Source organism: Miscanthus floridulus, chromosome 5 (genome assembly GCF_019320115.1).
Source record: "Miscanthus floridulus cultivar M001 chromosome 5, ASM1932011v1, whole genome shotgun sequence".
Classification (NCBI taxonomy): domain Eukaryota; kingdom Viridiplantae; phylum Streptophyta; class Magnoliopsida; order Poales; family Poaceae; genus Miscanthus; species Miscanthus floridulus.
Genome location: NC_089584.1, coordinates 43,121,331 through 43,193,419, shown reverse-complemented (window position 1 = coordinate 43,193,419; position 72,089 = coordinate 43,121,331). Strand labels below are relative to the sequence as shown.

Genomic DNA, 72,089 nt, shown 5'->3' with positions numbered 1-72,089 from the left:
GAAATCTAGTCACTTATGAAAATGTTGATGTTCATCATATTTTTGCCCCACATGGTAGAGTGAGCGCAGGTTAAGGTGTTTTTTCTGTTTCCCTGCGTCAGAAGTCCCGATAGCTGAAAGTCCTGGCTTGCGCCGGAACTCTCGACCATCGGAAGTCCCGGCGTACGCCGGGAGTTTCGACGTAGATCTGACCACGCCGCGTCGGTTGCTCGGCTCCTTTATAACTAGCCCGGTCATTTTTTTTACTGCGGTTCTTTTCCTCTCGTCTCCCAGTGCCGCTCCTACCCTTCCTCATGCTGCCCCTGCCCTTCCTCGCACCGCCATTGCTCCTCGTGCCGCCCCTCCGGCCAGCCGGCCATTCTGGTCCCCTTTCCTTCACCGCCGGTGGACTTGCCGATAGTCCCGACCGCCCTGCCCCCATTCCACCACCCTGTGTCCTAGTTCTTCCCCGGATCATGGTGACCTTTTCAATTGGTGTGGTGGAGTTTCCTTTGGTGGAGGAGATTGCGCTCGTGGATTGGTTCATCGACTACATTTTTGTTCTTCGTTGTCTCCTCCGTTCTCGTTTCAAGGTACTAACATGGCGTCGAACCCTAACTCCAATGTACCTTGTGTTTTGCCTCTATTCCTTCTTCCTCTCTACCTCTCTATCTTCCTTGTTTGATTGAGTGTCGTGATTTGAAGCCCCATGAATGGGATGGTAACCTTGTGCGCCAGAAGTCCCGATGACCGTCGGCAGTTCCGACCGTCGGAACTCCCGACGTAAGCCAGAACTCTCGGCTGTCAGAACTCCCGACTATGGCTGGGACTACCGACCCATTGGTGACCACTCCATTCATGTTTCTTTAATTCTCGATGTTCGTTTGCCTCTCATTGCTTCATTTCTTAGTTCCACTTTGTGTTCTTCGCAGTCATGGATGGTGGTAGCAGTCCCTCACGTCATAGGGAAAAGCGTTCCAAGAAGACTCAAGATCGTGTCGTTGTCCCCAAGCCGCCTGGCTGCACCAAGGCATCGTATCTGCGTGGTGGTGCTGCTGGTTCCCGTGCTGCCCGTCGCCGTGATGATCAAGGGTCATCGGTAGCCACTCCTCCTCCTACCCCTGCCCCTATTAGGGATGCGCCGATGGTTGATGAAGAAGAGGAAGCGCTTGCCGAACGCACCATTGCTACTCCATCGATTCGCACCCCGACTCACGGTCCAACGGGTGTGTCTCAGCTTGTTCCGTTCACCGGTGTGTCGCCGATCATGTGGGAGCCCACCATGGCTCCCAATCCTGCTGGTTGCTGGACTCCTCCTCTTCTAGTGGATTATCGTCACCGGGTTAAGGACATCAGGTACAATCGAAACAGGAACCTTTATGCTGAGGATGAGAAGGACCTACGACTTGAGTATCATTTCTGGCATCCCTTTCATTATGAATTTTATGATTCCATTCTTTATCGGAAGTTCTTGAAATAGAGGGAGCCACCGGTCCTACAGATGAAGTGCATTGATGCGTACTCTCTTGGCAAGTACAAGGAACCCGAGTTGGAGCAGATGGTTCAGGATATCAACTCAATGGGGCTGTCTTACCTGTTAGAGTTTAGGAAGCATTGGAACAACGAGCTAATCTATCAGTTTTATGCTTCTTATCATCATGAGAGAGACCCCACCGATGCTATTGACATTATTCATTGGACAACTGAAGGCAAGCATTATAAAGTGGACTTCATCAATTTCTCTCGCCTTCTTGGTTTGAGTCACAGTGACCGCATTGCTACTGAGTTGACTGAGTATGAGGATCTCGATATGGAGGAGTACCAACACATGTATCTTGATGGATACAGGGCTGATGGATAGACAGTGTTTCTGAAGCCCTACTATTATGTTCTGAACAACATCTTGCGACAGATCTTGTATCCGAAGGTCGGTGACTCCACCTACCTTCATGATGATTCACAGAAGGTGCTTCAGCACTTTGGCGATGAGTTTCAGAAGTTTTCCATTAGCCGCTATATTTGGAACAAGATACATGATGCTACTGAGGATCCGGTAAAGCATCTTCCCTATGCACCGTACATTATGCATGTCATTGAGCAAGTATTCGGAATCCATTTTCCCTATGACACTCAGCAAAAGCTCCTCAAGATATCCAACAAAACCTCCATCATTGCTGCTAGAGAACTAAAGGAAAAAGATGAGGCAGCCAAAGCTAGAGGGAAAGGTGCCTTGGGTTCTCGCTCTCACCATGGTGCTTCAACTGCGGCTGCTGCTGCTCGCTCTTCTAGTGCCGAGACCCTCTCCTCATCCTCCTCTAGAAAGAAGCCCAACAAGTTCAAGTTCCTAATGACATACATGTTTGGACAGTGTTGTGCTAGTGCTCAACATGAGCATGATATGCAAGAGAGGCTATATCGATTGGAGCAGCACGCAGGCATTGTATCCTCTCCTCTGCCGCCGTTTGTGCCTCCCCGTGATCCATTGGCTTTGTATGATGAGGCTTGTGCGGCATACGAAGATGATGCAACTTCTCGCCCACATGGCAAAGGGAAGGCGACTGAAGAAGATGAGGAGTACATAGAGGAGGATGATGATGATGAAGACAACGACAGTGCTGACGATGGTGAACAAGATGAGGATGATGACTACGACGATGCGTAGTTGGGTATTCACGTAGCCTACCCCTTTTGGCACTTGTTGACAAAGGGGGAGTGTTAGGCTTTGATTTCTCTTTGTAATAAGTTAGTTGGCCTTTATATTTTGGAACTGTAAAACCCCTTTAGTGTGTACAAACTATGTCGTGTGGTGCAACCTTGTGATGGACAATTATCTATATGTGTTTGATGGATGTTTGTAGGACAAGTTATGGTCATCTATTTATCTTATTAGCTTATACTTGTCTCTACTTATGATGGTGAATGCATTTTGGATGGCCATGTGTTGCTTCAAATTCCTTTTTGAAATCTTGGCCGTCATATTCTCTTTTACTTGTTGCGTGAAATAACATGTCATATTGCATTTCTTTTCACGTCTATATACTTGTTCACACACACTTGTTGTACCCCACGGATTACAAAATCTAGGGGGGGGCTTTTGTCTTGAGGTATGCAAATCATGTATAAGTGATTCTAGTTGATATTCAAATTCATGCATACATCAAGGGGGAGCTCTTCATAAATTTTGGGGTTCAAAAGCTTTAAGTTGTTTCATTCTAATAAAAGCCTAAGTTGGTTGTCATCAATTACCAAAAAGGGGGAGATTGAAAGTGTATTTGCCCCCTATGTGGGTTTTGGTGTATTGATGACATCCAAATTAGGGACTAATGTGATCTAAATGAGATATGTCGTAGCTATTAGTCTCGTGAAAGAATCAAAGAGTTGATAAAGATGAAATGGTATCCCTCAATTCTTGAAGTTGTAAAGGCGGAAGAGCTCAAAACAATCTCCAAAGGTTTTAATTTTGATTTTGAGTTTAGGACCCGCCGCACTATAAAGAGGGATGCAAATTTAGTTCGCCTGAGGAAGATAGAGTGCTCAAGCATTAAAATAAAATCAAAAGGGAGACACTCTAGCACTTCACGAACACATAGAATAATTTTCAGTGACTGTAGATGTCAGAAGTCCCGACGTAAGTCGGAACTCCCGACGGTCGGTAGTCCCGACCTTAGCCGGGAGTCCTAGCACCTATGCTTCTGACTAGCTGGCTGTCTGTGCTCGTCGGAAGTCCCAACCGTTGGAAGTCCCGATGTTTGTCGGGAGTTCTGACACTGACTTGACCCAAGCCGGGAGTCCTGGCATTAGTGGTGCTGACTGTTTGTTCAACTGTGCACGTCGGAAGTCCCGACGACCGTCGGAAGTTCCGACCGTCGGAAGTCTCGACGTTTGCCGGGAGTTCCGACACTGACTCGCATCCGCAGACTTCTAACCCATTGTGAACACTGACTCCCGACGTAGATCTGAACGGTTGGATTTTCACTTGGAGTATAATTACTCCTCTCTTCACTTCTAACCGTTATGAACTCATTCATTGTTGACCCACTTCATGCTCAATAGCTCCCAAGCAACTAAAGCTCCCCTCTCCTTCCCCCTTTGCTCCAGTCTTCGATTCTCTTAGGGTTTTGAGTGAAAGGAGAGTGGATTAAGTGAGAGCATCACTTTGGAAAGCTTGAGCACTTGATTTCTTTGTCAAGCCAGTTGTTTTTGCGTCTATTACTCTTGGGGCTTTGCCCCTAGCCAGCTAGGTGTTGCCCAAGAGCTTCCATCTTGTGGAAGAGCCTTGGGAAGTTTGTATCACCCTTCGATTTTTTATTGGAAAGCTCAAATGACCTTTGTGGTCACTTTGAGAGAGGCAAGGAGGTGGAAAAGACTCCGACCTTGGTGGTCACCTCAACAATGAGGACGTAGGAGCTCCTTTGTGGGGTTGCCGAACCTCAGGATAAATCCTTGTGTCCCGCGTACTTGTTGTTGTTGTGATTGCTTGAGATTACTTGTATGTGTTTGTCTCTTTGTCTCCAAAATCTCCATTTTAGGGTTTGGACTCGATCTACGGTTTGGAGGCATTACGGCGTCAAGGGAGTGACCCAACATCTTCACCAAACCACTAGGAAGTGAGGTTGTAAGATTATTTATCCGCAAAGTTAAATTTGGCACTGCTTTTGTAGTTCACGTAGGCGTCGGAACTGTTGACGTTTGCGTCGGAACTTCTGACAACGTCGGGAGTTCCGACCCAAACGTCGGGACTTCCGACAGTGGCTGACAGATTTGAACTTAGCATTTGCAGTAAATTTTTAGATACGCCTATTCACCCCCCCCCCCTCTAGGCATTGTTAGATCCTTTCAAGTGCACATATCAGCTGTTGTAGAAGCATGTAGTCTCCATGGGCAATTATCTTCCTCCCACCTTGAACAATAGGCCCTGAACCTATATGGTGCACTCTTCTCTATGTTATACTCAAATTCACGTTTGAATGCATGCTGAGATAATGCAATCTTAAACTCTGCCATGCTAAGATATGTTGAGCCAACTACCATTGGAGGGTCTTCTTTATTATATTCCTTGTTTGGAATATGTTCTGCCTCATGTCCTACCAACTCTTGGTCATCCTCTAATTCAGTCCCTGACTCAATCTCCAATTCATCCTCATCCTCACTCTCAACTTTTTCTTTGTCCTAATCCTTATGCACAATCATAGCCATATTTGTATCTTCACAAGGTGTCTTCACTAAGTACATGACCTCATCATCAACACCTACATGCTCATTCTCTGGTACTAGGTTGCAAAGGTACCTATCCTCATCTTCTGCAACATTCTTGGCTGCAGCCTGCTTTTGCACATCACTATGCCACTCTTTGATGGGCTCAAATGGTTCAGAGGGATCACAGTAAGAAATGAACATGTCGACAACCTTTGTCTTTGATTTTTTCTCAAAACATAGACAATAAATCTTGGTTAGAATGAACTTTAGGGAATTCTTTCATATCATGGTCATAGTACTGAAGATGAGCTACTTCCAAATAACCTGGCGGGTACTTCTCTACAATCTCTTCAAGTAAATCCTAATAGTTTGTCAAATATGAATCAATAGTCATATCAAAATAGAAACACCTAAAATCATTTCTAACTTTCTTTTTGTTGCCAAACAGTCTAATTTTTAGCAAATATGTTGAATTTGGATCCATCCTGCAAATGAAAAGAACAATCTAAGGAATCAACACTGCTACTTGCACATCACTTTTGCATTGCTTAGATGAATCGAAGGCTAGCACTCACCCTTCAAGGAGCCAGCCTGGCTTTGTGCCAGCATTATCAGACCCTCCATGGCCCCCTGAATCCTGCCCGAGCGTGCTGCCTGGATTTTGAATACAAGTCAATGAAGCTTCAAGTTCATTTGTATCTGTGGCTGGTAACTCTAGGGTAGAAGTAAAGATTCTATCTAGTAATAGAATACATTTCACTCTTCGGATCAGAAAGCTAACTGACAACATGTATATGTTCTAGCTGTGAAAAAGGAAAGGGAGATTATGTGGCAATTTCTTAGAGATCCTTAGTTTCAAAAAAATGGGACACCTTTTTTTTTATTTTAAGAAAGACCACCTTGCCTGGCTACTACCATTCTCAGACTTTTAGAATTCTAAAAGCACTCATTACTAGTGTGCAAAACACAAGAATGAAAAGTAGCATGCAAATAGGTACGTACTTCAGACATAAATTCTGTGTTCAGCAAGCCAGAGTGGCAACAATATATATGTTTTCTATTTGCAAAAGGAAAATGCAGATCATACTACCGAAAAAGACTTTGCAGCCTCTCCAAAAGAAAACGTCCGTCATCAAGCAGACAAGCAGCATTCGTGATACTTCACCAATCACCAAATAATTGTATTGGAGAATGATACAGCATGAGAAGAAGAAGAATTCGTGCAAAAGACAGTACCACCAGGGGGGCTCGCCGCCGCATCTGCAACTAGGCCAGGGGAGCTCGTGGCCGCCGCTGCCTGCGCAACCCGCTGTGTAGGGGTGGGGGTGGGGGGGGGGGGGCTCGCCGCCGCTGCCTGCGCGTGCCGCTGGGGGGGGGGGGGGGGGGCTTGCCGCAGCCGCCTGCGCAACCCACCGGGGGGAGCTCGCGGCCGGCGCTGCCTGTGCAACCCGCCAGGGGGGGGGGGCTCGCGGCTGCCGCCTGCGCGCGCCGCCGCCAAGCCCCGCCCGAGGGAGCCGCCGGCCGGATCCACATCCTCCCCCGCCGGATCTCCTTCCATCTCGCCGCCGACGGCCGGCCGCCGCCAGGAATCTCGCCGCCCGCCACCGGATCGAGCCTGGGACAGACGCACGGGAGAGAGGACTAGGAACCGCACGCACGGGAGAGTCGACGGAGACCAATTTTGACCTAATCAAAATATCTGACAGCGTGTCCCAGGGTCTCTGACGGAAGAAGCTAACGGAACGAACGGTTGTGTCATATTAGGATGAAAATTGAAGTGAGCGTAGGAATTCTCTCTTTTCATGACACTGCTAGCGTATGAGATATAAGTGGCCGTAACTCGTAAGCTGCTTAAGGTTGAACCCTAGAACAGTAAGAACTTACAGTGTGCGGTTTGTTCCGGGACTTGATTTTTGGACTGGGCGTTTCCTATTTGATTGTGTGGGTTAGGTTCATCTCTGCTTCTTGTTTGGTTTGGTGGTGGGATGATGTGCTTTATAATTGGGACTCACCCATTATCCTCTGTTTTTCTTTCTTCCTCCTTGTGCTTTCTTCTCTACAAGCAACAAATCGCCAGCGATGCTACTGTTAGCCAACTCCGTCTTGGCATACCCGCCGTCGTCCACGCGCTCGGCCTGCATGCTGCCTCAAGCTCAGCTTGCGCACCGCCGCACGCGCTCGAGCTCGAACTCGGGCTGCGGGCCGCCACCCAAGCCATAGGTTTAGCTCGACCTGCGCCACCGCCGCTCACACTTGGACCCGCGCCACTGCAATTCGTCCTGCGCGCCGCAGCTTGTGCTCAGGCTTGAACTCGGCCTACCTGCTGCCGCCCGCGCCATGGGTCGAGGTCGATATGTTGTAACCTGTACTTCGCTTGTATCCATTATTTCTATATTATAAATAGAGATATACTCTGCTGGGTCTTGTACGCCAAATTACTATCTTCAACTCTCATTTCTGAATAGGCTAAAAAGTTTCGGGCGTGCGTTATCAAGCGTCAGTCAGTCGTCGCATGCGCAGACAGGTATACGCTGAATCAGGGAATTGCCCGGGCGGTAGTTGAAGTGCTCCAGAGTCCAGATTAAAGAAACCTTGCCCACTCCAGTGATGAAACTTTGTTGTGGTAGTAAGATTCTCCAATCCAATCTGTATGGGGGGTGGCCGTCCTCTGCAGCTTTTCTGCACCAAACATTCCCCTGTGCTATGCATGGTCGCTCTTCAGCTTTGGACTACTCGAGGGAGCAGCAAGCAGATGGAGAGCCTGTAAAGCCTAGGATCGAGGGCTGTAGCTAAAGCTACAAAAGCTTCACCGCCTTTCTGCACACTATGGGTTCGTCGTTCGTGCTCCATGTCACTCTGCTCGCTTCGTTTGTCCACTTCTGCAGAAAGAACCACTTCATCCCGGCGTCTTGCTAGGGATTAAGTACAGGAGCTCAGAGCTGTCGTCCTCGTGCGTATATAATTTGCACAATTGCACTGCCTAGCTCGTTTTTGTTGCTTGCAATGTTAGTTGGGGCATTAGGTATGTAGACTAGTACGGTATAGTGAAGCACTACCGCGGTGCATTCTGCTCTCATTTTTTTTTCTTTGAAGCCTTGAAGCCACCGATTGCAAGCTTTCTGTTGGATGGTGATGATGCAGATGCGTCCATGTCCTACAGAAAGTCCATGCAGATAACAAAACTGTCTTTTCTTAGCGAATATACTAATTAGGCACTGATTAGTTCAGAGATGATGAAGATGATATGATACAACCATATGCAGAAAGGAAGATACAACAAACTGGGGCCTTTGGAACATGTCTTTCCTATGCTAACCCCTTTGTGTCCTCAGTGGGCATTTTTGTTTACAAGGTGTGCGGCGCATACTGCAGGTCAGGCATTAGGTTTCCCAAAACATACCTGAAGGTTGAAAGCCAATTAACCATCAAAGCTTTTGCACACTATTAGGCTTTGTCACCCATCTGCACTGGAACACAGAGATATCTTGCGTCACCATGCATGAACATCGGAGTCTGGACATATCAATCAGAAATTCAGAATTGACCCCTCTGGATCCTTTGTAGAGCACGGGCATTCTCTGAATGCACACTTGGCAAGAACAAGAATGTGCTGGAGCCTGAAAACACGCATCGGCCAGAATTGGACCATATGCCTGCCGCGCGAATGTCAAGTCACTCGCGTGCGGTCCAGTTGGAGACGCTAGCTAGCTGCGTTCACTTCAGCGTGCCTTGCTTACAGTGGCAAAAGTGCAGGAGCGCACACTGAGTATGAGACGAGGACGGACACATATGGTCCTGCACGCTCACGGCCTATATGCTGCGCATGATCTCAAGATTCTGAACCAAGTCCTACTAGGCTACTAATAATGCAGGTCCAGGCTCATGGACGCTTCGTTGGCTCAGACCTTTTTGAGGCGATCGACATCGACTGATCATGCATGTTTGCAGATAAGATATGCTTTAATTCCCAAAGATCTTGCCTCTGCGCAGAGTCCAGACATGCTGGATGCTGGATGCCCTCCTGCGTAGGTTGATGTTGATCTACCCCTGCGGCTGCGGCATACTGTAATGCAAATGGAATGTTACCTGTGTCGTTGTCAGAGACGCCTTAGAGGTCCCAGTGGAGTGTGTCCTGCTTGTGTTGCCAGACTATTGCGCTGACAAGGCCCCGTTTGGTAGAGCCTCCACCGGCTTCAGACGTATGCACCTAGCTTCACTCAAATGATGGAGTAAATTGAAGGTTGTTTTCCTATAATCTCGTGGCTTGGATACAAATTGGAGAAACGGTCACGTGCATGATTCATACATAACCCAGCAAATTACAGAAGAAAAAAGAAAAACGTGATTTACGAGCACGTGTACTGTGTACTGATGGCGGCTCGGCTCTATGTCATCATCAAACCCATCTGAGTACGAGTCTTCGCAGTCCTGTTGGGAAATCAATTGCCATAAACACACCGCCTTGCATTGGACGTGTACCTGGCTAGAATTCAACCCAGCAACGTGCATGTACCGGCCTGAAGCCAAACTAGCTTAATTGGCTCTGAAAATTGGAAAAACGCAGGTGGTGGTCGTCGCTACAATTTGGGCCTTCAATGCCAAATTTTGGTACAAATTTAGCCAAACTGATGATGATGATTACTGGAATAGTAGTACTGCACAAAAAGTTCTTTCACTTCACCGAAAGGCGATCAGAGCAAATAATGCATGAGTGAAAAACCTCTGTGGATTGTATTGCTACGTACGTATGATCAATCAAGTAAGGCATAAATAAACTTTACCAGATGACGTACGAAAACCTGCTTGAGAGGCTATAAAGTGACAGCATGCACTGATGGAACACTTTTTTATTTAAGATATATAGTACGATACAGTACAAGCCAGTTTAAAAACTGACATCTTGCTGCCACATAGGTGTCAGGAGATGTTAGATTGATCTTCGCCACGGTTAACTGGGCCCAACCGCTTTATGGTTGGTGGCCCCCCGTTGCACAGCGCTATAAAAAGGGAGGTAGGGGCCGGGGCACAAGGCATAAGGTTCACCTGAGCCGCCAGACGCCCCACCTACAATCTCTAAACCCTAGCCGATCTAGAGAGGGGGCGTTGCCAGCGACGGAAAGCTCCGCCACCGCCCACCGCCGCCTCTGCACCGCTGCCACCGTGACAGCGTCTTCACCGCCGGGCTTCATCGTGCCACCGACAAGCGACTCTATGGCTAGCTCGTCTTCTACGAAGGCGGCCGGTGGTTTGCACCTTCGCAACCCCTCTCTCTTTCTCACACTATCTCTAAATCCCGTACTAGTTCATGTTCTATGACTTGTTGTTTATCCCAAATATTAGTATATATGCTAGATCTATGGCTAGATGATCCTGTAAAAATTCTATCATTGGTATCAGTTGCATAATTAAGCGTAGATCTAGCTTATCGAGATAGAAAACCGAGTAGAAGAAATTAGAAGGAGGTGATTCGATTCGGATCGAAAGAAAAGAGAAATAGAGGGTTCATCGAACCCTAAACCCTAATCAGGTGAAGAAAAGGAGTAAGAAGGGGGTCTCGGTTTTGAAAAGTACTCGAACCCTAACCCTAACCCATCGGGGAAGATGAATAGTAACCTGAATCCTAACCCTAACCCTAGATCGGACCAGCTCCGAGAAGAATAGAGGAAGATCCAATACAGAGAGAAGAAGGAAAAGTGGAAGGGCTTGGGAGGCGGCTTGAGGCTTCCCTCACCGGCCTCCACTCACCGGAGTACTCCAGGAAGGGCTCCACGCCGCGCTAGGGCACCGCCTCTAGGCCGCTCGGCGGCGGCGCGCTCACCCACTGGGGAGCACGCGTGCCGGCGAGGGGGCCGGCGATGGCGCCATTATCCTCCGCTCCGGGCTCTCACCGATGTCCGCTGCACGCGTTCGCTTGCGGGGACGAGAGAGAGAGGAGAGCAAATGGCTAGGGTTCGGGGGCGAGCGGCGCCATCGCGCCGTTTTGTTCCGCCGAAACGCGTGCTCAGCAGTTGATCTCCATCAATTGGCGCAGAAGCAACGGGCCAGAGGCCGGCCTAGGCGAGCGTGAGCGGGCGGGTGGCTTTGCCGGCCCAGGCCCAGGTTGCGGCCTGGGAAGGCGCATCGCGCATGCAAGCAAGGTGGGCTGGGCTCAAAGCAATCCAGGCCAAAGAAACAATAAAGAATTGAGTCCATTTTTTTCTTTTCTTTTTCTAGTAAAATGGTTAATTCCTGGGAAATGATTAATGGCTCAAGAAAATTAGCAAAGAGAATTTTTCCTGTGGGTAAAATTCACTCAATTAAGTTAATGTTTTTGCTGCAATGTTAAAGTTTATTATCTTCTAATTAAACTCGAACCAACGGGAGAATTTAATTTGAAAAGCAGTTGAATTTTATTCAGTAAATTATAATATTATTATTTTTCTGACCAACGTTGATAATAGCAATATTATAATGTTTATTCATAAGTTTTCCATGCATTAATTCTATTTCTGCCCAACGGTGATGTATAATTAGTGTATAAAAAAGTTGTATGTTTTAATTTTGACCAACGTTAAATTAAGATATGCAATTATTATGTCAATTTTCTCACTATCTCTGATGGTATTTTTAGGACTCAACTCAATGGCTTTTATCTCGCACATACCGCCTCTTGAAGGGGGCAACTATAGGGTATGGCGAGAGAAGTATCAACTAGCACTTGCGCTGTCTAAAAATGACCTAGCGCTTACCTCCCCGTGTCGAATTTTTTTAATTTTAACATTTTTTGAAAACTTATTTTAAAAAAGTGTTAAAATTTTAAAAAAAATCCCCCCCCCCCCCGTGTCGAATTTTAACATTTTTTTAATTTTAACATTTTTTGAAAACTTACCTCCTCGTGTCAAATTTTTAAATCTAACATTTTTTAATTTTAACATTTTTTGAAAACTTATTTTAAATCTAATATGTAATAGGCGTGGCCAAAAGTGTTAGTTTTTAAAAAAACCGACCGTGTTAGATTTAAAATTAGTTTTCAAAAAATTGTTAAAATTTTTAAAAAAATTCCTCGTGTCCAACTAAGATAGTGGACCCAGTGAGGGAAGATAATGAGACTGATGCTGATTTCACTGCTCGGCAGCGAGATCTTGTAGAAGTGCGGATGAAGTATGATCTCGAATGCAAGAAATATGACATTTCAAACCACAAGTACTTGATGGTGGCTAACTCCATAATTTCAGATGCAATAAGAGGGTCTATCCCAGATTGTGATACTACCACAGAGTATCTTAAAAAGGTGGGGAGTCAGTTCACTGGCTCTTCAAAGGTTTATGCCAGTACTTTAATCAAGAAATTGTTCAATAAGAAATATACCGGTGGCGGTATCAGAGAGCACATACTGAAGATGAGCAACACGGCTTCGAAGCTGAAGCCAATGGATTTGGAGCTCAAGGATGAGTTTCTGATTCATTTGGTTTTTGCTTCCTTGCCAAAGGAATATGAAACCTTTGTTGTTAATTACAACATGCAACCCGATAAGTGGGATATAGAGAAGCTCATCGCAATGTGTGTTCAAGAAGAGAATAGACTAAAATCCTTACAGGGTGACTCTGCTAACCTTGTGAAGGACAACAAAAAGAAGAACTTCAATAAGAATGCCAAACCTTAAGGGAAAGCCTCTCAGAATGACCACCATCAGAAGAACAACAATGCTCAAGTTGAAAAGGATCAGTGTAAATGGTGCAAAAAGCATGGACATTACCAGAGGGATTGTCTAAACTTCCTGAAGAGCCTTCTGAAGAGAGATGAGGATTTCATTACATTCATAGATGAATCCATGTATTTAAGTTATGTAAAATCTACTTGGTGGATTGATTCAGGTGCAACTGTTAATGTTGCAAATTTATTACAGGGATTTCGTACGAGGAGAACCCTGCAAAGAGGAGAAAGAAGGATTAAAGTAGCAAATAGAGTTGAAGTTGAAGCCATTGAAGATCTCTCTCTAGAATTAGATGATGGATTTAGACTTTAGCTTTCAGATATTCTTTATGTACCCTCTTTGCGTAGAAACTTGATAAGTGTCTCACGACTTGACGATGATGGTTACGATTGCTATTTTGATAATGGCAAATATCGGATTGTGTATAATAATAAGTGTGTTGGTCTTGCCTTCCGACAAGACAAGCTTTATTTATTATCACTTTCTGAGAATGTGAATGCTGTGGGCACTGAGAATGAGAATGTTTCCTCATCTATGAATGCAACAAATAAGCGAAAGAGAGTGCATGATGTATCTTCAAAATTATGGCACTGTCGTTTAGGCCATATTTTGAGGGGAAGGATAGAGCGATTGATTAAGAAATCAATTCTTCTTCCTTTAGAATTTTCAGATTTAGAACAATGCATAGATTGCATAAAAGGAAAGTATGTTAAGAAAATAAAGAAAGATGCCAAATGAAGCGCATGAATTTTAGAAATAGTTCATACAGACATCTGTGGTCCTTTTCCTGTGAAGAGTGTGGATGGTTATAATTCATTTATAACATTCATAGATGATTATTCTCGTTTTGGCTATATTTATCCAATTAAGAAAAGATCAGAAGCATTGGATAAATTTAAGATATTTAAGGCTGAAGTTGAAAATCATCATAACTTAAAGATTAAGGTAGTAAGATCCAACCATGGGGGATAGTACTATGGTCGACACACCCCATATGGCCAAGTTCCTGGACCTTTTGCAAGGTTCTTACAGGAAAATGGCATAGTTGCCCGAAATTCTACACCGGGCGAGCCTCAGTAAAATGGAGTAGCTGAAAGGTGCAACCGTACCTTAATAGATATGGTGAGAAGCATGATAAGTTACTCTACCCTACCGATAGGTTTATGGATGGATGCGTTAAAAACCGCCATTCATATTCTTAATCGAGTGACAAGCAAGTCGGTGCCCAAAACGCCATATGAGTTATGGACAGGAAAGGAACCCTCACTTAACTATTTATGTGTAGAGTTGTCTAGCTGAGGCAAAAGTTTTTAACCCAAATATAGGGAAGCTAGACTTCAAGACAGTCAGTTGCCATTTCATTGGCTATCTAAAAAAATCAAAAGGTTGTCGCTTCTATTGTCCTAACAGACAAACGAAGTTTGTAGAAACAAGATATGTTATCTTCTTGGAGGATGATATGATTAGGGGGAGCATGATAGCGCGAGAAATTAGTTTTGAAGAGAAGCGGGTATACGTGCCACTCCTATGGTTCAGGGGCCATTCTTCACGCTACATGTTATTGCTGTACCAACAGTGCAAGACACTATAGTAACTGCACCTGTTGTTAGTTCTCCTATGGCAACAATGAATGAACATGAGGAACCTGTCCTTCAGGATCCCCTAGAACCCATTGTCACTCATTAGGGAGAGCAACAACAGCCTCATATAGAACAAGCATCATCTAACGAGGCCCCTAGAAGGTCTCAAAGAGTCAGGAGATCAGCCATTCCTGATGACTACAAAGTTTATGAATGTGAGGAATTTCAAATGGAGGGTGATGCCACCTCATTTGAAGAAGCCATGAGAAGCGCTCACTCATCCAAGTGGCTTGAAGCCATGGAAGATGAAATGAAATCAATGAAAACCAACGGTGTTTGGGACTTAGAAACAATTCCTAAAGGAGCCAAGACAGTAGGCTGTAAATGGGTCTACAAAACCAAACATGACTCCAAAGGGAATATAGAAAGATTCAAAGCGCGACTTGTGGCGAAAGGTTTCACGCAAAGAGAAGGTATAGATTATAATGAGATATTTTCTTCAGTCTCATGTAAGGATTCTTTTAGAATCATAATGGCTCTTGTAGCACATTACGATTTAGAATTACATAAGATGGATGTAAAGACGACGTTCCTAAATGGGGATCTAGAGGAAAATGTTTACATGGCACAACCGAAATGTTTTGTTGTGGAAGGAAAAGAACGTATGGGATGCCGCCTGAAGAAATCCATTTACGGATTAAAACAAGCTTCAAGACAGTGGTATTTGAAGTTTGATAGTACAATAAGAAATTTTGGATTTCAAGAAAATCTAGAGGACAATTGCATTTATACAAAGTTCAAGAATGAGAAACATATTTTTCTAGTATTGTATGTGGATGACATCTTGCTCGCTAGCAGTGATGTTAATCTACTATTAGAAACAATGAAGTTCTTGTCCTCGAAGTTTGATATGAAGGATCTCGGTGAAGCTTCGTTCGTCCTAGGAGATTCACCGATATAGAAAAAAGAGGATTTTAGGATTATCACAAAAGGCATACATAGAAAAAGTTCTAAAGAAATACAATATGCAAAATTGTAAGTCTTCACCTGCTCCCATAGTAAAGGGCGATAGATATGGGGAATTTTAATGTCCCAAGAACCAATATGAGATCGATCAAATGAAAGCGGTTTCATATAGTTCAACTGTCGGAAGTTTACAGTATGCTCAAGTTTGTACTCGCCCTGACTTAGCTTTTGTTACCGGGTTACTTGGTAGATTTCAGAGTAATCCAGGAATAGAATACTGAAAATTAGTAAAGAAAGTTTTGCGTTACCTGCAAGGTACGAAGGGTCTCATGCTAACGTACAGAAGATCTGATTTCATGCACATAGAGGGGTATACAGATTCTGATTATGTGGGAGATGACAGAAAATCTACGTCAGGATATATATTCACTCTCGTAGGAGTAGCTATATCGTGGAAAAGCTCAAAGCAAATCGTCACAACATCGTCCATAATGTATGCCGAGTTTATAGCATATTATGAGGCCACAGGGTAGGTGAATTGGCTGAAGAAATTCATGTCCAGGTTGAAAGTGGTAGACGACATACATAAGCCACTCAAGTTATACTACGATAATAATCCAGCAGTATGTTATGCTCACAACAATAAGTCAAGTGTTGCTGCCAAACACATTAACATAAAGTATTATGTTGTTAAAGACAAAGTCCGGGATCATATAATTAGTCTTGAGCATATAAGAACAGAAAATATGCTCGCGGATCCGCTTACAAAAGGCTTACTACCCAGCGTGTTCAGAGAACACTTAGCCGGCATGGGTTTAAGAGAAAGCCTATGATTCCTAGACAATAAGGGCCTAGTTGAGAATCTTTTTCAAAACAGAGAGGTGCATTGTAGTTGTTTAATCTAATGGCAACTGACTGTGACGATGAGGCACGCTCTATGCACTGATCTGTGATGGAATAGGAACAAGATAAAGTAAGTTAAGTTTAAGTCATAAGGTGAGATCAAGAGAGAGAATATTAGATTGATCTCCACCAATTGGCCCAATCCTTGGATCCGCGTTCTGATCGGGGGTGTCTAACCGTTCCATGGTTGGTGGACCCTGTCACACAGCGTCATAAAAAGGAAGGTGGGGGCTGAGGCATAAAGCACGAGGTTCACCTGAGCTGCCAGACGCCCCACCTACAGTCCCTAAACCCTAGCCAATCTAGAGAGGGGGCGTTGCCAGCGATGGGAAGCTTCGCCATCGGCCATCGCCGCCTCTGCACCGCCGCCAGCGTGACAGCGTCTTCGCCGCCGGGCTTCACCGCGCCACCAACAAGTGACTCCATGGCCAGCTCGTCTTCTATGAAGACGGCCGATGGTTTGCACCTTCGCAACCCCTCTCTCTTTCTCATCCTATCTCTAAATCCCGTACTAGTTCATGTTCTAAGACTTGTCGTTTATCCCAAATACTAATATATATGCTAGATCTATGGCTAGATGATCCTATAAAAATTCTATCAGTAGAGTGATAGAATAACAGAACAAATTAATGGAGTCCAGCACAAGTTGATTGCCGTACATAGTTATTTTACTTTGTGTTTGTGGTTTATAGTGGGCATTGCATTTCTAGCTAGCTTCACAGATACTTGCTAATCGGATTTTGATTGGATCAGAATGCAAGAAACAGCTCATCTACACATACATACTGCCGGCAATCAGATGTGCAGCAGATTGACAGGTTAAAAGGTTCTCCGATCCAGCATTTATATTTATATTACCTTTAGTTATCTAGTGCAATTTGGTCGCACACAACTTATTGTGTATTATATATTAGCAAAAGGCAGATAGAAATCACCATTCACCACTAACAAAGGGAACGAAAGACAGAAAATGGATTTTGTCTGTATGAATCATTATCTTATGGCCGTTCGGCTTAACTAGAAGCCAGTTTGTTCGGCTCCTTTTTTTAGCTGGAACAGTGTTTTTCTCTCACAATAATTCAGACAAAACAGTATTTTCAGTCAGTTTTAGCCAAGTTTCAGCAAGCCGAACGAGGCCATATAAATAGAGAGAAAGAGAGATAGAGCATATGTAAATTCATGTGTGTTACTAATGTTAGGTAGCTTTAGTCCTTGTTTGGATGCGCATGTATCCACTTCAATCCACATATATACTTCAATCTACTCCAACACATGTGGATTGAGATAAATACATGTACATTCAAACAAGTGGATGTCCTTGCTTGCCTTGCCAGGCCAACTAGCTAGGGCAACTAATAAAATCCAAAGAAATGTTGGGTCGATTTCTACCAGGGACAAAGGACGACGTCATGCATGATATCTATGAATCTATCTAGCAGAGTTAGGATTTTTGATCCATCATGGTAGCTATAGGCTATATAGATCTCTAGCTTCATCCCTACTAGAGGGGACCAAAAGAAAATTGAAAAAAGCGCGAGGTTAAAGGTGGTAAACAATGCAAAAGCGAGAGAGAGAGAGAGAGAGAGAGAGAGAGAGAGAGAGAGAGAGAGAGAAGAAGAAGAAAAGAATGAAAACTATGACCACCACTCAGCTTAGCAGATAGCTGGAAGCTAAGCTCGAGAAGCAAATAAAGCTTGCTGGCAGCTGCAAAGCGCGTGCTTTGAGTCATTACATACAGCTGAAGCAAGGAAATAATGCATGTACACATCTGCACTTCTGCTGGCATGCAAGAGACGCACACACCTATTACCTATATGCCAGCGACGAAGAGGTTGGCCAATAATTGAGCCATTCAGCAGAGAGGCACACACAGTTGATGCAAACTGCAGCTTGTGGACCATATATACCAGCATTCAGGGTTGGAATGAAGAAGCAGATATATAGAAGAACATGGATCGATATGCATGTATGATCTAGTCCGAACAAAAACTGAGCAGATCGATCGACACTCACTCAGTAGCGCTAACTATTTGCAGAGAGACGGAAAGCAATGACACGTACATGCACGCGCGGCACTACTGCAGCTGGCCTGAAGGCTTAATTAGCTGGGCGTCGACTGATGCGATATGATCGGTGCTGTTGCTATGAGATGGATCATGCGAGAATGCAGAGAGTTGGCGGCACTGCGGCGCAGGCAGGAGTAGTATTTATATATATATAGTAGTATAATGTATTGAGGCTGCGTGGAGTCCGCCGGTAGGTGGGCTGCTACGTAGTGCGTGGCCGCGCGCGCGCGTTAGTGGTCGACTGGTCGTGGCAGGGCAGCGACGTCAGACCGCGGCCGCGCGCGCTTTTGTGGACTCGCCGCGCGCGGCATGCGTGTGCGTGCACCGACCCGTCCACCCACTATGCGATGCAGCGGCGGCGCTACACTACATCGGGTTTACGCGCACGCTGCCGGTCGGCACGGCACGGCACGGCAGGGGAGCCGCCTCCATTGTGCGCGTGGGCGGTGATGAGTGCGACGGCCTCAACCGAGCCGAGGGAGTCCTGCATGGGCTCTGTTGGGCCCGTATTAAATCGGCTTCTGCTGACTTATATGGATTAAAGTCGGCTAAATAACACACGCAAACAGACCTACGTGGATGGGTGGGGGTGGGATGGGGTCGGCCTCCGCCCCGCCCATGCATTATGCTGTCGGAGCTAGTGGCGCTGCGAGGTTGCCTGCGGACCGGGGCGTCTTCCGGGCTTCCAAGAGTGCTCGCCGCATCTACACTGCCGACTACCACGCTGATGCTAATTAATACTACCTACGACGACCTAGGCCCTCTTTGGGGGCAGCTCCGGGCGGCTTCGCTGCGACACTGTTCACGTCCTATGCGATACTGTTTATTAGATTCGGTTTTCTCTCTCTTCGTTTCTTCTCTCACGAAGCCGTTCGGAGGGGAGAAAGCTTGTTTTTGGCTCCTCCGACTCCAGCTACAGTATAGAGCTGGAGTACGTTGGAGCCCGGCCAAACGTGTCCTAGTCTACTCGTCGTGCAGTGCAGGATGCATCCATCCATGTCATCGTACGTGTCAGGCTGCGCTGGAACTTACCAGAACTTACCGTGCATGCATTATTATACAGGGCCTTCTTTAGATTGTAAGTTTTTTCACTCTCTTTCTATCGTATTAAATTTTTGGACACATATATAGAGTATTAAATGTAGATAAAAAAATAACTAATTACATAGTTTGATTGTAAATTACGAGACTAATCTTTTGAGCCTAGTTATGTCATGATTGGATAATAATTGTTAAATACAAACAAAAATACTACCATATTAAATACTGATTCCTAACCTCAATTTAAACAAGGCCTAAGCCCTAGGAACAACTAGAATAGCAGGAGTGGTGGCAACAGCGTATACCAACATCTGGATGTCTTGTCGCATATGGCATTGTCGGCCGGTCATGTTACTACTGTACTACCGACCCCTGGATAGATAGCCTGGGCACAGAAATGGCCAGGGTGTTTCAGGCCACGTTTGTTTCTTCCTTCTAAATCTTAGTCTCTGTCATATCAGATATTTAGACATATGTATAGAGTATTAAATATAGACTAATCATGAAACTAAATACATAGATAGAGATTAATTTGCGAGACGATTTTTTTAAACTAGTCCATGATTTGACAATGTACGCTACAGTAAACATATGTTAATGATGAATTAATTAGGCTTAATAAATTCGTCTCACAGATTACTGAAGACTTGTGTAATTTATTTTATTATTACTATCCGAACACTCCCATGTCACACCCATAAATGAGAGCTGATGTGACACCGCTAAACTTTAGCCCCCGGATTTGAACACCCCCTTAATTTGTACCTCCCCGCAACTTGTGGACTCCATTTGCGGCAGACTACTACAGTATGTACCACTACCACCCTCTATGTCAAATTATAGATCGTTTTGGTTTTATAGACATTTAGTTTTTATTATGCACCTAGATATAAGATATTATATATTAGATATACATAATAAAATTTATTATATTGTATATAAATTTAGACTAAAATTGGCGTAGGACACTCTTCAATATTGGTACTTTGCTGATGGACACCGGTCAATGATGTATTCGGTAAAAAACACTCTTCAATTATGACAATTGATCGATACTACTGGTACCTTGTACATACCCTAGGACGGGAAGTATTGTAGTACTATATTCCCTCCCTCTAGGAAAAAAATGCAACAACGAGTTACGTGTTAGCAAAAATAGTTCATATTTAATCAAATTTCTAGTAAATACTATTTATATTTTATTGCTCCAAAATAATTTAATAATATTTATTTGATATCATAAATATTGATACTTTTATATATATAAATTGATTGAACTTAAGAATTAAGATACGAGACTATGACATTGTGCTATAATTGCATTTTTTCATCTTTGCTCACGTGTAGCACGCACTGACGGCTGCGATCGAACTGGAGTGGTAAGTACTGCTGTATAGGTAACATTTAGCCTGTTCGTTTCGGCTTATACGATCGTGGATTATATGCTGCAACAGTGTTTTCCTCCTACACCAAATCAGTCAGCAGTATTTCTGATTTATAATCCATGATCATTTTAGCCGAAAGGTACGTACTGTTTCTAACTGTTCCGTGGCCAACTCTTAGTCATCTCCAGCCTTCACGTACGTACCTCTTTTCCGCTACCTAATTGCATTGGACGGAGATGACTGATCGATCGTGCGACACCCTATACTTCGCTAGGGTTACCAACCGGAAAACCCAGCCAATTATGAAGCCAATCATGCCTCTCTGTGCCGTTTCTCCTCGTGCTGAGATCTAGGGTCTTATTGTTCAATTCAACTTTATATTATTATTATTATTATTATTATTATTATTATTATTATTATTATTATTATTATTATTATTATTACGCATGGCATGTACTATGATCTATCTGCCAAGCGCCCTTGGATTCGTTTGCGTGCTCTTAAACCCGACTTGATTCACTTCTTTTTTTATTCGGAACAGTGTTTTTCTCTCACAAATTCCTCCAGATTCATCCAGATTCCTCCAGAATTCCTCCGAGCGAACGAGGCGGCCTTCTTCACTTTGTTTTGCAACTTTTTGCTGCTGAAAACAGCGGATCATGCGTATGTTGGTTGGGCAGGTATATATTTCGTGATTGGTTAGGTGCGGCTTGCAATGGTTTGCTTGGCCCATCTCCATAATCGATCTGACGGAGTCCACACCTTTTTAGTTTATTTGCTGTTCCTTCATTCCTAGCTGCTGGTAAAAACAAGAGGCTGTGCTTCGACAACAGTTTAGTCACTGCTTGAACACTGTAGATATTTATGTTTATTTGTTATTAAGTGCACCACCGTTTCAAGCTGTCGAGGGTCAGGCTCAGGACATGATTATTCTCCGATCCCGTTTGTGCGTTGTTGAGACCTAGTTGCGTACGGCACCATTAGGACAGAAAGTTGTGTCTATAGCAATGTGGCATGCGTTGCAACAGGCAATGCATGCAGGGCCCTGATCGATCGATCGAGAGAGAGAGAGAGAGAGAGTTTGTGGTCTTTACACTTTGTGTTTATTTTTCTGCTTCACATTCAATGGCAGCTTTATAGTACATGCGAATCTTTTGAATCAACTTTATTTGAGCTCATCATCATGTACGTATCCATTACCTCTACTACCTATTGGTTGCCATATATAATTTGATATCCATATATGATATATTTCTACTACCTGCTTCACCATATAATGTGGTGGAGTTGCTTGCATTGGAGCACACACAAAAAACTCATGTTTCTAATCTGAGTATAAATAAAAATACTTAAAGTCAGAATAACTTCTGTCCTTGTTGCTTGCACTATGAAGACGTCAGTGATGCCATGGGCGCAAATGTGTTATTTTTCTTGTTGCTAAGCACTTGGAGGTAGTACAATGCAAGGCCGGTGAGCTATGAGCAGAGAAAAATAAAAACACTATATCAAAGCTAAGATGGTGTTTCAGGTGAAACATGCATGCCGACAGGAGTGTTTTATATGTTACTCCTATACGTGATGACTCGAGTTACCGCTGCAGAAACTTGAGTCATCACGGTAAAAACACACTAGCCATGCATTGCATGGCTCCAATATATACTACTCATATATGTGCATTGCATGGCTCCAACACATTCTGCATACTATGTATATTTATAGTTCAAAATTTCAACGAAATTTCACCAAAATTTTGTGAAATTTCAGTAATTTCAGGGGTGGCACAAAAAGGAAAAAAATCAAAAAATCTTATTACACTAATGCATGTGCTTTATTGTAAAAGTATAACTCTAGACTCTTATTTTCTATTGCTCTGCTCAATAGATGTATAGTCATAAACCGTGCAAATATTTTTTCAAGATCTAAATATTTATGAAAATTATACTTCTTGTTGAAGTCTCCAAAAAATTCGATGAAAGTTCGCCGAAAGTTCACGAATTTCGGTAATTTCTGGAGTGACCGAAAATGTTCGAGAATACCGAATTTGAAAACCCTGTATATATTCTGGTAATGCTACATGTATAATTCTCTCTCTCACACACACAATTCACTTGTTTGTTACTACAATATACTATTACATTTTCCATCTTTTTTTTCTATACATACATAAGTAATCGCACGTTATACTCCTTTTATCTGCACTAATCTTAATTACTTTTCTCTGTTCCTTTGCCTTCTTCCTTCTAATAAACAAGTAGCAGCAGGCCGGAACGATGCATGTGTAGTGTAGGACGTCCATCGATCACTAGCTAGCTGCTATCTAGTAGCATTTGAGGCTGCTGTTATCGTTCCTGCTGGGCACGCCTTCCATGAGGCACGGCACCGGCGGCACCGTGGGCGTGGCGGCGCTGCCGTACACGTTCCAGCAGAAGGGGTCGTCGATGGTCTCGCCGGTCGCGGGGAGCAGCTCGACGTCGGAGAGCGTGATGTTGGTGCACGGCACGGCGTCGCTGCATCCGAAGTGGATGGGCGGCGTGCGCGCGTCGTAGGTGCCCCGGATGCCGGCGTAGGAGACGCCGTTGACGAAGACGGCGGAGGTGGCGTTCTCGCAGCTCTTGGAGAGGCAGTAGTACTGGTCGATGATGATGGGGTTGCGCACGGCGTCCATGCGCACGTTCTCGAAGGAGACGGAGGACACGGCGCCGGAGCCGCCCTGCCACGTCTTGATCCGGACGCCGTTGTCCGAGTGGCGGATCACGGCGTTGCGCACGGTGACGTTGGCCACGCACGCCCGCGAGCCCTGCTTGCCCAGGCTCCCGATGCTGATGCCGTGGCCGCCGGGCCCGCAGGTGACGTTCTCGACGTGCATGTTGAGGGTGCCGGCGCCGATGGAGACGCAGTCGTCGCCGTTGGAGACGGCGGTGTTGGTGATGAGCACGTCCCTGCTGTTCTCGACGTGGATGCCGTCGGTGTTGGGGCTCAGCGCCGGGGAGCGGATGGACAGGCCGCTGGCGACAACGCCGTGGCAGTTGTCGAACCGGATGTGGAACTCTGAGCTGTTCTGCACCTTGAGGCCTTGCACCGTTACGTTGTTGGTCATGAAAAACCTGAGCGCCTGCCCGGTCACCATGAGCATGAGAGATCAACGTCGTCAGTCCATCAGACTAGCTAGTACTTGCATTGACTGACGACAGGCCCAAGTGGCCGTTATAATGCGGTTATAGGCGTTAGTTAGGCCACTTACCACTGGGCTGTCACAGGATGCACCGTGGCCGCTTGATCCGCCATGGCCCTTCTGAGACTTGCAGGGGAGCTCCCACCACTTCTGGCCCTTGCCGTCGATGAGGCCGGCGCCCTGCAGCGACATGCCGTGGGCCTGGTAGAACAGCAGCCAGTTGTGCTTGCTGCCCAGCCACATGTCGGGGTCGCTCGGCGCCACGATCGTCCCGTCGAGCTGCACGAACACACAGACGACAGAACGCCATTGGGATCAGCAAGCAGTCTGAACGATGCCGTACCAGCGGTAGTACTACGTGGCGCAAAGTCAAGATCATCAAGTCCGCATTTTTAATTTCTTCACGGCGGCGGGCGTCGGCTGCCAACCTGAATCGTGACGCTCCCCTGGCACGGGCCGGTGAAGACGGTGGAGTGCACGAGGAACGAGTAGCCGGCGGCGGCGAGCACGACGCTGTCCCCGTCGTCCTGGCACGCGGTGTCCCACGCGGTCTTGATGGCGTCGGTGTCGTCCGTCACGCCGTCCCCGACGGCGCCGAAGTCCTTGACGACGTCGTACACGGAGCCGGCCGCGCCCGCCGCGGGTGCCGGTGCTGGCTCCGGCGCGGCGCCAGGCGTCGGGTAGCCGCCCGACCCCGACGACGACGGAGGCAGGGCCGGGGGAGAGACGGGCCGCGCGTGCGGAGGAGGCGCATGCTGCCGCCTCCCGCTCTTCGGGCCCGGAGCGTGCTTCGTGTGGTGGTGGTGGTGGCGGCTGCCCTGGACCCCGCCGCAGAGGAAGCTCGAGGAGACGGCGAGAGACAGAAGCAGAGCAATGGCGGTCCTGGCGGTGAACTCCATTGTATTAATTACCAAAGGCGATCGAATTATGTAGCTGAGGAGCTAAACTCTGGATCTTGGGCCGCGAATAGGTGAGAATGAGAGTGAGATTGCAATTGCAGTGAGCGGCCGGAATGGTGAATCTTGCTTGGGTCCCTAGGCGTGCTTATATACACGCGGGCCTAGACAGGGCAGCGAGTGTGCCACGGCGTGCGCGGTCGCTGTCGCGGGGATCTAGCAAGCTCTAGCGAACGAGACGAGCTAGCTAGCTAGACTGCTGGTGCTGTAGGTGAGGTGAGGCGGGGCAGTCGGCTGCAGTGGTTGGGTTGGAGACGATGGCGAGTGCGAGCGCACGGATTTATAGGTGGCGCGAGCGAGAGGCCGAGAGCGAGCACGGGCGCCGTGCGCGGGAACAGAGAACAGGAGGAGGAGGGCGGTGGTGGTGGGAGTGGTAGTGGAGGCCTCATCAGAGGCTTGTTATGTGGCTGCTCGTGGCCATCCGCGCCGAAGGGCGTCCCGGTTTCTCTAATGGCGGCGACCGACCGACCGAGCGCGCCACCGGTGGCCACGGACCACGGCCGGCCCCCTAGCTTTTCAGCGCAATGTGGCCGAGCGTGCGTGCACGAGCGCGCGGGCATGCACTGTTGCATATATTATGGGCTTTGACCCGTATAATTTTAATAAATCAAATAAAACTCTATGTTACGTAATATTAAGCGTTGTATGGTTTAAATACTGTATAAGATTTTGACTGAACGTATACTCAACTTATATGATTGGAAATTATCCATCTTAATTGAGAAGCTAAGAAAAAGACAAAGGAGTACCACGCGCGCGCCGCCTCCGCCGGCCGGGCCGTGGCAGGCGGGCGGCGAGCGTGCGGGCGTGGCCAAGTTTTGCCACTTAATCCATACAATCATGGAAGTTTCTCTTCTTTTATGGTGGAGGCGAACTGATTGCGCCAGTTACCGTCTCCTGGAATTCTCCGCTGCCTTTCTCCCTTACCGTCGCAGCCATAAATCGGCAGTCCTATGTCAGTTCACTCCCGCCGCTTCGCTTCCGAGAGAGATCACATCTCAGCAACCCTTTGGCTTTCCCCGTCCCGTACCTCTGCGCGCACGGAGGACCGGGAGAGCAGGTGCCTCCAGAACCCTCATTCGCCTGCAAACCCTGCACGGGGTGTGCGGCAATTAGATTTTTGAGGAGAGATTCCGCGACTGCTCGCTGAACCCGTCCCCATCTTCTTCCTGGTGATCGCTGGAACCCGTGGAACCCGTCCCCGTCTTCTTCCTGTGGATCGCTTGCGGAACCCGTCTGGTGACCGTTCGTGGGACTGCACTGTAAACACCATCCTGCATCGATTGTGGTCCACGACTTCGAGCAACGCACTATATCGATTTGTGCGAATGGTGCCTCCGATGCCCTCAGCATGGGACCCTCCACTGGGTATAATCTCAACTCTGTGTTTAGTGCATTTTGTGTTCTTACTGTATCGATCGGTATGTCATATTTACATGCTGTAGCGTTTGTCAGTGATATACACATGCACATATATATCGTCACAAACCTTCTGATGTTTTATTTCTGGATTAAATTGATCATGAAAATGCCTAATTTTCTAACAATCCAAAAATATAATATTAGACAATTTTCTGTCAGTGGCTTTGCTGCTGCTTTGAAACCAAATAATTTTGATGGCAAAAAATTTCATGATATGGCGTGCCAAGATGGTATTGTGGTTCACTGCTATGAATTGCTATCACGCTGCACAGGGGAAGCCTGAATAATTTACTCCTAAGGAGAAGCAAAAGTTCTTGGCTACCGATAACCTATTTCGAGGCGCCGTGATTAGTGCACTTCATCTTAAGTATGAGTAAAACTACATATCTTACACATCAGGCAAAGAACTATAGGATACTCTTGAGGCAAAGTTTAGAGTTTTTGATGCTGGTAGTGAGTTGTACCTTTATGGAGCAGTTGTATGACTATAAAATGGTTGAAAACTGCTCTATAGTCGAATAGGCTCATGAGATACAGGTGCTAGCAAAGAAACTAGAACATTTTCCATGATTATTGCCCGACAAGTTTGTGACCGGTGGTATAATCGCTAAGCTGCCACCTTCTTGGAGGGATTTTGCTACTTTCCAAGCGTGGCTGAACTTATTAGATCTCTTGATGTTGAGGAGAGGACGAGAGCAAAAGACAACCATGGAAAAAGAGTTGAGTCTTCCGCTTTGCATCTCGTAATAAAAAAGAAGAACATGCAAGAGAACAACAATACAACGCCTAAGTAGACTGCTCAGTTTAAGAAGAAAAATAACAAGAAAGGTGGAGGTTGCTTTGTTTACGGGAGTGATGAGCATTGGACAAGTGCGTGCCTAGACCGCAAATATAAGCAAGAAAGGAAATCAGCAAACGTGGTAATTAGCGAGACTAGAGGAGGAACATCTGGGTATAGTAATTCTTTACCTTCTGTTCTTTCAGTTTGTCGTTCACCTGAGTGGTGGATGAACAGTGGTGCTAATATTTATGTGTATGCTGATGTTTCTTTGTTTACTTTCTATCAGGCCGGCAGGACTGGAGCCTTGCTGATGAGAAACGGTTCGCATGCACGTGTTCTTGGTGCTGGTACGGTCGTTCTGAAGTTTCCTTCAGGAAAGACGGTGCTATTAAAGAACGTGCAGCATGTCCCCTCCATCAAGAAGAATCTTGTTAGTGGTTCTCAAATATGTCACAATGGCTTTAAAATTGTGTTTGAGTCCAATAAGTGTGTTGTGTCGAGACATGGAACATTTGTTGGAAAATGTTATGATTGCGGAGGCTTATTCCGCTTATCTTTGCTTGATGATGTGTGTAATAAAGTAGTGAACAATGTTAATGTTTCAAATGAGTCGAATATATGGCATTCACGACTTTGTCACATTAATTTTGGCTGTCTCGCGTGGCTTGCAAATCTGAATTTAATCCTGAAATTTAACTTAGTCAAAGATTCTAAGTGCCAGGTGTATGTGCAATCGAAACAACTGCGCAAGCCTCACAAGGCTGCTGAGGCGAGGAACTTGGCACCATTAGAACTCGTTCATTCTGATTTATGCGAAATGAATGGTGAATTGACTAAAGGCGGTAAACGATACTTCATGACATTTATAGATGATTGTACTAGATTTTGCTACGTGTATTTTCTGAAAACTAAAGATGAAGCATTGCATTATTTTAAAGTCTATAAAGCTAAGGTAGAAAATCGACTTGAGAAGAAAATCAAGCATTTGCGGTCCAATCACGAGAGAAAATATTTCTCAAATAATTTTTTTGAGTTTTGTAGGGTGCACGAAATTATTTATGAGAGGACGCCACCATACTCACCATAGTCCAATGGGATTGCAGAGAGAAAGAACTGCACTCTAACTGATTTGGTTAATGCCATGTTAGAGACTGCGGGGCTATCTAAAGAATGGTGGGGTGAGGCTATATTGACAGCGTGTCATGTCCTGAATAGGGTGCCCACAAAGAACAAAGAAATTACACCATTCGAGAAATGGAAGAAAAAGAGATTAAATCTTTCTTACCTGTGAACTTGGGGTTGTTTGGCAAAGGTGAATATGTCAATAAACAAAAAGCGAAAGCTTAGACCAAAGACCGTTGATTGTGTTTTTCTTGGTTATGCTATTCACAGCGTGGGTTATAGATTTTTAATTATAAATTCTAGTGTTCCTGAAATAGTTGTTGATACAATCATGGAATCTAGAGACGCTACATTTTTTGAAAATGAATTTCTCATAAAAAAATGCACCTAGCACGACTAGTCATAAATTTATAATTTCCCATGAGCATGAAAATTTTACTCCGATAGAACAAATTGAGGAACCCTATATGCAAAATCCTGAGGAGGATGACACTATAGTCACTAGAAAAAGTAAGAGACAGAAGACTGTAAAGTCTTTTTGGTGATGACTATGTTGTGTATCTTGTGGATGACACACCAACGACCATTGAAGAGGCATATTCCTCTCCTGATGTTGACTTGTGGAAGGAAGCAGTACGGAGTGAGATGGATTCTATTATGTCTAATGGAACTTGGAAAATAGTTGATTGTCCCTATGGGTGCAAGCCTATAGGGTGCAAATGGATGTTCAAGAAAAAGCTTAGGCCTGATGGTACTATCAAGAGATACAAGGCAAGGCTTGTGGTCAAGGGTTATACTCAAAAGGAATGTGAGGATTTCTTTGATACTTATTCATCGGTTGCCCGATTGACTACAATTCGAGTTTTGCTTTCCCTAGCAGCCTCTTATGGTCTTATCGTTCATCAAATGGACGTTAAGACAGCTTTCCTAAATAGAGAGTTATAGGAGGAGATCTATATCGATCAACCGGATGTGTTTGTAGCAAATGGTCAAGAAGGCAAGGTGTGTAAATTATTAAAGTTATTATATGGCGTAAAACAAGCTTCTAAGCAGTGGCATGAGAAGTTCGACAGAACTTTAACATCTACTGGCTTTGTTGTGAATGAAACTATCAAATGTGTGTACTATCTGTATGGTGGGGGTGAAGGAGTCATTTTGTGCTTATATGTTGATGACAGACTGATCTTTGGATCCAGCCTCAAAGTGATTGAGGAGGTAAAGGGATTTTTATCTAATAATTTTGAAATGAAAGATTTTGGAGAGGCTAATGTTATTCTTAATATCAAGCTTCTGAGAGAAAGTGATGGTGGGGTAACTCTATTACAATCCCACTATGTGGAAAAGGTACCGAGTTGCTTTGGGTTTAGTGACTGTGAATATACTCCTACACCTTATGACCCTAGTGTGCTATTGATGAAAAATCTAAGAATAGCAAGGGATCAATTGAGATATTTCCAGATCATTGGTTGCTCATGTATCTTGCTAGTACAACAAGGCCTAACATCTCATTTGCTGTGAGCAAACTGAGCCAGTTTATGTCAAACCCGGGAGATGATCACTGGCGTGCTCTTAAGAGAGTGATGCACTATCTAAAAGGTATTATGAGCTATGGTATTTGTTATACTAGACACCCGAAGGTGCTAGAGACTATTGTGATGCCAACTGGATTTCTGATGCTGATGAGCTTTATGCCACAAGTAGATATGTGTTTTCACTTGGAGGTGGTGCTATTTCCTGGAAGTCTTGCAAGCAGACTATCTTAACGAAGTCTACAATGGAAGCAGAACTCACATTATTAGACACCACTGGCTCTGAGGCTGAGTGGCTTCGTGATCTCCTTATGGATTTACCAATTGTTGAAAAATGCATACCAGCTATTTCTATGAACTACGATAACCAGACTGTGATTACAAAGGTTAACAGTTCTAAGGATAACGTGAAGTCTACAAGGTATGTTAAGAGACGACTAAAATCTGTCAGAAAATTGAGAAACTCCAGAGTAATAGCGTTGGACTATGTTCACACGTTTAACAATCTAGTAGATCAATTCACTAAGGGTCTGTCATACAATGTGATAGAAAGTGCATCGAGAGAGATGGGTTTGAGACCCACATGAAATTTACTATAGTGGTAACCTGTTCTATGTGATCGGAGATCCCGTGAAGTAGGATGGTGAAATAAGCTAGTAGTAAATTATGAGGAAAGATCCTTATTAAGACTCATTTGTATGCATTTCTTTCCTTTCTGTAAGGCAGGTTGGTTTTCACCTTAATGTGTTCCAAGTGGCTTGCTAAAGCAAAGATGTTGTCCTACATAATATCTTTTGAGGAACACACCTATATGAGTCAAACTACTAGTCATAGTCTATGAGATTTAGGTGATCTCTAAATACTCATGAAAGGCACTGGAGTATGACTTATATGCTTCAAATAGGGGGATGCCTTTTGTAGCCTAGTATCAGCTAATGACTTTAGTGACATTCACCTCACACAAAACTGTCAATTCAAGGCTTAGTCCATTATTCAGTTGTGACTGAGTGAAACTATTGCTCTAGATAGATGTTCAACTTAACAATCTCCATCAAAACACTGATATATAAAAGAAATATGGTTCTAAGACTACTTTGTTACAAACCCTAGAGTTTGGTGGGGATTGTTGGATATATTATGGACTTGGCCCATATAATATTTAATAAATCAAATAAAACTCTATGGTACATAACATTAAGTGTTGTATGGTTTAATATCGTATGAGGTTTTGACTGAACATTTACTCAACTTATATGGTTGGAAATTATCCATCTTAATTGAGAAGCTGAGAAAAGGACAAATGAGTGCCACACGCGCGCGTGAGCCACCGCCGGCCGGCTGGGCCGGGTCGTCGATGTGGGCATGGCGTGGCGAGGCGAGGCAGGTAGACGGGCGACGAGTGAGCGGGAGGACGTGGCCAGGTTTTGCCACTTAATCCACATAATCACAGGAGTTTCTCTCCTTTATGGTGGAGACAAACTGATTGCACCAGTTACCGTCTCCAAGGATTCTCCACTGCCTTTCTCCCTCCCCATTGCAGCCATAAATCAGCAGTCCTCCGTCAGTTCACTCCCCCTGCTTTGCTTCTGAGAGAGACCACATCTTAGCAGCCCTTTGACTTTCCTCTATGCGCACAGAGGAGCGGGAGAGCAGGTGCCTCCAGAAACCTCGTCCGCCTGCAAACCCTGCATGGGGTATGCGGCAATTAGGTTTTTGAGGAGCGATTCCACGACTGCTCACTGAACCTGTCCCCATCTTCTTCCTGGTGATCGCTGAAACTCGTGGAACCTGTCCCCGTCTTCCTCCTATGGATCGCTTGCAGAACTCATCTGGTGACTGTTCATGGGACTGCACTATGAACACCATCCTACATCAACTATGGTCCACGACTTCGAGCAACGCACTATGTCGACTAGTGCGAATGGAGCCTCCGATGCCCTCGGCATGGGACCCTCCACTAGGTACAATCTCAACTCTGTGTTTACTGCATTTTGTGTTCTTACTGTATCGGTCTGTATGTCATATTTGCATGTTGTAGCGTTTGTCAGTGATATACACATGCACATATATATCATCATAAACCTTCTGATGTTTTATTTCTAGATTAAATTGGTCATGAAAATACCTAATTTTCTAACATGCACGTCCATGATGAGAAAGATTGCCAAAAGAACTGAATGGGGACCAGTGCCGAGAAGACGAGACTAGGAAGTCCCTCCCATTTGGAATGGTCGTCGCTGGTCGGATCGCTAGGAATATTCAAGCTATGCATGAGTCACTAGTGCCTGTTTGATCGTTTCTGCTAGCTAGGTGCTACGTATACCACTCCCGGCTGGCCGGCGCGTGCATGCTGTGTATGTCGTTGCCACCACCGCCGTTGCCACTGCGTCACATTTCTTGATGTGTATGTGTAGCTGCCTACACCCCTACGCTCGTTGTTTGCCCCTGATCGCTTCCCAGGCATGCATGCATGCATCGGATCGGACAAGTTGGACTCAGATCGATCTTCCTTCTTCAGGCCGAGGCCATGCACTATATTATTGTTGCTTCATTGATCGATCAAAAGGAAGAACCGGTCGTCTATGAGAAGTCGATGGCCAGACATGGACCTTAGCTCACGGCCGGCGTGCGTGATTGGGCGAGCTCCATGCATGCACTCTAGTGGTCATAGATTGCTGCTGCTGATGTGAGCGAGTGCTGCATGGATGTGTGAGCAATCTTAGCTTGATAGCGCCACCAATATCTACATACACTAGAGGGAGCTCGCTCTCTCAGGCAAATTTTTTATTTTTAACATATTTTTTAAAATATTTTTAAACTAACACTGTTTATTTATTTTTAAAACTCACACTTTTGGATGCGTCAGTTTGCATGGCATGGCTAATGCATGCTGCCGCGCCATGCATGGAGACGCGATAGGGGCAGTCAACGGCTGTGGCGACTGCTGACGTGCCAGGTCTGACGCGCCACCCGTCACGGCGCGGCGGGCCTGCCGCGTCACGCATCACGATGTGGGGCTGCCATGCCACGCATCACGACACGGCAACCCCTTGTACCTGACCTCGCTTCCCTTTCTCTCACTCGGCCCATTTGAACCGATTGGAGAGAGAGGAGCCACGCCCTGAGCCTCCCTGCGCCTGTCGCCGCACCATGCCACGTCGTGCCCGCCCACCACACCCGCCGCGCCGCCACCACGCCACGCCCGCCACGGCCACAGTCGGCCGGCGAGCCTGCGGCCACCACGCCCACCATGCCCGCTGCCGTGTGCCAGTCCTCCCTGACTCCATCTCCATCTCCCCTGTTTCGTTGCCTTCCTTACTGTCGCCGCCGCCCCTCCATCTCCCCACTGTCATGTGTCGCCCGTCCTCGTCGCTGCCCCTCCATCTCTCTGCACTATCTCGAGCCATGAAGGACATTGCTGCGTTGCCCATCATCATCCTCCAAAAGGGGGGATTGTCGCCGCCCTCCAGAAGTAGGCCGCTACCGGCCAGCCATTGCCGCCGGTGGCCATCTCCTTTGCATTGGTGGATTGTGGTGACCCATAATCTTTGTTGAGGTAATGCTCTTCTACATCTCTATCAATTTTTTTTGCTAGGGTTATGATTCAAATTTTATTTGACTGGATAGAGATTTATACAATTAATTAGCAAAGATATTTAGTGAAGTTAGTAAATATAAGTTATGTATAGTTTTGCAGTTAGTTTTGCAGTTAGCTAAATATGTATAGTTAGTAAAGTTACCTAGTATAGTAAGTATAGGTATTAATATTAGTGTGTTTAGTGTAGTTAGTTAGAATTGTTGGTATATGTATTAATATTAGATTAGTTAGTATAGGTGTAGTCAGTAAGTTAGTACACATGACGATTTCGATGACCTAATGAAGTTTCTGAAACATTTTTGTAGATGGATCGTTGTGTTAGAGTTTTCTATGGAGGAAGTGTTAGGAGAGAAGATGGTATGTTTAAGGATATGAAAGAAGAATTGGAATGGTTTGATGAACCTCCTAGCTTCAACAACCTTTGTGTCCGTTTGAATGCAAAGTTTGGCGGTGATTTCACACTAAAGGGGAGGTTTGATACTGGGAAGACTAAGGCACACTATGTCCTGATGCCCTTGCATGACCCTACTCACTGGTCCCGCTACAATAGGGTGCTTCAAGGTTCCAATGTGCCCATGGCTGAGGTGGTGGTGGAGAATGGGTATAGGATGCAGGGTGTTCTAGATGGGCCGTCCATTGATGGTGTTGGAGGCAATGAGCAAGAATTGAGGGTCAAAGGGGAAGCAACTCAGGGTAACATGGATTTGGACGGTCAGTTGATGCAGGAGTAGTTTCATTCAAGTCAAGTAGGTTGTATAAGCAATGACTTCAATGTGAACGAGTTCGAATTGGAGGAGGAGGAGGAGGACAGGATCAGTGATGTAGTTAGCAGTGATCCGGATGATTCAGATGATGACCAGGGAGGTAGACATGTTATGCCCACACCAATTGATGACATCCCAGTACCTATTCATGGTATGCCATTACCAGTACCAACTAAGGTTTTGCATGCTATCCAGGCTTAGGGTAGACTAGTCACAGATCTATCAGCAGATGATACACCCTATGATTCATGGGGCAGAATTAGCGAAGCACAATAGTATGTTCCACCACCATCTTACACAGCGACTGAGCTTGAGCAACTAAGGTCGATGAACATACCTTTCAGGGGCATTCTAAACTATAGGGATGTTAGCATGATGGATATGGCAGTTTGTGACACTGGTCTCTAGATGTGTAGGAAATCAATGTATGACCATGAGAAAGAAATCCTTAGTAAGGGGATGATATTCAATACAATGTCAAAGATGAAGCTTTTCCTTCAGGACTATGTTGTGTATCACCATAGGCCGTACAACGTGACTCATTCGGACCAAGAGTTGAGGTACCACGTGATATGCAAAAACGGTTGTATGTGGAGGTTAAATGCATGAAAGAGACAGAGTGGTGGCAAGTGGAGGATAAGTAAAGTGGTCGAACCCCACACTTGTCTAACAAATAGGAGGAAGGAAAATCATCAGCAACTCACTGCACGTTACCTTGCCCATCGTATATTAGGGCTCGTTGATGACAATAATGACATTTTGGTGTCTTCGTTGCAATAGTCCATATCTGAATTCGTTGAGTATGATATGAAGTATGGAAATGCTAGGCATGCTAAGCAAATTGCCCTGGCGATTCATTGGGATAGTTGGGAGGAAGCGTACAATAGGATGCCCCACATCTTATGTGCAATGCATTACTACAACCTTGACTTGAAATAGTTTGTGGACACTAGAGGGATGTATTTTCAGGACCCGTTGAGGCATGTCCTCTATCGTATGTTTTGGTCGTTCGCGCAAATGGAACATGCATTCCAATTTTATCGGCCAGTCATACTTGTTGATGGCACTTTCCTAACAGGAAAGTATAGGGGCACCTTGATGATGGTTGCTGCTATTAATCCTGAGGACCAGATAGTACCCATGGCTTTTGCTTTGGCAGAGGAAGAGAACAATGAATCGTGGTCATGGTTCATGCGACTTCAACATGTACAAGTGCTTTGCCCATCTCGCACTATATGTTTGATCTTGGACCGCCACCTAAGGCTTCTTAATGCTGCAGCTGAGCATATATATGGGTTCCCGCCTCTAGTGCACAGATGGTGCATGAGACACTTTGTCGTTAATTTCTGGCGGCGTCAGAGGAAGAATGAGGTATGTGACAAGGTAAAGGCTCTATGTTGTGTACATACAAAGCACCAATGCAAGGAGACAGAGAGAACTAGACAAGATGCTAAATGAAATGGAAAAGGCCTAGTTAGAGGCGCAGATGGAATAGAAGGCTAAGTGGGCATTAGCATATGACGAGGGGGGTTTTAGGTATGGCATCATGGCCACTAACTCCTCAGAGTCTTTCAATTGTGTATTCACCAGAGGTCGATCGTTGCCTATGTCTGGAATTGTTGAGTTCTCCTTTTATAAGTGCAATAAATATTTTGTCAAGAGGTGGGAACTTATGCAGAGGAATATAGCTGAGCAGGGGCATTTTGGAAAGGCCAGAGCAAAACATTTGAAGGAAGCCGAGGAATTGGCAAAGCAGCACACCGTCGAGACATATGGACCCCACCACCATATCTTTAGTGTACTGGGCAAGGGTGGCACAAGCTTGGGCGGTGAACGTTATGGTGGATGAAACTACCGGGTTGATCTTGAAAAAGTAGAGTGCAATTGCAATGTCCCTTAGATCATGCATGGCCCTCGCTCTCATATGATCATAGCCTGTAGGTTTCGTAGGTATAACTATGAGGATCTGCCATATATGTTACCATTGTATCTCCGTTCGAACACCGTTAGTATTTGGGAGAGGAGCTTCAAGCCGTACCTTGACCTGACACAGTGGCCACCTTATCATGGTTATCACTACGTGCTGCATCCGGATCTAATGAAGGTAGGCAAGGGTAGGAGAAAGAAGAAGGGACTCAAGGGGGACATGGACGCTATGAGAGGGTACGACGAAGACATGTATGGAGGGGGAGACTTCAACGAGACCCATGGCAGGAATCTTTGCTCCGTTTGCAAAGAACCTGGTCACAAGGCTAGCAGGCATAGAAGACAATAGCAGCAGACGCATATAGCATACATTTTATTATATTAATGTTAATTGTTTGCTATGCTATTTAAAACTACTATGTTAGTACATTGGAACCTTGGAGCTATGTTTATTAGGATATAGGTTTATTCTCTAATTTTGCATAATAGTTTATTCCTTTTACATTTACTTTGTTTTTATGCACTAATGCTCCATCATATTATAGTACTCTTAATGTTTGTTCTAACATATCCATTTGAATTTTGAATCAGGATGGGGGATCATCATCCGCAGTACCCCATTCTTGAGCTGCACTACGACAAGGACCACTGAGCCAAGCACCTATCAGAGCTTTAGGAGGACTTCATACCTCTTAGACCATGCACGCACCAGCCGCACCGCTAGGATGAGCGATACTGGCCATACATATAGCGTGCTGGCTTCCTTGAGATCGTCTAGGTCTTCAACACTAGGCTACCGATCCTCGACCCTACATTTCTCACTACTGTTGTCGATAGGTATGATTTGATACATGTTTGAGACAGTACAAAGCATTGATTTGTCTCATTGTTTGAATTAAAAAATTCTTGTATTGAATTAAAAACCAACAGGTGGAGGCTAGAGACCCACACCTTCCACCTTCCGTGCGGCGAGATGACTATCACGATGCAGGATGTGAAGATGATTCTATGTCTGTGGTTGGGGGTCTTCCAGTGACTAGGATCCTTGATAATGATCACTGGATGGACTTGGTGGTGCAGTTCTGTGGCAGAAGACCACCTGAGGATGAGGATGCTAAGAGAGCAAAGTAAGAATTTCTACGTTCCAAACATTTACCATTTTGACACCAGCACATATTCTACAAATTATTTTGCTATTTAGATGGAGGGTGTAGTACATAACTTTTATGATGCGTATTGTCTTTGTCTAATTTAATGTTTTTTGTTCCCTCAGCTCTCATGTAACATCCGATGTCAGCTCTAATTTAATGTTTGTAAAATATTTTAGGAAAACATCCGGTGTCAGTTCGGTCTAGATAATAGAAAACTTTGAGGTGTCGCTGCACTCAAACGCGCTAGAGCAGGAGATCAAGAGGTATGCTAGGGTGTGGCTGTGGCACTTCTTAGGCGCCTTCATGTTCTCTGACGTGTCGGGTAACACCATCAGCTAGGCCTTCCTCAATATACTGAGCCAACCATGGGAGAATATAGGAGCATACAGCTGGGGCAGCGCTGTCCTAGCATAAATCTATCATCAGCTCTGCGTTGCCTACCGACGTAGTACAGGAGGTGCCAACCTAGGAGGTTGTTCCCACCTACTACAGGTTTGGTGTTGGGAGCGATGGCTAGTCGGGAGGCCTGTTGTTCATGGTTTACCTATAAGTGCATCGATTTTTTATTTTCCTCAAACTTGATGCCGCACTTGTGACTGACTATCCTATTCAATGCAGCATGGAATCACGTGGACGTAGGACCGACTGCTCTGTACATCTAGCAAGAAGCAGAGGTAGTTAGAGGGAACCCAAAGTGCAGTACAAGCAATACTCGGACACGCTAGACGTCTTGACATAGCACCAGGTAACGATCACTTTGATACTGCTAGTCGGTGTTGTTGCTTTTTTATTATTCCAAAAACCTAACTGTAGTTACCTAACTTTTATGTGAATTGATGTCCTTGGTATAGATTTGAGCTAGAGGGGTACCTGAGTCCTCGCACTAAGAAAGAGTTGGACGAGTGGCTTTTTAATGGGCCACTAATTTTCTTTCACGTGGTCGAGATGCACTACCCTATAAGGGTGTATAGGCAGCTTGAAAGATTGCAGCCATGCCCACTGCCGTTGTACACAACCAATAGAAAGTTGCACGGGTGCGACAACTAAAACATAATAATTTAGCAGTCATGTGCATATATACAACCACTAACTTACGATAAACTTGTAGGTACGATCGAAGGAATAGGTACAAGGAGAAGAATTGGGCCGTGACACACGCCACGTTCATCCACGACTGGGACAGTCGGCAAAGGGTCTTGATCGCCAAGATACCACCGCACGACCAACACAACTTCGACCGCTACCTCCAATGGTTGCATAGGAGTACCCGCACACATATGCATGCCCTCTACACTAACAAGCCAATTAATGAGGACAAAGACGAGGAAGACATCGTTGATGCGTACGATGAGGCGACAAGGATGGAGACACAACTTAAGAGATCCCTGCAATAGAGATACATGGTAAGAAATTTGAATTTCAATACAACTGCACCACGACGTTCCTATGAATTGTAGTGATACGAACTTAGCTCGCTTGTGTATGCAGGCATCACAGTTGACAAGTCTATCCAACGAAGCAACCGTACGACTTCACGAGACCAGAGGGGAGGCGCACGGCATTCTACACGTCTTCGTCGATGTACAGCCATGATAGTGGTCAAATGGTTCCCATGACTCATTCATCCATGTTTTCTTTTTTTTGCAGAAAGTGAGGAGAAGCTATAAGAAGCTGACACAGAAGCTCAGCTGTGTGGATACTCCATGGGAGATGCCCTACGACCCAGACCTATCTAGTTCCTTATGCTCGAGCACTATGCCGACACGAGTAGGTTCCTCTAACATGATGGCTGGTGGGACCTCTTATGTTCTTACTCTTGGCAATGCAGGCAAGGGTCCTGCGGAGCATGACATTGAGGAGGACGAGGATGGGGACAAGAACGAGGAGGACTACAATGAGATTGGGATGTCTCAGCTTGGTGATGCACCATTTCCTACACAGTTCGATGAACATGTACTTGAAACAACCATTCATGATATACGTTACAATTACTTGAACATTGTAAGTAATGATGCCTATATTGTAATTGCAGGGTTCTAGTTACATTCAGCAGTACCACCGGGTGTACCACTAGCGAGACTGTACCAATGTTGGGTTCACCCCTAACGTGCTGCCTTCATGTCTGAAGAGGCAGCGACGTCCATGGTACCCATATACTCCTGGGTCGTAGGAGTTCTTTAGGATGACATGATGCACTTGTACTTAGACACCCATATACTGATGGAACATGTAGTATGTCGAGTAATGTCAAACTTATGTATTGATGAACTTGTGTTATAGTTATGACTTGCTGAACTTATGTTGAACAGAGGTATTGTCGAACTTGCGATGAACTTGGGACGTGTACAAGTTAGTATGGCTAAACTTGTGTATTGATTGTCTCGTGCACTTAACCTTCTTGCTGACCTATTCATTAAACCGACACGATGAAATAACTTGGCTCATGTGAGAACATAACAGAAGTGCCATGTTCTATTTGTTGCTGCTATGACCGCCGCGCCATGGCTGGGGGCTCATCAGCCTTGCCACTCCATGGCTACTGGCATGTCAGCTTTGCCGTGCCATGGACGGTCCCATGGTAAACCCATGCTGGGCGCTGGCCAGACTCCCTTCTGAACGCATCAGCAGCAACAAGATTTTGATGCATATAATTTAGGGGGTTTCAAATTATCGCAATGGTGAGAATAATCTTCTAGATAATGTTTGGATAAGATGGGCACCAAACTAAGACCCAAAAGTAATATCTGAATGTGTGACAATGACAAAAGAAAAAGCATTATATACCGAGAACGTAACAAATACATGCAAATTACAGCATTGTAATACCATTTTTTGTGGCGAAAGTTTTTTGAGATAACACAATGCCCGTTACAAAAATTAAACAGTGTTTGTTACATGGGTACAATACATAAATAGTTCAAATGAAACTCAATACAGCACCAAGAAAGTTCTACTACAATACAAATATCAAATCTAAAGCATTGAACTAGCACACCTATCCAATCCTCAGTCTGAAACATACTGAGTAAGCAACTCGTCGTCTGAGTACCAGTCCTCTACCACAACCTCGTTGTTGTGTCTCGGCTCACCTGCATTGCCCTGATCTGCCTGTCGCCTGTAGTAAGCTACCTCCGCTTCACCTGTGGCCTCTGTGGCCTGAGTGAAGAATGCGTCGTCAATCTCCTCCGCCTGCAAGCCTGCCTCTGCTAGAGCGATGAGCTCACTCAGTCTGCCAGTGTCATCCTCCGCCTCCTCCGCCTGCAAGCCCATCTCAGCAAGAGCGATGAGATTGCTCAACTAGGCAGTGTCGTCCTCATCCTCATCTCCATCATTGGCCAACACAAATCAGAGATTGGATGGTGTGACCACGTCGCGTTCTATGCTCATCTAACTTCTTTTCCTCATACCTTGCATGGGCCACCTCTACGACATGGTCCTTGCTACATCCAATCCCTTCATATATAAAATGCAACCAGTTAGCAACGCGATTATATTACATTTAAAATCAGGCAACGAAAATAAAAAGGCTTTCAAGCACTCACTGGCACACAATGCAACAATATAGTCATTTAAGACCTACATCTGTACTCTTGTCTCCTCCCTTGCCTCCTTCCTTGCTCTCTCCTCCTCTAACGCCCTCCGTCTCTCCAATCCCTATTTGTCAAGCCCAACATCGATCGGGTTACGAATATCACGCTGTCTAGCAAACTCACGCATCTTGTTTTTGTGATGTTTAACGAATAGGTTGACGTAGTCAGGTCCATATCCCCTCTTCCATGCAATTACTTGCCTCCCCTTTAGTTCATCCAAGAACTTAGCTTGACCATCATAACATTCCCACCTGCATTTCCTAGTGCTCTATCCAAATAAAAAATTATATCATATATGTCTTAGCAAAAGAAACAAAATATGATTTCATGTTTACTAGAAAAATAACCAACCTCATCATAGTCAACCATATGACCGCAATAATGGCCTATTCCAAGCTCTGAAGGGACTAGACCATAGTTGGATTTAACACCATATTCGTACTTGACTGGAGGTGCTTTGTAAATTAACCTCTCTTTCTTCTTTTCCTTTGCCTTTGGTGGCTCTGGCCATTGATTAACCCACAGCTGGAAGTGCTCATGTGGATGTCTCTCTCTACACCAATAGGAGAAAAGGAGATATCTAGGGTTAAACTTGTCTGCACCATCTATCCACTGAAAGAAAAAGCATGTCTCATGGGCCTACACAACAAGATTCCAATAAAATATTAGTAGCCTACTTACACAAATAAAGAAAAAAAGATAGTGAAAATAATTACTTATATTAAAATGATTGCATGTGTAGAAGCAACACGCCACTGTGTCTGGATGTCTCGGTTGAAATATGTCGGCCGAGAAACCACAGTCACAGTTAGGGACAGGGATGTCAGGAGGGATGGAGGCATCTTTGCTAGACGTGTCGGGGTATAATTCTCGAGGACGACCCCGTTTTCGCCAAAATTCCCTTGATACATTTCTTGTATCAAACAAAACGGTTGTAATTTAACAAACAAAAATCAAAACATCATAAATTAATATCAATGAGAACCATTTGTATTACAACAAATAAAATATAACCTACACTTTGGTGCAAAATCTATCTTAGATGCAAACATGAAAACTATATAAAAACTATACTTTAGTCAGTTAAAAATAAAATTTGGTACATCAATAGTGTGTCCATATATTTATTCACGTATAAAAGTTTAGATGCAAACTCAAACAAGCAAAATTTATATAAAAAATGACCTTAGAATATATGGTAATAATAATTCTAACTAACCAATTAACCTTAACATTGGCAGTCCTAATCCTAATCCTTCAATCCAACGTTCTAACGAACTCATATTTTCCTCCATACCCTAACTACTCATTCAAATCCTTTGATCCGCCATGGAGGCCGAGGAGGAGCTTCATTACCTTGATAAGGTCGAGGAGGAGTTTCAAGGAAGGTAGGGAGGGAAATTCGGTGGTCGATCATGGGGGAGCTGGGAGGCAATGGCGCGGCGGTGCGGGCTAGGAGACACGGCGGTGGGGGCAGGGTGGCGTGGAGTGAAACACAGAGGGAGGAATGGGACTGGGCCACGGGCCTCTATTTGGCTCTGCCGCACCTTGACGGGTGGCGCGTCACAGCCACACCCTTATCAGTGGCGCGGCAAGGCCTACCACGTCAGCGACCAGCGGGGCGGGACGTTGCCACTTACGCACCCCTACCGCGCCGCCATGCATGGCGTGGCAGAGTTGTTTTGCCGCGCCCTAGAAACAGGCACGTCCAAAAGTGTTACTTTAAAAAAAACAAATAGTATTAGAATTAAGAATAGTTAAAAAGTGTTAAAAATAAAAAATTCCTCTCGGCAAAGTTTCTCGCTAGGTGGCGCTTTTTATATATATATACATATACTAGTGCTACTTTTTTTGAGCCTAGACTCCCGGTGGCTTACACCACAATAATAAGATACCGCCAGACTACACTAGGGTCGAGGTGTATACCGTGAAGCCCGAGTTCATGCAGTGGAGGATAGACTACGCAACTCCCAAGGGCTGGTGTTACTCGGAGACGTTATTGGGCAGTTCATCCTCTAGCACAAATAGGACATTATATTGACTACTTCTTCGCCGCATCCCCCTCTCTAAAATTTGGAGCAAGTTGTTGAGGTCGGGGAGAAATTTTCACCGTCTCGTGACCACCACATTCCTGAGATGCCACATTCTTCCCCGCCTCCTAGCGAGCATGTGCCTGATGAGATGCCACAACCTTCTCCAGCTCGTACCGAGCAAGTGCATGATGAGATGCCACAGTCTTCTCAACAAGCACAGCCGATACATGAACAACGAGTGCCTCCTGAAGAATGTGATGCATAAGAAGATGAGGACGTGCCTGAATGGGAACTTCAAAAGAAGCATCCAATCACCATAAGGCCAGTTTATGTTCCGATAAAAGATGTCTCGTCGGTGTTCAAGTGGTATTCCCATGACCAGTTCAAGCCTGAGAACCATGTTTAAAAAGTCCCATCAAATGGTCATCAAATGGTCAAAGCAGTATCTAAATATTGATGCCATCAAATGGTCAAAGGATTGCCCGAAAACATATGAAAAAGGCAAGCCCTTTCTACTAAACCGGGACATCCAGCGCCTACCACTTGGAATGAGAAGGTTCCATGATTGATACTTGCGTGTTCTCCCAATGAGCATAGACCTCATACAAGCATGCTTTCCCACCGATATATTTGGAAGCCTAGCAGAGAAAATTATCTTTGACTTCAATGATATGCAGACATGCTTTTACTTAGGAGCAATAGAGATGAATCTAATTCGTATGTGGTGCTTGTAAGTCCTTGTCCTCCCGATATGATATGAATGTAATCTTTGAATTTTATTGTAACTAACCCACGCTGTGATTTGTAGAATGCAAGTGTGAAAGCCGGGTATATAGACCCTCAAGCTATAGCCTAAATAAATTTTAATTACCCTAAACAGTAGAAACTGGATGCCAAAGAGCTAGCTGCTGCAAAGACTCTTCGGGAGAAAGAGCACATCCGTACGGTGAAACTATAAGAAGAGTCTCTTAAGGTTGCAGCATACATTGCCCTGGCTTTTAAAATTCTCCAACAACACTCTACTATATGGCTACCATATAACTTCGAGTAAGTTTAACTCTATACTTAAAGATTTGTTCGATATATTTTATTCGATGTAAAAGAACTTATCTAGTTCTATGATTAAATCTATGCAGCAACCAATGGATTTGTATAGCCGTCAATGTCGGGAGGAGCATGGCATGATTCTTTGATTCAATAGATAGGGATCCGGTGACATACAAAGACTTCATATCGATTCTCAAGACGTATACATATCGACAATCCTCATTAGCTTATATGTTTGTATACATACTTATAACATTTACTTTTGGATACTAACAAGTTGTATTTGCTAAAATAATTCGAACAGGGCATTTAGGTTCTATGTCACTACACATCACGGAAGGCATGATCCAGCAAGGAAGAAAAAACTGGCTATAAAAACACTATGTGCGGTAAGTATAACTTACTTCTTCAGTACTCCATTACATAACTGTTAAAAGCATTACTTAATATTTCCATATACAAAACACACAGTGCCCCAAGCAGAAGCCTGAGAGTGTACATTGTGGATACTATATATATTCTATGATGAGTAATACTGGTGCCTACAGGAGACACCCCTTAAGAGTAAGTTTGAACCTATTCACCCGTAGTATAAAAACTTTGTACATGGTATAAAATATTAAACCAAAATTTGTTCTCTTGTAGTGGAAAGAATAGAGAGAAATGAAAAGAGACTCATACAAGGATGACCAACTCTTAGAGCTTCTCGGCGACCTTTGCAATTTCATATTGAACCAGATTGTACACGTCAAATGTGCCTACCTTGACCGAGAGTCTGACTTAGGTAGTAATCCTCAGTACCAACATCTTCGTGAGACTGAAAGGCTAGCTCTAGGACGTTGATAACAATATATATGGAATTTGACATTGGTTTTACCTTGTGAATTATGTCTATTTAATGATGGATTATATATATTCTTGTGAATTGGACTTGTAATTGTAGTTTATATAATATTCTTGTGCTTGTAGTCTAAGAGGTTCGGAATGCTAGTCGCGGGGCGTTCGGCAACACGGGGTGTTCGGCAACGCGAACGTAGTTTGGAACATTGGTCGCGGGGCGTTCGGCAACGTGAACGCTGGATGGAATACGCGGAAACAAACAGTGTTCTGGTCTAATTTGAATTGTAAATTTAAACTTTTTTTTACGGAAAAACGTACTATAGGGGCGTTTCTATAATGAACCGCCCCCTACAAATAGGTATTATAGGGGCGGCTACAAATCGATTTATAGGGACGACTGTAGTACCAACCTATTTGTAGGGACGACTGGTACTACAGCCGCCTCTATAAATCGATTTGTAGGGGCGACCTAAGAACCGTTCCTACAAATACATGATTTGTAGAGACGGTTTGGTAGGGACGACTGGCCAAATCACCCCTACAAAGGGTTATGAGCCACCCCTAAAAAATATTTCTGTAGTGTTCTAGCGTACAAGTTATAGTATCTATACTCTACGCAATACACTCACACCACCACATACGCACACCCCTTAGTGCTAGTTTTATATATATATTTACTAGGAAGAAGTGGATTAACCCGATCGATTGCATTGAGAGCTCTAGGGGCGGTGGCCATGGACCGCCATTGGAGGCACGCACGATGTGGTTGAAAGCTCCCGAATTGCGCGACCAACTACATACGTGCGCGTACGTGTTTTTGATTGCGGTAAATTTGATGGCCACGAGATGGAGTCGATGGTGCTGGAGTGGTCCATTTGGCGCCTAAACAAGTGCATTAGTAGCAGCAGCGTACTGTTTCGCCATTGACGCATGTGGTGTTGCATGCACTCAGGGTTTGCAGGTCGGTAGTAGAGGGGAGCTAGCTAGTACTCTAGCTATCTAACCTAGCTAGCAAAAAGATGCACTACTGCTAGTAGAGTGGTGTATCATGCTAGCATGATAGCGTTAGCTGGAGATTGGTTTAAGGCCTGCAGTCAATCGGTTAATCTGCAATTGTTTTCGTTATCTGATTGGAGAGACTATGCATCAGCTCGAGCCATCTCTTGCTGGTGGTGCCGGGGCAATAATCATTTACAGCCTACTGCCTACTTAGAGGGATCGATGTTACTGAAACAATTAAGGATCTCGATGCCTCTATTGTATGCAGGACTAGGACATAAATTCTTCGTCGGATGTTATATGTCACCCTCAGGCGCGGCGGCAGTTTTCTACTGCACTTAAATTCCTGGTCTTGGACGATCCCTTGCTTCATGGTCATGGCATTAGTAGCCGGGAACTGTAACTTTTGGCAACACCAAATTTGGTTGGAAGGAGCTAGTGCATTCAGCTTTGGCAGTGACATGATAACTGTGACAGTCTGACAGATGAGCAAACTGGGAAACATGTAATGATTTAGCTCACCAAATGACAAACAACTGAGTTAATAAAAATCTAAATTTGGAAGTATATATTAGGCAGAACACAGCACTATATTTAACTGCAAGCAGACATTCAGAATTGCTAAGGTAGCACTGATCTTGTGTTATTTCTCTGACAAAGGAACTCTCTCTACTCCTTTTGCTAGGCCATATTTTTAAACTAAACAAACTGCTTATATATGCCTACTCATAAAGATGATCCAGTATGTTTGTGCCACACTTTGAGTGGATGGATTTTTTTGGGAACTAACAAAAGGATAGAGCGCACATTGCGGCCCAACGATTTGGTGAGAACTAGCGTAAATAACACCCTGTTCGCTTGATCGTATCAGCCAGGCTTATCAACCATGATACAGTGTTTTTCTCTCACAACAAAACAACATCAGCCGGCTTATAAACCATAGAAACGAGGGTATAAACCTGCAAATGCTAATTGTAATAAACCATGTCTATGTGTTACTCCGTACTTGTCTGTGCAACGCTGTCGCCCCGGTTGTGTTATTCGGCAGCAAACATGCAGTACCTCTGCGGGTTGACGGTAATGATCTGGTCTTGTTCGGATCTCCATCTATCTACGCATGATGATTTTACATGCTTATATTTATGGGACCGTGAACTGAATGGTTACTGTATAAAAACCGGAATGCTGTGCTACCGAGAAGTTTTCACACATGTAAGCTTAATGTGGGTTATCTGATCTAATTCTGGTCAACCGAGAAACCGCGTAACTTATCATGGCATCTAAAGTGATCTGGTCTTGTTCGGATCGGATCTCTATCTAACCTACGCATGATGATTTTACATGGTTGTTTATGCCACCGTGAACTGAATGGTTACACTAAGAAAATGAATGCTGTGCTACCAAGAAGTCTGCACAAATGCATGCTTAACGAGGGTGATCTAATTCTGGTCAACTGGGAAGCCGCGTAACCTATCATGGCAGGCATCTACAGTGCAGTCTGCAGCACTGCGATAAGATTTACCAGATCACTCTGGCTCCATTCTCTATACCACCCCGTAGAAGGGGCGCGGTTAATTTTTCAGATAACTCGGTGGCCTGGCCTGGCATTAGTTTCGGACAGGTGTCCGTTTTTGCAGGTGTTTTTCTTTGATTGAGTGATTACCAAAATGACGCGCGGCAAGCGCGCAGAGCAATTCTTTGATTGAGTGATTGAAGAAACCATCAAGAAGCTGGTGCCTGGCCTGGTTATCCTTGATACGTGTACAAGGACTCCTTGACAAAAGGCAGAAGTGAGAAAATTGGCACTGAAACGGGAAACAGTCGAAGGAACACGATAGTGCTTATCTTTTTTTGACGGTTAAACTCTCTTAACTGAAAGCAGCCATGGCTAAACTCAGTATTTTATAGCGCTATAGTGATCATCCCAAGTTCGTATGTGCCACACTCCGGGGTCTGAGTGGATGCAGTAAAAGCAGATCAAAACAAAACAGGGGGAGTCCGGTGAAAGCATAAAGAAATCTGCAAATGCCAACAGCAAGCCCCATGAACAGCATCTGCCTCATATTATTGGCTGTGATATATCTTTTAAGCACACTTAGGGTGTGTTTAGTAGTCTGGCAGACCTTCTTGTGGCTCTGGCTTCTCCTCCGTTCTTGTGGCTCCGGCTGCTCCTCCGCAGCGCGCTGTAGCAGTACTGTTCATAGAAACCTTTTTTTCTCCTCCTGCCAAAATGAATTAGGAGTCACCGGCACTACTCTATAGTACATTGGCTTCGGCTTTGCAACAAATTTTGTCTTCAGGCTGCTCTTCGAAACGGGAGTAGTAGAGTATGCATCATTGAATATTTATGCTTTTTAATCAAGAGTTGATTAATGCTTGTCAGCAGTTTGTCTAAAGCACATGATGCAGCCAATCCTAGTTTGCCAGGTTCAAGCTAGCAGGTGATTGCCTCTTCGTTTCTCACTGTCAGAGTGTCAGTCCGAGGTGATAAATCAACAACGCTGCATCTGCATTGTTCATCGCATACATACACCGATACACGGTAACAGATCGAGATGCTTTCCTATATACTTGTTGTATAATTTAGACAACACGCCTCGTGAAGAAGACGCATGATTGGCTATGAATGCAGTCTCATCTACTAGTGGTAGTGTTTTGAGTCAGTAAGTGGCCAACTCATGACTACTGCTGGTTCGCTTGGTCATATTTAGCTTATAAGCCATGACTTATTAGCCAACGAACAATATTTTTATCTTACATCAAATCAATCAACAGTACTTTCAGTTATAAACGATAGCATGGTCAGACCACATGTGAATTTGTGATCAGCAGCACTCTACCAGCACAGATGAATAAACCAAAAAATGAAGCATATTTAAAAAGCCCCCAAGGTAAATAGTTAGGAAAACTTGGCCCATGGGAGGTGCCCACTTGTTGCTCGTCCCATGTTAAACAAGTGATACAAATTCTGGAACGAGAAATACAGATAAAAAGGTGGGCAGTAAGACAACATACATGAGCCTATTTCAGATAAAACAGCATTCCTTAACTGTCAATCCAGGATCAAAAGATGGCAAGTAAAATAACACCATACATGAGCCTATTCAGAAAAACGGCATTAGTCAATCCAAACCCGGTAAGTTCACAAACTACAGCCACGTCCAAGGAATGGATCTTCAATTTATAACAGCCCATTCCTTGTGGGAAAAGAAAGATATAATACATGCCCTGCTAAAGCTAATGTGATGCACATTCAGTGGGGCATGCTTTCTTTCTTGTGTAGAACAGAAAAAAAAAGGTGCTGCCAACGTGCTCCCATCTTATGCGGTCACACTCCCACGGGCGGCATCGCGCTTGGTTGCAAATTCCAGCTCCTCTTGAGTGAAGGGGAGTGGCTTTGTCGGTGCTGGCAGGCGGCCAATGCTATCAACCTTGTCTCGTTGCTTGGGCGGAGGCCTTGCTGCTTTTGGTAACAGGCGGCCCTTCTTCTCAAACCACTCGGGTTTCAGGAGCGCCCGGAATCCAAGTTTGTTGTAATACACCAGCCTTACTGTCCCACCAGCAGCTTCCACGGCAGCTTTGGCCCTTGCAGTTGCCCTTGACACCTACAATATTCAGTGCATCTGCTGTTTGAGAATGGATATCTCAACTTGCGAAATGATGAAAGCAACCACAAATGGTATCAGAAGACTACTGAAAGAAGATTCATCATTTTGCCTTTTCAGTTGCCTACATCTTCCAATTCAAGATCATTTAGTATTGTGTTCAAAAAAAAAAAAAGATCATCTAGTATTAGTTGATAGCTGGGCCCATACCAAATGATAATGATAGGTAAAGATAACAAATATTCATAAGCTAAACTACCTAATCATCTCTACCAAGAGACTAATCAGTACTCAAATGTTCATGTCTATGCATTAAGTTTGTGCTGCCGCATATGGATTGCAAGGAAATTGAATTCCAAATCACCTTCTTGAAACAAAAGCTATTATCTGTACTCAGCATGATTACAGATTATGGACAGGATAATAGATCATATGGTGATGTGGAGATATAAGTTTAGCAAAAAACAAATCCGTTTTTTTAGTAGATGTCCAATTGCATGTTTGAAGCTTCAATCATCACATGAACCAAGAAGCAGAACATAATTTTTCTAGGCAAGAGCCAGAAGTTCGTTTTTTGAACATTAAAGACAAGCATATTACTCCTGACAAGATGGATTGCAAGGAAATAAGAACTAGGCCTGTTTGGATGACGTAGTTTTAGAAAACTGTGGCGTCATGAAACTGTGGTTTTGTAATCCAACCATGGTTTAGAAAAAAAAGGTCAAGAGTGTTGTTTCTAGAACTCCAAAAAGACTACTGTTTTGACAAAACCATGGTTTTAGAAACTACAAGGCTTGTTGTATCGAAACACCGAGCAGCTTTTGAAAACCAAGGTGCTCCTATTTTGCAAAACCATAGTATTTATCCGATACTCCAAAAAATACTTTATCTCCAAACAGGGCCTATAGGGTGAATTCCACACTTGCTTTTAGTAGAAATACTTTTTTGAATGGAGATCATGTTTACCTCAAGGTGAATAGGCCATTTGATTTCTTCTGCTCCACGGCCCATTAAACGAATTCCATCCTTTATTTGCTTCCCAATGGCACCTGTTTCCTGCCAAAGTGGAATACAGATGTTGATGTCATTAAACAAAAGCACAGTATTGTTCAAGAAATAATTCTATGTACCTTTAGTGTCTTCATGGTAATCAATTCAGAGGAATCAATCTTCCCAGCATTGATTAGCTTTGCAATTTTCCCCAGTCCACAGGGCTGATTAGAAAGAAACAATAATAACATCAAATATTGACATACCAGCTATAACAGAAAACAATTCAAACTTCGAGGAGGTTCGAGTCATATTCACAATTTGCTGGAATGAGGATGGATCAGTAATATTCACAATTTGCTCAATATATTCATACCATATACAACCAAAACAGTTCCTGAAGGCAGTATCCCTTTTTAAGTGTGGTGTTGAAGAAAATTGTTTGCTCATTGATTTATATTTCAATAGTTGCACACCATGAGGATAATTCAATGACCTACAGCTTTCTAAAACTCCTTGGTCCTTGCGTTTGCTTCTCGGAGGGAGCATGATTGCCAAGGATAGTAGTGTATAATGTCTGCGTCAATGGCATTTGTAGTTCTGTAGATTTAGTCAATGATTTACTTAAATAACTTATACATGTGGCATCTGAGCTTCAATACAATCAACTTTCTTAACAATATTCATCCTCCAAATGCAAATATCTTCTCAACTATTCTCCATCACATCTACCCTTCATATCAGAATATAGGCGCTGACACATGGCACAAAATGTGCATCAAACAGTACCACTGCTCCAATCAATGTCATCTATGTTGGACCAGGTTAGGAGAGCTATGATAAGATGAAGGGAAATTTTGGCCAATGCAGTAATAATCCAAGCTCACCAAAATTTTCCAACCAATAGGATAGGGCTAAAAATATTTATGTTTTTCTATCCCCACACTAATTTATCTCTTCTTATTAAGCAATCCATACCCACCATGTATCCAAATGCAGCCAAAGTCTAAAGCAAACTATGGATCAAGAAGGCTATATTGAATAGAAGCATAGAGATGTAATCATGCTTCTTGAATTCTTGTTACATCATTTTCTCTCTTCTTCTTTTGTGCGTGTTCACCACGGTGATAAGAAAGCATACTCTACCTCGAAACTAACCTACAACACACATTCAATTAGTCCAACTGCGCAAACGGTTCACATAAACATTGGCAAGTAAATTCATTAATGCAAATAATTATGTCAACTGCATTAATTCAAAACTAGGGCCCTACAACAGCATGCTTATTCAATCATACTGTCTGTCGAATTTGAAACCAAAGTAAGGAAGAAGAGCAAAGTTACAGCATACTTTGGTTATTTCAGCATGTTTAGGTTTTGTTGATTTTTCATCCACCTACATCTCTGCAAGGCATTTATGACAGGATGGTGCTGCAGAAACAACATTGCAGCAGGGTTTGTACCATATAGACCAAACTGCAAACTTTTGTTGCCATGTTTCTTCTTTTAAGCTCATTCTGCTTTCTTTAGGAATAATAATTCTACTAAAGATCCCAAAATCATTTAACAAAATTGGCCCATGGCAGGTGAGGTAGCACTATCCCAACAAATGATGTAAAAATGACATCCACATGAACCAACATAAACCAAACCACAATTCTAAGCATTTTTCACAGTGCACATCGAAGGTCAGGCCTATCACAGTGGTCAAGTCTCGCCACTTTTCTATGCTATAGAGGTCCTAGGTTCAAATAGTCTCCATGCAAAATAGGCAAGGTTAAGGCAGCCTAAAATCCCTTGACCAGACCCTCCTTGTATAGGACCTTTCAGCACTGAGAAAGCCCTTTTTCAATGGTTCATATTAAACAGTCAATAAATGCTACTTTTGAGACCTTTAATCACAAATAGGTCAAATAAAAAGGGTTCAGGAAACTGGCCGATAATAGGCTAAATTCAAAAATTTTCTTCGTCTAACCTACCCCAGATTGCTTGGGATTAAAAAGCTTTGCTATTTTTTTCACATATATTGTAAATTGTAAATAGCAACATCTAGGAAGATAACAAAACCTTCATTCGGTGAGCATATAAGATGAGAAATGAAACTAAGCCAACCCAGGGCGCAGATTGACCATGTCATGTGCAAGCCAACTTACTATGCAGCATTTTTCAATAAAGCGTCATTTTTTTTATCAAAGAAATCAGTAGCATTTTGTATCATACAAGTAAGTAGCGTTTTCAATCAAGCACCATTTGAGGAAATAACTAGAACACATCGATATACTGATTGGAAACAAGGAATGAAAATGCCCATATGTCATCAAGAAGACAAGAATAGCCAGAGATGAGGACGGGGCCGAACACCTGATGCGAGGAGAGGGGAAATGAAAGGAGGATAATTAAGCAGGAGATGCTGCAGGAATGGGACGGACCTGAAATGTGAGTGAGAAGGGGTTCTTGAATCCCCGGCGGGGCAGGCGGCGGCGGAGCGGCGTCTGGCCACCCTCGAAGCCGAACCTAGCGGTGCCGCGCGCTTTCTGCCCCTTGTGGCCGCGGCCCGCCGTCTTGCCCTTGCCGGAGCCGATCCCGCGTCCCTTGCGCGTCTTCTGCTTCCGCGCGCCCGGGTTGTCACGCAGGTCGTTGAGCCGCAGCAGGGTCCCCACCGTCCGCGGCGCCCTCGCCGCGGGCGCCGACACTGCCGCCACGGCCGCGGCTGCGGCGGCTGTGGCGTAGGATGAGGATGCGGAGGCCACCCTTGGGGCGAGGGGTAGCGGCGGATGTGGAGGCAGGAGGCGGCGGGTGGGGATGGCGGCGGTGGTGCGGAGGAGGAGGAGGCGGGAGGCGCGGCGCCACATGGCTAGCGGTGTTGCTTGCGGGTTGGGTTCCTCTCCGGTTCGGGTGGGCCGGGGCTGGGGTCTTAGGGTTCATTTGTTTGGGAAAAACATCCAATTTGCCCCCTCCAATTGTTGGTCGATCAATTCTGCTTCTCTACAAAATCAGTTTTCTATTACCCTCAACTTTTAAAAGAGTTTTTTTATATATATATCTTAGGTAGTTTGGATGGTGATTTTGCTGATTTGACACCATATAAAAACCGGATAAATCACACTGAGTTAAAGATACTCCCAATTCAGAGTTTTTGGAAAAAATCGAGAGAGAGAAAAAAACACTTCTGCAACTGTTCTCAATCCGAGCTCCTAGTGTTTATGTGAAGGAAAGAAACAGGAGCAATGAAGAAGGAATAGTCTCTGTGTGGATCCATAGTTCCATACCACTGGAGAACGATGTATCGGTTGTGGATGAATCGACCTTTTAATATATGTATTGTGAATATTTTTTTCTATAAATTAGATACTGATGATGCTTAAAAAACAAAAAGTAATTAAAAAGGGAAAAAGAGTTTTCCACTTATATATGAGCCTCAGGTTTCATGTTAAATAGAAATTTGGATTTCCGGTAGGCTATATGAGAATGTTAGTGCTATTTTGTTCGAACAGGGATACTCAAATTTTATTGCAATCTGAACCGCGATAGAAAAACCATTGACATGTGTGTATTTTGAATTTGACTTTGTTCACCGCTCGGCTAGCACTAACGTGGCTGGTCGGGTTCCTGTGGCAACGCATAGGCATAATCCTATATTAAAAAAATAGAGAGAAGAATGTGTTGGATCGAGTCTCGGAGAAGAGAACACAAGAGAGAATGCTCACAATGCAGAGAGGTGAGTGGACAAGGACGGATGATGGCCGTCCGTGGCCGGAATCAGCCTTAGGCTTTTCTATTTTGCAATGAACCTATAGCTAACTAATACATGATCTAACGAGTATAAAGTTTTTACTGCAGTTTAAGCATACAACAATTATCCCTCCATAAAAATTTCACCACAATTGGGTCATAGAAACTGCAGCTATGAATTAATTATAAAAAACATAGATCTAAAGTTATAGCAAAAAAAATTATACTAAATTAAACCATATTATATATTCACTGTGTAGATTTACTCATGTAGATACCAATAAAATTGGATTTTCCATTTTATGATTTTTTCTGTGATTTATTATCATTTTTCAAAGATTTAGCCAAAATAAATGAAAATGAAAAAGACAAAACCACCTTTGAAAACCGCTTATAACCATAGAGGAAGGTAAAACGAACGGTTTTAAAAGTTAAGGGAGATGAGTTAACTGGTTTTAATGTTTAGAGAGGAAAAACAGACTTTCGCAAAAGTTAAGGGAGATAATATATATTTTTTCCTTTTTTTTTTTTTTTGATATAAGCCTTACGTCAAGCGAAATAACGGGCTGCCAACATTTGTCCCGGCCCAATATGGACAGGCTGAAGGGAGTACCAGTTTGGGCTTATTTTGCTAGTTGTTTCATTTTGATATTAGTGAGGCACCGCTTTCAGTTCCACAGGAACCGAGTGTGGAACCACAGTTATGCTTAGTGTTGGACAACTTGTTTGACAAGTGTGTGGTTGAACCATTCGATGATTCTCTGAAGGTTGGTTATTGTTGTGCTTATATTTAATAATCATTCATTCTTTGGCTTTGCTTGAGCGCATGCAAACAATGTTTTTGGGGGCCTTTGGGGTACATCTGGACACTTAGTCAATGTCTCATAAACCATACGTGTAACACGTACACAAACGTATCTGTTTTGCAGATTAAGGATGAGGCTAATGCTCATGAGATGTGTGCCACCAAAGGTGGTACAGTGACGAATATTTGTGTTGACCCGTAAGTTAGCATGTGTATAATACTAATAAATATGGACGATGGATTTTATAATAATATTACGATGTACTTTTTACAATGGTTGAACTTCTATGCTGGTTTGGTCTACGTGCTATTTAGAGATGTAAGTTATGCGGCAGCTGCAAAGAAAGCATTGGACGGAGAATACTACAATGAGCGGTTAATTAAGGCAACTTATATAGTAAGAAATGCTGCCACCCAGACTTTTTTTGTTATTTTTTATTTTGAATCTCAGTAAATGATGATATCTTGTTTGCCAGGACCCTTCTAAATGCAGGAGCAAGTTTAATGACTAAGCACCACATCTGATATGGGCGGCAGAGTGGATGCAACTACCATAGGAGCTCCAGTATACTAGAAAGTTGTGCGCCTCTCCTTGCGATTGGGCCAATGTCAATAAGGATGGAAACGAGGTTTTGATTGATTTTTGTTGTAGAGAGTATCAGGCCCTGTTCGGCTGGTATGAAAAAAATACACTGTTTATGCTGAAAAACACTGTTCCGATCGAAATGTTGTGAGAAAAAAATACTATTCCGGCTCAAAAAAGAAGCCGAACAAGCCGGCTTCTTGTCAGCCGAACGAGGCCTGTATATTAAACTGAAGTCACATTTATTGGATCATCTTATTAGCTGGTTGTTGCCATAAGCTGCTTTTTATACAAGCCATATATCATTGGTTGGAGTTATACGGGAGAAATAACTTTTTACCATTATAACGGACGGCCTTCTCACCTTAGCGAATTCCCATATTCTTTCACCAGCGTTGTTCGCTCCGAGATACACTTTTACCACTTTTGCACTCGTGGCGCTCCAGCATAGCTTGCCACGTCGGTCCCGAGCGCACGAAGGGTGCAAAATGACCTCGCTGCCCCTGCCCCCCCCCCCTCGTCTTAGCTATCCGGGCCGGTCTCAGTTGACCCAGCCGACCCATTTGCCCTGTCCCCTTCATCTCCCCCGCGCTCTGCTCTGGACCTCGCCGTCGCCGCCCTCCGCCGCCGCATTCCATATTCCATCCCGCCGAAGCCGTTAGCTGAGAAAAGGGGGAAAAAGGTATGTCCCGTCCGGACCAACACTCTCATTCCCCGTTTTGGGTTTGCACATTTACGATTCCAGGTTAGGGTTAGGGTTTTTGAGAATGATGATGGACTTGCTTTTCTTTCTTGGACAGTACATGTAGTCGGTGTTGAAGGCAGATGCAATGGACTGGCATTCGACTAGTGGTTGCCCTGTTTGGTAAGAACCCTAATTTTCCTAGTTGTTTTCTCTTCACTTTCATGGGACGGGACTGCGGATGCTGTGTAGTAGGTTGTCCCTAACATTGCATCTGTGTTTGTGCCAGGATTGATCGTAGTAATGTGTTTAGATTAGTTGTAAAGGTTTCTAAGTGGATTGCTGAGGATGAGTACAGGCTAGTGGCAATGGCTGAGCAGGAACACCAAATCTGGCTTGATAGGACTCAGCATTATTCTCTAGCTAAGTTTCATGACGAAATGGGTGGGAAGATAATCTGGGGACCTTCACAGACATTGGCAGTTTGGGTGGTTGAGCTTGACAACCCATCTCAATGGAAAATAAGGAGGGATGAACATTTTCAGCAGCTTATACTGGCTAGATGGAATGAAAAGGAAGTTGTGCTTGTAGTGGATGTTGTCAATAAAGATGATCAATCTGTCAATGCTTGCTCTGATTTTAGGTTTGTCTCTGGTGTAACTTCTGCTAGCAGTGGTGGTCCTAGTAATGCTGCTGGTAATGGTGCTACTGGTAATGATCAAGGGAGTGCTGCTCCTGATAATACACAAGGTAGTGCTGTACATGATAATGTTGAAGGCACTGGTGACACTTGTAGTAGTCCTCCTCCTTCTATGCCACCTAAACAAGCACAACCAGTAGATTGGGCTGAGTTGACCATTTTACAAGAAGATAATGAGGATGGAGACGCCAAGCAAGCTGCTGATGAGGATAAAGTTTATGAGGCTATGGGTTTCACAGCAGCAGATGAGAGAGCTGAGGATGCAGCTAGGGAAGCTATTCCTATTCCTACCATGACAGCTGAGATGCAGGATGATATGGAAGAGGCAGCAGTTCCAGTTGATGACCATGATGATCAAGAGCCAATGTTTGACTGGGACAGACAAAATCCAGATTTGTCTGTTGGGGTTTATTTTCCATCCATGAATGATTTTAGGCTAGCGGTAAGACAACATGCAATAGTCAAAGATTTTGAACTTGCTACTGCTCATTCAGATACTAAAAGGTTTAGGGGACATTGTGCTTCTCTAGGATGTCCTTGGATCATTAGAGCTAGAACCCAGCATGGTGGGAGTGTCAGGGTACTTTGCATTTCATTGCTCATACAATATTTTTGCAATTTTTGTATGGCTTTTCAGGTAATGCTGACTCAAATACTCAAATGGTTTGCTTCTTTGCAGGTGCAAATAAATGAAGGTGTGCATACATGTGCCTCTAGGAACAAGGTGCCTGGGGGTGTTATGGCATCACAAGGGTTTTAAATGTCATGCACCAATAATCAAGGAAAAAAAGAAGCTAGGTAGGGAGAGGAAGAAAAGGTACCCTGGACCATTTGAAACTACTGGTAGAAGAACTAGGCAGGCAAAATACAAAGATTGTGGAGAGTATGGACACAGGAGTGGCAGCTGGAGATGCTCACTGACAGGAACAAGGAAAAGGTTAATTCTAAACTTATTTTGTTTACCATTCTCACCAATACTTATATAGTGTACCCTGATTTGTTTTGTTTCATGCCAGAAAGAGGACAAAGAAGACAGCAGCAAAACCTAGAAGGCCAAAGAAGGCAAAGAAGGACCAAGCAGATGAGGGCTCAAGTGTTTAGTGTTCACCAAGGACAAGACTGGCAGTAGCCAGAGAAGCAGCTGACAGAGCAGCCAAAGCAGCTCAGCTAGCTGCAGATAAGGCAGCAGTAGCAACTAAAGCAGCAGCAGCCAAAGAAGCACCCCTAGAGACTGTAAACCAAGCACCTGGAAGCCCCAACACACCTACACCCCTAGAGACTGTATACCAAGCACCTGGAAGCCCCCACATACCTACAAGGTACAATTTCATTCTTCACTATACATTTTGCAAAATATTGAAGAAGCAACACTAAATGGTTTATATGCACACAGGAACAATTGCCTGGAATTGGTAGTTGTGAACGTTGTGAACCCGCTAGGAGATGAAGCAACTGGCAAAAGAAAGATGACACCTAAGAGGAAGCAACTAGCTACCAAGATCAAGAAGACTCCAACAAAAAACACTCTAGCAAAGAAGTCTCCAGTAAAGAAGACTGTAGGAACCAAGGGGAAGAAGAAATGAGACAAAGCTTGAATTGAAAATGTCTCTTATTTTGGCCCATGCTATCCTGAACCTATTTATTTTGGGAAACAAGCTTGTATGGTCTTTTCTTTTGCAAACGGTTATGTAAAACCTGTCATGGATGTGGCCATAGTACATCCTTGTGTATGGATGGGGAACTGCTATGAAGTGGCCAAAACAAAACCTGCCATGTAATGCAATGCTTAACTGTTAGGTTTGTTTCTATCACTTGATGAGTTTGTGATCTGTGCATTTGCTACCTATGCTCCATTCATTGTCAGCGCGGGGGAGATCAAGGGGACAGGGCAAATGGGCTGGCTGGGTCAACTGAGACCGGCCTGGATAGCTAAGACGAGGGGGGGGCAGGGGCAAGCGAGGTCATTTTGCACCCTTCGTGCGCTCGGGGCTGACGTGGCAAGCTATGCTGGAGCGCTACGAGTGCAAAAGTGGTAAAAGTGTATCTCAGAGCGAACAACGCTGGTGAAAGAATATGGGAATTTGCTAAGGTGAGAACTGGAGAGTGGCCGTCCATTATAATGGTAAAAAGTTATTTGTCCTGAGTTATACTAATCTCTTTAATTCTAATCCTATGGCAAGCTCGAGCACGTCATTAGGCCACGTCACTCTTTTTTTTTGGTCCATCCGATTTTGATCCGACGATCAGAAATAGGCACAACAACCAGCCTCAACAGAGCTTTCCCCCAAGCTCGTGGCTACGCCGGGCCTCGATCTTTTGAGCACGGCGGCTCTCACTATCCTCAGCGCCGGCCTGGCCCCAACTCGCTCACTCAGCGCCGCGCGCCGCCTCGCGAGCAGCTCGGCCGCGTCGCGCGTGCCCATGGCCAGCCCGCTGGCTCCCTCTGGCCGAGAAGAGGCCAACCTCGAGGGCACCGGGCGCCTCACCCTTCCATGGCGGGGCGGCAGCTTGGTGGGCGAGCTGCGAATAGGTGTCCCCGTTGTCGGTAGCACCAGCAGCATTCCAGGTGGCATAGGTGGGCGTGCCGTTCTCGGTGCGGCCAGACCCAACATGGGCAAGCCCGACGTCCCTGGTTCGTGTGCTAGACCTAGCGCGACACCCTGGCGTGCGATCCCAACAAGGCCTACAGTAGTGCGTGAATGCGGAGGCAGCATGGCTTGACCTTGACCACGGCGGCGTGCAGGCCTACGCGATGCCACGTCGAAAGCGGTCGCCTACGGTCGCCGCCGCACCCATGCTATCTCCATCCCGGCGCTCGCGGCACCAATCCGCATGGATCCCGCTGCGGCGATGGGGAAGAAAACAGTGCCGGCTCAGGTGGGGCATCTACAGCCTCCATGCCTCCTGCTCCCATGTGCTCGACGTTGCCATCGGACATCGAATTTAGTGCCTCCATGAAGCTGCAGTGAATGTGTTCGATAAAATGAGCACAAGATATCTTTTTCTTTTTTCCTCCTTTTTCCTTTACGGATCCCATCTCTATTGTTATACAAATGTCGTCGCCCCCACTGCGACTCTGCGCTGAGATGGCTAGCACTCTCACCACGTCAATATAAAAGTTACAATTAGCTAAGGCCTCTCGCTGCATGGGTAGACCTAGCCTGATTTAAGGTAGTCCATGGACTCATGGGCGGACCTACAGTTGTGCTCGGGTATTCCCGAGCATACCCAACATTTTTAAGAAAATTTTTAGTAGTTCTGAGAGGTATATACATGTACAATATAGTTAAGGTCTCAAAATTGTGATTCTTCACTATTTTGTCGCTGTAATTCGCGTCTAACTGAAAGCAGCCCACAGGCCACACCTAGTCGGACGGCCCAATGGCCCATCTGGCCTTCCCACTCCCAAATCCCTAATTCCCCACTCTCCAAACCCATCAGGCTGCCATAGGGGTAGGGCAGCCAGCAGCTTGGACCATTCGACGGACGCGGAATCGCGCGCGCGGCGCCGATGCCCCCTCCCCCCCGGTAGCTGTGGAGCTAGAGCTGCTCGCTCGGTGCGACCCGAGCCATAGGAGCCGGCGAGCCCGACTGCTCCAGTTCTCTCCTCTGAAGTGCGACTATCCGACCTCGATTTGATTTCTTCATCCAGAGGTAATCAAAATTTAAATCCCTTTTGCCTTTGTTGTGTTCTGTCAAATCCAGAGGTGAACTTTTTATGTTGCTCATCCAAATATTTTCTTGCCATGGGCATACCCTACTCTAAAATCCTGGGTCCGCCACTACGTGGACTACTCTAGATTTTAGCCAAAATATTATCACTAGTTAGATTTAGAAAGTCTAAATTAAAAGTCTAATATTCTTAAGTATTTTAGTCCCCAGACTATAGCTCGTGCCGACTGGATGTAGGGCACCGATTGACCCGAACCAAGATAAACCATTGTGTCCTCTATGTGATTCTTATGTTCTTGAGTCCACCTGGGCCACCGGAGACACGTACTCTAACACCACCTCGAATAACAATGCTTGCCGTGGTTCTAACCCTACAACAACTGGCGTGCCAGGTAGGGGGGCAGCGTCAAGTGCAATTTAGGCACTATAGTGCCTGGAGCCACCCGCGTCGTCACTGGAGCAGGCGCTGCCATCCTAGACAGCGGTGTCTGCTTTCCCGATGAGTGCTCCTTCATGGCTGACGCCTTCACTCCTAGCCAGGTCCTCAACTTTGGGAGCCTAGCCTACGTCGCTAACTGGTACGATGAGCTCCACCCACTCAATGAGGTCCCACCGGTGGGCAACGAGTCCCTGATGCTGCCTGCTCCACCGGGACTCCTAGGGGCAGACCTCAAGATCTCAGCTTGGTGGATCCGGCTCTCACTGAGCCCGCAACTTGCCGTGTCAAATCGTCACCAAGAAAAGGGTCGACGCGCAGGCCCGGCGAACAGCTAAGTTCTCATTCCTTCGAGTTCATCACTACTTATTTCTTATGCCTTGGATCACCATTAAGAATAGGGCGCGCTTGTTCTACTCAAATTGACTCACTTTTGAGGCTCATACCTTTTCACCCTGGCCTCGTGGTCGGGGAATGGAACGACCCTATTCTTCTCTCCGTGACCATTGGATGGGATAGGTTGACGCCCTAACGCCAAAACGGGCATGACCTAGGCTAACGGGGCTAACTGCCGATGACCTTCGGGCTCATGGGGGGAAACAGGCGCCAGGGACGCTCCCTACCGAGACGAATGGGGGACAAAGAGGAAACAACAATGAAAGCGTAAAGTTTGGTGGGCGGGCGTGCTCCCGGTGCACCATTGTTCAAGGGGAGAACCCCCTGGAGTAACAACGACAAAGTTTTATAGCTAAATTTATGCGTAGGTCATGGGGAGGCTAGAGGATCGGTAGGTGCATTTGCCTTGTCCGGGTACTCGTCGACTAGCAGCAGCCCATCGTCGACGATGTTCGCGGTGGCATCGACCAGGGGTGCCACCACGTCTATTGGCAGTCCTTAGCTCACATTTTTACCACCAACAATTATATAAAATCCATCCAAACAAAACACCAAACTTAGTAAATAGGGTCTTACACTAACATATTCCATGAGTTTTGGTGAGTTGATCATTTTTAGGAAAACATACCAAAAGGCACAATCTAGAGGAGCGTAAAGCAGACCATGCGCAAAGGAACCAAGAGAAGGCCCACTCAACCAAAGAAATTGGGCTAACCACCAACATAGTAGAGGTCTAGGCCTAGCCAAGAACCCACTAGAGCAAGGCGGTGGCTAGTCACACCAGCTAGGGTGCAGCCGCACCCAAGGTGCGCTCGTACCCCAACCTGGCTCATTTGGCCCTAGCTTTGGTCGATTGACACATACTGCCTTGCCCAACATCAGTGTCAAGGTGCTTGCTAGGTTCAATGTACCTAAATGATAGTTTGAGGTCAGTTTGATCCTCCATATGGGGATCAAGCATATTTCCATGGACCCCTTCCTCTCCACCTATAAAAGGAGGACCTCTTCCCCTCATTCCAACAACACACAAGGGAGCACAAGAGCATCAAAGAGCAAGAGCAAGAGCACCACTGCTCAGGCTTAGGCCCTAGCTAGCTCTAACAAAGTAGTAGGGAGAGATGTGAGAGAGTTCGAGGAAGAAGTGTTGGGATTGTTGGTAACCTTCCCCCACTTGTACCTCGATGAACACCGGCTTTGTACCTCAATGGGTATTTAGTAAGTGTTTGTGATTCTTATGGTTCAAAGTGTTTGAGTAGATAAGCTATACTCTTACTTGCTTGTAGGTTCGTCATCTGTCCTCATGGCAGATGCTCTAGTAGAAGGGCCCTGATAAAGACGGATAACCCTTGCTAGCACGCTAGAGTAGTAGTCGATAGCATAGACATGGTGTCAAGGCTAGAGGCTACCTTCGTTTGCCTCGTACTTCATGGTTGAGGGGTAGGCGGCAGGTGGTGATAGCCCTATCTGTCCCTTATAATCCCCCACATCTAGGTATGGCATAGAGCCATAGGCTGGGAATGCTTGGCAGACCAGGTGTTCACCAGTGCTCGAAGTAAGCAAGTAGAAGTAGAGTTTATCTTCTCATAGACCCAAAATCCATATGAATCCTTCTCTACCCTCGCCAGCTATCCTTGTGTTTTCCTTGGATGATTTAGTTAGAAGGAAATGCCTCTATTCCCTATGGAAAATATAATACATTGAATACTTCTGGGTGAAAGCTACAACGGTAATTCCGAATGCTTGTGGATTAACTTTTGTAGACATTAAGAAATACCAACAAGCTTTCTAGCATCGTTGCTGGGGAACGGTTGCTATTTTCTTTAAACCTAGTTCATCCTCGTATTTGTATCCTTTATCTTTTCTTTTTATAAAAACAAAAATATTTTTTCTTTACCTTTTTCATCATGAAGCCAACTCAAATTCAAAATCTGTTCGCTTCAAAGGGCGAGTTCACTGAGCCACTACCAAAACCAAATCTTTCATCTAGCAGTGGACTCCACCCTGGCTTGATAGCCATGGTTTAGGCACAACCCTTCTCTAGGCACGATAATGAAAATTCCTGCCATCACCTACTAGAGTTCGAGGAAATGTGTTAATGTCTGAGCATCTCTGGCATGACATAAGAAAATCTAAAGTGGATATTATTTTCCTTTTCTCTCATGGGAAAGGCGAAGCAATGGTACAAACATGCCATAGGAAGTATGAATGGGGACTGGGATGAACTCAAAGATAAATTTTGTCTTGCATTTTTTCCCATGTCCCGTATCGTCTCTCTACCAACGGCAATCCTCGACTTTGAGCAATATGAGAAGGAGTCTATAGGTGTAGCCTAGGCTAGGTTTTCAACATTGATACATTCTGGCCTAGACTTGTCGTTACCCGATGGTGTGATATTGTGTCTCTTTTGTTTGGGTATTGTCACGGGGTCAGAACCGTGACAAGCATAGTTATTTGAGTCGGTGTTAGAGTATAGGTCTCTAGTGGCTCGGGTGGACTCAAGAACATGAGAATCACAAAGAGGACACAACGGTTTATCCTGGTTAGGGCCAATCGATGCCCTATGTCTAGCAGCTGATGATCCTTATACTCAAAAGCACCTAAAATCGGGGGGTTACAACATAGTGTAGAGAGAGATTTGGTAGGGGGTTCACTAGTAGGAGTATCCACTTCAATACGATCAAATTTTATCACTGAAGGAGCCAAATTCATCATAAATTCAGTTTTATGATGAATTTATGATGAAAACAGGTTCGTCATAGAAGTCACGTCACACTTGAAATTCTATGATGATTTTTGCAAATCGTCATAGAAGTGGCTTGATCTGTGATAAAAAATAGAACTTCATAGAACTGTTTTGGCATGCGTGTTAGGGGGGCTACCACGCGGGTGGGTGCTTTCATTGGAGATGCTTTCCACATGTACATGCTATAGCCAATTGCATTAGAGATGGTTTGGGTATGTGTCACCTTTTTATTGCACAACGTGGCCATCTCCGGTTCTTGCATGTTTTAGGTTCTTACTGAACTACGTGTCGTGTACCTGTTGTTCCACATGTCAGTTTTCTATGGGCACACGTGTCGTGTTGCGGTTAGATCATGTGTCACTTCTTCATTGGACCATGTGGTGTTTTTTATTGGTCCTCGTGGCCGTTTCTTATTCAACCACGTGTCATGGCACTATCCATCCACGTTTCGCATTTTCATTCAGCCATGTGGCTTGACAACATCCTTCCACGTGTTGAATTTTTAATAGCCCACGTGTCGTGCTCTGGCTATTTCACGTGTCATGCACTAGTTCCTCCACATGTCACATTTTTATTTGATCACATGGCCTGTTCTGGTTCTACCGCGTGGAGTGCAATCCATTCGTCATATAAGTAATTTGAGATCATCACTACTGCATAGATTGACTACGTAACAATTCAGCTTGGCAATCAAATAACCACAATTAACATTTCACACGTCAGCAGTGAACCACTGACAGAGTATCACAACATCAAACCATCACATGCGTCCACACAACAGACCACAAATGGTCACCGCATAAAGCCATAGAAGTTGAAGATAGAGAGTTAATTACCAAGAGAGCTTAAGCGCAAGACTAGCTCACTGAGCCTATTGTACTCCTCCTGTTGTTGTTGCTTGAATTCCTCAAGTCCCTTTCAACCTTTTCTGTCCTCACCTTCAGTTCATCCACTAGTTTGATGAGCTTAGATGTACTTTCTTGTTCACCAACAAGCTGCTCCTGAAGTGTCAACTCTGTTGATGTCTCTGCTCTGGTGGAGCTTCTCAGGATAACAACATTCTTCAAAAAGGTTTTTGTTGCTTGCCTTGGAGGGGCGCTTGCCCTGGTAGTGGTAGAGAACCTTAGAAACAACATCAACACTAGTCATTGGTTGCTGCCTATCAGCAATAGGTTCTGCTTGCATAGCTTCCATAGCTTCCTGTGAAATTCAATCAGAAAAACATTAGGTTACAGATAGTGGAAGAGGACTTCAACTAAAAACCCAAGAGATTAATTCATAACAAGTAATGCATAGGACTTCCTCTGATGACTGCTGATAGAGATTACATAAGCACAATGCAAAGGGCTTTTGTAGCCTACTACTAGTAGAGATTACATAAGCACAATGTACAGGTACCATATTGAATGGTGTTAAATTGTAACTATAAAATTAAATGATGTTGCCACATTAAGCTCCTGCTGTGTTTCCTTCTTTTATGGCAATGGGTTCAGTAGATTTCAAGAAAAGCAAATGAAGGTACTTACAACTACTGCTCTTGCAGCATCAGTCAGGCCCTTTTTCATACTAGTATGGAAGTCCTTGAAGACTTCCACAACATTAAAATCTTTATCAGGTCGACCATGTTGTTCAAGTCCTAGATCATCATGTTGTTCATCAAATCCTTGATCATGTTCTATGGCCTTCCTCTTGTTCTCCTTCTGTTCACATTGCACATGAGTTTCTGTTTATATTTATACAAAGGCAAGAGTAACAATAAAATACAACCATCACCTACAAATGTTTGCAGCTGGATAACATAGGAGTGAGATCCTATAGAATGGTGGTACTTCACTTTTGCATGGTTTCGCTTGTTCATCTCAGATGTTTCCTATAGCTTCATTTATGTTAGACTGCAGCACAAGTAGACCATAGCAAGACTAGATAGGAAATCAATGGGTTCACACACATCTTGTTCTTAGCACCAGACCAAGTCTCAACAAGTTCACACCACTGTGCATCACTCATGCATGGGACAGGAGAGGTCATAGGGATCTGATCAGCAGGGACGCCATTGAAGTAGGTTTGCTTCAACCTATAGCGTGCCTACCGCACCTCACACTACAATACATTCTAGCAAGCTTCTTGTGTTGGTGGGTGAGCCTTGTCAATGTCCATCCTTGACTATACATAGTAGTGTGAATGAAAAGTAAATCCATTAAAGTTGCTCAAAACATAGTTGAATATTAAGAGAGGATACCCATATATATAGTTAGCCTATCCACAAAATTCCTGTAATGGACGACACCGGAGGGCTTCTTGTAATGTTTCCAATGTGTCAAAATTGGTATTTGATGCCTGACTAGTACACCTGCCTCTGAGGCAAACTTGGCAGCTTACACTGGATCATGTGGCCTTCTGTTCCCCTCGACAACAGAGATGGGCATCCTCAATCTTTCCATTGATTTGCTCATTTTGTCAAGCAAAATTCCACAAGTTCGAGGCCTCGGCTTCCTCACACTTCTCGATAATGATACTACAAAGTTTTCATACATTCAGATTGTTAGAAAAGTAATATGGATATCAAATAGCTTGTGTGAATTGGTTAATAGACATCTATAAGGTAATACCAACCTAGGCAACTTTCATTGTTCTACGGGTGGGTGGAGACAGGAGTTTGCTTAGAGGGCTCCTTTTCAGCATGGCTATCATCATCTTGTCATGGGTAGTCTCTCATAGGGCTAGGTAGCTCAGAGGGCTCCTCTTTGGCATGGCTATCATCATCTAGCCATGGGCAGTCTCTCATAGGTCTAGATAGTTTAGAGGGCTCCTCTTCGGCATGGCTATCATCATCTGGCTGTGGGTAGTCTCTCATAGGGCTAGGTAGGGTGCCATCTCGACAAATGTCTCTAGTCAATTCATGAAGTTTGAATTGATCCCTGCGTATAGGTGTCCATGGTTATGGAGAATTATGTTCACCTACTGCTGATACCTCCACCCTTTTGCTAGCGGCAGCCCTCCGAGTACGAACTCCATGAGCAAACTCTCCTGGTCATGTTGAATTCAACTGCTTGGAGTGCCTTCACCCAGGACTCATGGCAGTGCTGCCTTTTGTCCTACTGGCAAAGCCTCCTCTATGGCTCCTTTGACCCATATACTGAAATTGGAGATACAAACTTAAGCAGCAAGTATGTACAAATTGCATTGCTATCCAAACAGTAAAGCATTGCATTGCTACCTACACTCCCCCACCCCTCTGAACTAAATACAAGATCAAACAAGCACCTCAATTGCTAGGGGTACTGGCTCATCTTCTAAATCTAAATCTATTTCATCTATAACATCAAATCCCTCAACTACCTCTCCTAGTTTAGGCATATATTCAAAATCTTTACCGTGTCTACCCTTTGTGCTTGACTTTTTTGCCTTTGGAGACACAGGTTTTGGCCCCACACATATTTTAAGTTCTTTCATCTTTCTAGATTACAAAGGCATTTATTAACTAAAATTTCTACGAAATGTCAACACAATAGAGCAAGAGTATACATATAAGGGCCTAACTAGTAACTATAGCTTATACGGAAGTCATTAATCTAATAAAGCACAAGTCAGCTATACTCAACTATAGGAAATATGTAACCCTATCACTATCTACATATCCTTGGTTTAGCCTCTACAGTAGAGCACGCATCATAAAAGGAATTTGGGTACCTCTTCCTCCGTGTCCATGTTTAGATCTGGTCTTATCATCGTGGTCACGGAGCTGGTGCGGCCAACGTTGATGAAGGGGTAACAGATCTAGCTCTAGCTAGGGTTTAGATCTGGTTAGTCATGGTAGGTGCCAAGGTAGAGGATCTGGATCTGGCTTGTACCGTCATCGAGGCTAGGGTTTGGAAATGTATGAGAGAGGGTGCAGCTAGCGAGTGGAGATGGAGTCGAGCTGCTGTGCCGATGGTGCCTAGGGTCCGAAGCGGGGTGGCAGAGGGGGTGGCTAGAGAATGGAGATGAAGGTGGAGATGGCGAATCTTTGTGCTTTTATGTGGACATCACATTACCACAAATGCCCTTGTCTGAAATCAATGGCATGGTAAACCTATTTTTTGCGCGGAGGGCAAAAGAGAGACCTCTAATTTTCGGTGCGTGTTGGTGGGACTGCTCGACACGGTCCGAAATCAAATTTTTGGGGCGTGTTGGCAGGACTGCTCGGCGCAGTGCTTAGGAGAGACCGAAATTTATTCCATGTTTTAATAGGAAATGGTTACAACAAAATGTTACTTACCTAATATCCGTCTTTTCATTTTTTTCTCCTATGCACCTGTTTATATATCCGGTGAGTTCATTGTTACCTTTTTGGTTTTTTCATAATAATATAAATAAACATAAAACTAAAAGAGGATGATAATAAATAATTAAAAGATGCATGAATTTGACACCTAAAAATTACCAAAAAAACCTACTTGCTGTAGCTTGTTGCGCTGCATCTGCCAATTATTTTTTTATTTGTGTGGCCACATCTGCGGCTATTTAAACTAAGGCCTATAATTTGGAAGCAAGGGGAAGGCAGGACTAGGGATGGAAAAACCTCCATAAATAACTAAATGGGTTATTGATATCCCCATGGATATCCCAACCTAGAAAAAGTCATGGATTCTAAGGTGATTTGAGTTTCTAGAGAAACAGAAAAAAGCATCCTCCTCCTCGCTAGTGCTGTGGCGATTCGCTGAATGAGTTGCAGTACTTCGGATCATCCTCCTCCTCGCTGGAGTCACAGTCGGTGCTGTACTTTGCCATCGCTCGAGTATGTTCCCATTGCTCGTCGCCATTACTATTCGAATCACTAGTGTAGTAGTCGAGGGGTTGATGCATTTTCCTACTCTAATAACGAGAAAATCCGCAGCTCTATGTATTTAAAGCGCTGGACTTTCTCATCATCAGAATAGGAAAACATGCACACCCCTCAACTACTACTTTGATTGCTTGTATTCTAAATCTATTTTATTAGTAATTAGTAACTGTTGGGACACAGTTATGAGTCATGGAGGCTAGGGACCGGAGCAGTAACAAGAGCTAATGGTTAACGAATTTTGTGAATGACGTGCAGGAAAAGAAGATGACAGCCTTCGCCTGATCAGCCGATCAGGGCAAAGGACCAGAGGCTACGGTGATGGAGCCTAGAGGAGGTCCATGGCGAAGGTTTTATCGACTGGAGCGAAGGTGCCTGGGGGCCATCGACGGGGAAGGCTATGGAGAGCCAACGCGTAGGTATGGGTGAAGGCCACCCTAGACGAAGGCTCTGAGGGTCGAGGAACTTCCTAAAGGGCAGCAGTGCTAGGCCATGGGCCATAGATGGACTTATGGTTGCAGCCCATCATGAAAAGGCAGTTGAAGAAGACGGCACCTGAATTACCCTTAGCAGTTTGTATTAGTGTAGGAATATTCCAAGGATGTACTGTAATCGTCATGGGATAAAATTGTAAAGAGTAGCCTTAGCAAGCAGTGCCCTATAAAAGGGGAACACAAACTCTGTATAGAGGGAGGGGGCTAGACACATTTATGAAGCCCTAGATTTGGTCTAGACCCACTTCCCACCTAATACACCTTCACCCAAGGCCCTCGCCGGGGTGAAGGACTCAATTGACTCTTTCTAGTCCCACCTGCTGGAAACCTAGGGTTTTCCAATGTTGGCGCCCACCACGTGTTGGCCAAGCAAGACCCACGATGGCAAGAAAGAGAGTAGCCTCCGCCAGGGTTCCTGTGGAGCCCTCGATGAGAGGATGACCTAGGCTTAATGCCTATAGCACTTATGTTACAGCCTCAGAAGATCATGTAGAAGAACAGAACATGGTCGAAGACCAGCCTTCGGCATTCGAGGAGCAGCAAGCCCCAAGTGCCACTCCAGAGCAAGAGCTTCAACAGTATAGGCCCAGTTAAAGAGCATGCAACAAGAAAGAGATATGGTCACAATAGCATTCGCTGCAAATCAACGAGTAGCCCAAGCATCAGCTCAGGCAGCAGAAATTAGGTAGCAACTAGTCATATTACAAGCCAACATACAAAGTATGAAGCCTTCGCAACCCAACTTCAACACCTCCAACCAACCCCACTCAACAAACCAAATCCAACCTAATCCCCCACCACATTCCATAGTACAACCAGCCTTCAACACACCCTACACTTCGCCATAAACCCATAGAACCATGGATTCTAAATCACCACTATCCGAAGGCCTCTAGAGCTCACCCTGGCCCCCCCTCTTACAAACCCATCACCCTACCCAAGTTTAATGGAAGATCAGACCCACGACAATTCATCATGAGCTTTGAGACAGTAGTAGCTTCCGCTGGTGGAAATAAAGCGGTGATGGCCAAGTCCTTCATCATTGTAGCAGAAGGCAATGCGCTGGCCTGGTATTCAATGCTAAGGCCAAGTTCTGTCTATTCATGGGAAGACCTTCGCGACAAGATCTTAGCAAATTTCAAGGGGTTCACAAGTGAATCCTTTGTAGTAGAACCGACTAATTTATAAGAGCATAAGTACAATGGCAGCCCACAAGCGATCGCTCTATCATACTTGAGCCTATATAAACCCGATAGTCCGTCAAGTACCGCGAAGGGTCTCGATTAAACCAACATACAACTAAGATCGTACATGATTCAACATACATGTGACACGTTATGTAAAGTTCACAAATATAGTTCATCCATTAGAGTACGAATTAAGGTTATTACAAACCACATTCAGGTAAGATAGTAGCGGAAGCAAATTAAAAGTTTGAAACCAACATCTATAACATTGTTTAAATATAGTGCTAGCCCATGATCACACTTCCACAAAAGCATAAGAGATGGATTAATAAGAGATGCCTGCCTAGGGCTTACTCCTCATCCATGATGGGACAAAAGCAGTTCTTGCAATAGCCATGATAAATTGTACCATCTACAACAATGGGAATAAAACCCTGAGTACGAGAAGGTACTCAGCTAGACTTACCCGTTATAAACTAAAAAAATAAAGTGACTCCAAGGATTATGCATGCTTTATAAGTGGAGCTAGCTTGATAGCATTTTGCATAAAAAGCGACTAATTTAGTTGTATATTTGTAATTCGATCGTCAAGTTAATTATAGCTATTCATCTCTAGATTAGCAACTAACATATGCCAAACATGTGATATATCATTTAGTAGCATACAATAGTAACCATAGCCAGTGTAGTTATTACATGTTCATCATAACCATCATTCCATAATATAATTACTATGATGTTGGGGCTAGCCAAGTTTCTCACTGTCCAGGAGAGATGGTGTTTCAAATCGATTTTAACCAGCTAGGAATTTATTCCTAACATAAACCCAAGTAGACTAGATCAACGGTCACCTTTGGTACAACTTAGGTCCATATTTTGTGGGTTCGCCCAATGCCGCACAATCAGGGACAATCAGTTGCCAGGATGTTCAGGCCTGGCCTACCCTTAGGCCCACGTTTGGCTCCCTGCACATCTTTACTACCATCTAGAGTGCTCACTTTTATAGAATGGGGCTTGACCTAAGTTGAGCTACTTAGCTTCATGGTCAGAATGAGTTATCCAGCTAGCTAAGTGAGAGGCATGCGTTCAATCTCAACAAAAGCACCAACAACAGTACGGTCCTTAATCGGCATAGACAGAATCACATGAGTCAACCTACATATAGACTCCACTCGGCCTCCATTTATATTAACCCATGGTTCTTTTCCACGATAGCAAATATAGCCAACCGTGCTTTGGTATCCACCTATATCTTGCAGGTGACAGGAAATCACCTGACTTCTACCGGTCTAAGCATGGCTAAGCATGTATTTAATCTGGGACCTACATAGGATTAAAGGTATATGTAACTAGACAAGGTAGTTCTATGCATCAAGTATTTCCAATCAACCTAATGCATCAAACATAAAGGACTCAAGTGATATTTTGTAAAACATGGGAGACTTAGAATGCTCTGGGGCTTGCCTTTGAGGAAAGAGGTTGGCCAGTGATCCGGGCACTCAG

The 72,089-nt window shown here is 44.5% G+C and overlaps 2 protein-coding genes and 1 pseudogene across 2 annotated transcripts; 1 reads left to right on the top strand and 2 right to left on the bottom strand.

Annotated features, from left to right (window-relative positions):
- Positions 1 to 22,843: 22,843 nt before the first annotated feature.
- LOC136452076 (polygalacturonase At1g48100-like) lies at positions 22,844 to 25,171 on the bottom strand. Its single transcript, XM_066452716.1, has 3 exons — positions 24,410 to 25,171; positions 24,051 to 24,260; positions 22,844 to 23,921 (listed from the first exon to the last, which is right to left on the bottom strand). Exons 1-3 carry the CDS (start codon positions 24,878 to 24,880, stop codon positions 23,127 to 23,129), a joined length of 1,476 nt encoding a protein of 491 aa, XP_066308813.1. The 5' UTR covers positions 24,881 to 25,171; the 3' UTR covers positions 22,844 to 23,126.
- An 11,881-nt stretch (positions 25,172 to 37,052) lies between these two features.
- Positions 37,053 to 38,624, top strand: LOC136454568 (serine/threonine-protein phosphatase 7 long form homolog; annotated as a pseudogene).
- Positions 38,625 to 48,727: 10,103 nt separating this feature from the next.
- On the bottom strand, positions 48,728 to 53,232 carry LOC136452075 (uncharacterized). Its single transcript, XM_066452715.1, has 4 exons — positions 52,764 to 53,232; positions 50,475 to 50,558; positions 50,311 to 50,400; positions 48,728 to 49,344 (listed from the first exon to the last, which is right to left on the bottom strand). The coding sequence occupies exons 1-4, from the start codon at positions 53,184 to 53,186 to the stop codon at positions 49,060 to 49,062; spliced, it is 882 nt and encodes a 293-aa protein (XP_066308812.1). The 5' UTR covers positions 53,187 to 53,232; the 3' UTR covers positions 48,728 to 49,059.
- Positions 53,233 to 72,089: the final 18,857 nt, after the last annotated feature.

Bases quoted from the DNA above. Each gene is read 5' to 3' on its own strand.
- LOC136452075 (XM_066452715.1), bottom strand. From the start codon at position 53,186: ATGTGGCGCCGCGCCTCCCGCCTCCTCCTCCTCCGCACCACCGCCGCC. The intron at 50,559-52,763 runs GTCCGTCCCATT...CTTTCTAATCAG, and splicing joins CCTTCTCACTCACATTTCAG to CCCTGTGGACTGGGGAAAAT. The intron at 50,401-50,474 runs GTACATAGAATT...CCACTTTGGCAG, and splicing joins TTACCATGAAGACACTAAAG to GAAACAGGTGCCATTGGGAA.
- LOC136452076 (XM_066452716.1), bottom strand. From the start codon at position 24,880: ATGGAGTTCACCGCCAGGACCGCCATTGCTCTGCTTCTGTCTCTCGCC. The intron at 24,261-24,409 runs GTTGGCAGCCGA...GTGTTCGTGCAG, and splicing joins AGGGGAGCGTCACGATTCAG to CTCGACGGGACGATCGTGGC. The intron at 23,922-24,050 runs GTAAGTGGCCTA...GTGACCGGGCAG, and splicing joins CATCCTGTGACAGCCCAGTG to GCGCTCAGGTTTTTCATGAC.